The 53,708-nt window shown below is 39.9% G+C and overlaps 2 protein-coding genes across 3 annotated transcripts; both read left to right on the forward strand.

The window, feature by feature from the left end:
• The first annotated feature begins 5,326 nt into the window (after positions 1-5,326).
• Positions 5,327-15,220, forward strand: akap17a (A-kinase anchoring protein 17A). Of its 2 annotated transcripts, XM_088914582.1 has the most exons (6): positions 5,327-5,410; positions 5,496-5,565; positions 7,463-8,236; positions 9,781-9,929; positions 10,431-10,671; positions 11,073-15,220. In XM_088914582.1, the coding sequence occupies exons 3-6, from the start codon at positions 7,478-7,480 to the stop codon at positions 11,823-11,825; spliced, it is 1,902 nt and encodes a 633-aa protein (XP_088770708.1). In that variant the 5' UTR covers positions 5,327-5,410; positions 5,496-5,565; positions 7,463-7,477; the 3' UTR covers positions 11,826-15,220. The 2 variants fall into 2 exon arrangements, with proteins under 2 accessions (XP_088770708.1, XP_088770709.1); XM_088914583.1 differs by lacking the exon at positions 5,496-5,565 and having other exon boundaries at positions 5,368-5,410.
• A 1,451-nt stretch (positions 15,221-16,671) lies between these two features.
• Positions 16,672-38,232, forward strand: asmt (acetylserotonin O-methyltransferase). The gene is made up of 8 exons (XM_088914371.1): positions 16,672-16,743; positions 18,605-18,779; positions 23,246-23,375; positions 26,998-27,066; positions 30,536-30,654; positions 32,729-32,869; positions 35,158-35,280; positions 38,021-38,232. The coding sequence occupies exons 1-8, from the start codon at positions 16,672-16,674 to the stop codon at positions 38,230-38,232; spliced, it is 1,041 nt and encodes a 346-aa protein (XP_088770497.1).
• The last annotated feature ends 15,476 nt before the right edge of the window (positions 38,233-53,708 follow it).

Consider the following 53,708-nt stretch of genomic DNA (forward strand, 5'->3'; position numbering starts at 1 on the left):
TTCATCTCTCAGCTTCCTGCAGATACATCAATTCAATGTTCCTGCTCGCTTTGCATGTGTCCAAATTCAAATGGATCGAACAATGGTGTGCAGGAGAATATGTGTATAACCCTGGTTGTGTAGGAATGACCAGTGGTACGTCGGACATGTCTTGTGTATGCCGAGTTGCACTAACATTGGCTGGAGGATGTTCCCCAAGATATTGTTGCCATAACACTGGGCAGTGAGACAAGTTCTGATTAGAACTGGGCACTGCTTGCACCCCACACCATCACTCCTCCTCCTTTGCGTGAAATCCCAGTTCCCTTGGTATGCAGGACACACAGCTGACCATCAGCAGAGCTCAGATTAAACACAGATTGATCAGAGGACTTTCGTGCCCTCTCATCTTCCTCGGCCAAGACTGCCTTTGTTAGCTCCCATGAAAGTCAAAGTTAATGTAATGTAATAATCTAGCCAGCATCTATATCACCCTGCATCTCACAACTGGCAACCCGCAAACCTAAGGTTGCTGCTAGAAGAGGGGTTAGTGTGGGGCGCTCACCCTGCTATGTGGATCCTAATGTCCCTAAATAGTGACAGGGAAACTATACTGTAAAGAGGCCCCGTCCTTCGGATGAGATGTAAAACCGAGGTCCTGACTCTCTATGGTCAATAAAAATCCCAGGGCGTTTCTTGAAAAGAGTAGGGATGTTTCCCCAGTGTCCTGGGCAAATTTTTCCCTGGTTGTTAAAAATATGGGCCTTGTAATAATACCCATCTATGAATTGGCGTAATGACTCTGTTCTCCTCCCCACTGATAGCTGATGTGTGGTGAGCGTACTAGTGCACCATCATCCAGATGAGGGCTGCACAGTAGTGGTGGTGGAGGGGAGTCCCCATTGCCTGTAAAGCACTTTGAGTGTAGTGTCCAGAAAAGAGCTACATAAGTATAAGGAATTATTAATTAATGAGTAGGACTCTGACCTTGAAAAGGCCTTTAGAACCACGAGCCATAGTCTGGTGGGTGTTTCCGGTCTGCCCTGTCAGTAATCAGCCTGTTTCAAGAACCTGTGATGGCACTTCTTGCTATAGCTCTAGCTGATTGTAACTGGATGTGGAAGTCCTTTTCCTGCTTTTCTGTGGTGCCAAGTGCTAGTGATCACTCACACTGCCAGGCTACTAGATGAGGAATGGGCTCTGAGTGGACCTGGAGATGACATGCAATCAACGGCTATGACAATCACCATTCCAAGTGCCTCTGTCCTCTCCACAATCACTTTCAAATTTGGAATTGCACCAAGCTATAACATTCATCTAGTGGCCTTTGTATTTCTGTCTAGCTCTAAGGATGCCCTCCCCCTTTCTCCGACAGCTACCACCAGCTGCCTAAGCTGGCTTGCTTTTCAACACCTGGGCCATTAATTCGTGCAAAATCTGCAGTTACTGGCAAAGAGAGGCCCAGTTCTGCCATTTGCAATACATCACTGTAAAAGAGAGAAAGCCTGATGCCTCTCTTTGGCTGGCTTTAGCTTTGTCCTTTAAAGGGATTATTAAAAAACCCCATAAAGGGGTATATCATAGAAATAGTTATGCTATTATTACTGTACTGTTTTATAGTTCAAGGGACACATGAACATTTTTTTCAGCAGGAGCTAATTTTCAACTGTTATTAATAATCTATGAACAATGTGGCTATTCATAAACTCATTATGGTTTAGAGTCGAGCATGAATACTGTCAGAAGCTATTAACTAAAAAAAAAACATTTGTTTCTCCATTCAGGAGTGAAGGAGAACGGGTATTGTCTTAACAATACCCAGCAGGTATTATCTATGGCTTATCCTCATAATCACTACCATAGCAACACTACAACTGTTGAATTGAAACATTCCTATGAATTATACATGTCTCACTTCACTTGATGACTTTGTTTCACACTTCGCTGTTTTCGCCAGATGGCGAAAACACAACCGATCAACCGTTAGCGATGAGAAACCGGAACGTTTGTTTTAAAATATTTAGAGATAGCACGATTGGATGTATGCTTACATTACTGTTCTATAATCCCGTAAATGCTGTATTAATGATAAATGCAACATTTCTTTTCAGTATCACAAAGCAGTGAGTCTTTTAATCATATATAACTCCTGTGTTAAGAAGGGTTATATAAATGTGGATACAATTCACAATAACGACGTTTGTTGAGTTGGATCAAAACTCCTCTTAAGTTCCTGTTACAGCCTGAAGAGATGTAGTTCCTTCAATACTAAAAACCCTTACACTGACTGTATACTCCCACTACTAAAAAGCCTAATAAATACAGAGGCTCTACTTTCAGTCGACGGCGATAAATATTTTACTGTACACTTGCTCGTGCAAAATACACCTATAATAGTCTTTATTCACTTGGAAAATTCCTGTTCAGAGTTTGCAAAGTCACCCTCAGCTTTGAGACTCGGCAGACACAGAGACCAGGAATGGAAAATATAAATATTTCCTTCTTCAGGGAGAACCAATTCCTTATTTTAATTATATTTATTGCATGTACTGTAATGAGGTTGCGATTCTGTGTTTATTTACACATAAAATGATTTGTCTTGCAGGTTGTTGCACATGTGCTCAGATCGCCATGTCCAATGAATAATTACAAGAAAGCACGGGGTTTTAAAATCATCTGGTCTTTTGTTTTTTTTCTCTCTACATCACACTGGCACTACAGTAGGTGGAGTAATCTATGCGCGTTGTGATTTAATGATGAGAAACGTGTTTAGAAAAAAAAAACCCACCTCACCTTCACATAATAATAATAATAATAATAATAATAATTGCTTATACTCATATAGTGCTTTTCTGGACACTCCGCTCAAATCGCTTTGCAGGTAATGGGGACACCCCTCCACCACCACCAATGTGCAGCCCCACCTGGATGATGCGACGACAGCCATAGTGCGCCAGAACGCTCCCCACACACCAGCTATTACTTTAGTGGGGAGGAGAGCAGAGTAATGAAGCCAATTCATAGATGGGGATTATTAGGAGGCCATGATTGGTAAGGGCCAATGGGAAATTTGGCCAGGACGCCGGGGTTACACCCCTACTCTTTTCGAGAAACACCCTGGGATTTTTTTTAATGACCACAGAGAGTCAGGACCTCGGTTTTATGTCTCATCCCAAGGATGGCACCTGTTTACATTAGTTTCCCCGTCACTATGCTGGGGCATTAGGACCCACATGGACTGCGGGGTGAGCGCCCCCTGCTGGTCCCACTAACACCTCTTCCAGCAGCAACCTTAGTTTTTCCCAGGAGGTCTCCCATCCAGGTACTGACCAGGCTCACACCTGCTTAGCAATGTAGTTCTCAAAATGATGAAAGTGAAAGATTTCCAGTTATTTTCTAGAAAGAGAATACTGAATGGGTTTTGTATTTGGCAAACAGAAATAAGAAAACTGAAAACATACAGTATACGCCTATATAATGCATCCTTGCCCAAAGATTCAGAGAGTCAACTGGGGAAAAAAAAGTTTTGGAAAGTTTTTTGGAAACCAAATATGAAAAAGAGCGTGAGACAATAGGAATGGTCTGAAACTAAATTCCGTAGCTGAAAATATTTTTCATTTAGCTGGCGAGACCTTGATGACGTCTGCATTACATTTTTTTAAAATAGGTTTTTATTTTAAACACCGGAAATACAAAAAAGGAGACAGAATAGTAAAATAGATACAGAAATAGACACTTCACAGCCAGAGGAATTCACAATTGTAAGACTTAAAAATGATACTTATTACATATTTCCATTGTTTCCATCCTTTTTACATATGTCCATTGTATGTTTTCCCTTTTGATTCTTTAAATTTCTAATAGACTTTAAATAAAAAATGAATTAAACTTTAAAAGCTAAATAGCCAACCTGCAGCTCCTTTAGCAAATCACCTGTAATGGCTACATAGACACACAGTTTTCACTGTACTGCGCATACTGCACTACTTGGACATAATATATAGTATACACCATGGACACAGCCGCTCTATTTATATTGAGTTTTGTCTGTGTTTATTTTATTTAATTTCTATTACTTTATTATCTATTATTATGTAACCTTATTTTTTGTAACCTTAATTTTGTGATTTTTGCCCCGCCCCCGGTGAGCTCGTAGAAAAGACATTTCATTGCCAGCAACTACTGCTGCATGTTGTATTGTTGTGCATTTGATAAACAAACATTGATTGATTGATTGAAAAGCATAAATAGAGGGTATTAAACCATTTACTTTTGTGGATAAAGTATTTAGCCAAAATAATTAACAGATTAATATCTGCATCACTTCACTTTCAATAACTGCTTATCCAATCCAGGAGCAGACCCAGATCCTATCCCTGGAACCACTGGGCGCCTCCAAGGTGAAATACAAGCTAGCCAGGAAGCCACTCCATCTTAGGGCACACGCAGACGTGCACGATCTTACACCAGGGTCAGTTTTCACAGAAGACAATGAACCCAGCAGTGTGTCGATGGACTTTCGGAGGAAACCGGAGCAAACCCACAGGAATACAGACTCCACGCAGGTAGCATACCAGGTCTGGAATCAAACCGGGAGCTAACCACTGCACCGCTAACGCATGCTGGAAGGTTTTAAAAAATGATCTCATGCCGCCCTCTTGCGGCACAAAGCTAGAAGATCAAAATAAACTGAGTCACTTCAATTAAACTCCTACATTTCGGTTCAGCCAAGCAAAAACGGCAACAACGTTTCATTTGCATTTCAGTTCTGTGGTAAAATAATGTCATATTTGTATTGTTTGAAAATGTAGCAAATCGCTTTCTGTCTTCAAAATTAATTCACAGCTTATATGTGCGTCCTTTTAAGTCCTAAAAGATCAATGATGATGATGCAAGGAAATAAATTTTAAAACGTCTAAAGTGTAAATTAAATTTGCTTAAAGGCTTCAATCGGATCGGATAGGTTTGAAATGACTGATAATTCCGTCAGCAGTAGTAAAAATGCCGGAGGAGCGCAGTTTCTGGTGGTTTCTTTTCCAATTCAGCTCTTAGCTTAATGATCCAGTTGAACTAAATATTGGCTTGATCAGAGTTGTTTAAAAACTTTCCTAGCTTTTAAGCTACTCCTAACCTATGAAAACGTTAAATGCATCAGAACTGTAGTCCTCCAAGACTGGTGATGGGCACTTTTGCGTTATTATTACTACTACAAATACCCGTACGAGTGCATGCTCACACAAGACAGCCAGCCCCTTAGTCGGCGCTGTGCAAGAGGCCGGAGTATCTAGAGTTTCAGCCCACCCGAAGTCACCGAACCAATCACATCCCATCCTTACACGACGGAAGCGGAATTACGTCATACAGGAACTTTCTTTGCTCGTGTTGATTGAACAACAAAACTGACTAGATTTTTCTACAGCAGCGATCACAGGTAGGTCACTGGTAGCATTACGGTAAAAGAAAACAGGTCAAGTCGTTGTGTACGAATTTATGTTCTTGTTTTTTTTTTCATTTAGGACAATACAGTTAGCGGCCTTTGTTTAAAGGTGACATAGAGTGGACGGTTGTGTTGCGGAGCAGGGTCAGGTGAGTGACTTCTACCCGTTTCATCTTCGTCTGTGAAGTCGCTGGGGACTCGGGATTTTATCTTCGTGTGTAAAGTGAAAGTCAAAATGGATGCAGCTGAATGAAATCGCCAGTCTGTCAGGACTGTTGCCTTTTCATTTTGCACAGCTCTGCTCGTTCAGAAAAGAGTTCGTGTTACCGAATCGGGTTCCGCACCAGTCACATGAAGACAAGGTTCTTAACCTGGCTTCTGGAGCCCCGCTGTATTTTCTGGCTTTATTTCAGTTTACCTCTTATTTTAATTATTGAGTGATCAACACTTGCCTTGATCTAGAAAGTAGCTCGCTAATGGTGTAGTTTTTACAAGACAATAAGCAAATGGCTCCCAACACCGGCAAGCTCTTATTTCTGTCTGAACAGCTCCTCATAGGTGACCTACTGACAATGGACAACTACATGCGGAATACTGTTTCTAAGTTTAGTTGCAAACCTTTTTCTGACGTTTAAAAGCTGGAACGTCTTTTAGGTTAAAAAAAGTCTCAAAACGCAGGTGTCTCTTTCCGGGAGTCGTTTTGGATCATTGTTGCCAGCCTTTAGACAAGCATAGCATCTAGATTGTGTAGCATTGCAGAGTTCCTATGAAAATACCTTTAAGTCATTGACGTATTAAATTATTATAACGCTTAGCTGAGCTTTTCATATGAACAGACTCCAGACAAATCCTCAGCTAAATGTAAGTTGTCCAGATGTTCAAAGTAGATTTGAGTTGTTACATGGCTACATTGGACTACCTGACCCTGGGATTTAATTTGGGGAACAGGGAGTCTCTTCCAAAGATGCCCTTAATTTTACCTATTAAATATATCTGTTGTACAGTACATATACGTTCCTGTCTAAATGCAGAATGTAGTTTCTTTTCAAACTAAATATCACATTATATTCAAACACAGCTTCTGTTTTAAATTTTAGAGCTTATAGTTGCTCTTGATGTCTGCTATGTGGAAGATATAATCTATGTACTGATGCACAATGAAGATGTGACACATGGTTTCATCATGCACAGTGTTAATTACATTTTAGATATTTGTCAAATACGTTGGTTCTTTGGAATATATTGTTTCTTTGGATAACAACTGAGCTGAAGATATGGAATCTCAGGAATTAACACCAGGTGCACACTGTTTGATATTTTGTTTAAAATGGCTAACGTGAGTGGATTAAGCATCAGTGATCTTTTTGGAGGCCTTTTAAGGGAAATGTTGACAAGTAAGTGCTAAATCACAATCTTCTGTGGGCCAGTGAACATCTGAGTCGTCACATTTCATACTAAAAACACCATTCTTGGATTTGTGTTTTTGGGTGGTTTCTGTAACTTTGTTAGTGATAGTTATCTGTTTAAAATATTTGATTCAATCAGCAAGATTTGAGTGTTGCATTTCACGTGGCCTCGGGGTGTGTATATTTCTTCTGACAAATTTGTGTGAAATGCATAGGTAATTTTAGTTTTGAGCTCATTTTTGATGCTTGTGATTTTTTTCTAACCCATGGGGTCCCTACAAACTTACTAAAATTAACCGCAGTAACTCTCCTCATTAGAGCACAAGGCAAACTTTTCGTTTCAAATGGTTTCTGAGTGTTTTGCCAGGGTGACACTGATCAGTAATCCCAATAATCCCTCATTTAACTCATATTTCACTCCTACAGTTTAGTGGGTTTTCGTTAAGTTGAAATATGACTTAGTGAATTGTCGTTCAAAAGAAGGGAGGAAGTGTGAAATACTGAAGAGCTAAAGGTGTATTGGATTTACATCCATGTATATGTTTATAGGCTCGATTAGGATATGCAAGAGATGCATGTAGCTGCTTGATGATGAGCTCTCTATGTTAATGAACACACCTTTATGTTTTTCACCACACAGTCACATGCGGCGAGCATGGCCACCACAATAGTCCACGACACGTCAGAAGCGGTGAAGCTGTGCTCCTCCCAAGGCCTCTACCTGAAACCCATCGCTAAACTCACCGTCAGCGTGGGGCTGCCCCAGCTGAAGCAGCCGGGCAAGTCCATCTCCAACTGGGAGGTGATGGAGAGGCTGAAGGCCATGGTGCAGCCCGACCAGTTCTCCACCCTGCGCATCGCCAAGAGCACCATGGAGTTCATCCGCTTCGAGGGCGAGGTGGAGAACCGGGGCATCGTGCGGTCGTTCCTGGCCAAACTCGATGGGAAGACGATAAAGCTGAGCGGCTTCACCGACATCCTCAAAGTCCGGGCCGCGGAGTACAAGATCGACTTCCCGACCCGCCACGACTGGGACTCGTTCTTCCGAGACGCCAGGGACATGAACGAGACTCTCCCCGGCGAGCGGCCGGACACCATCCACTTAGAGGGGCTGCCCTGCAAGTGGTTCGCCCCGAAGGGCTCGTCCTCGGAGAAGCCGTGCGAGAACGTGCTGCGGGCCGTGTTCGAGGTCTTCGGCAGGATCCGCAACGTCGACATTCCCATGCTGGACCCTTACAGGGAGGAGATGATGGACAAGAACTTCCACACCTTCAGCTTTGGCGGCCATTTGAACTTCGAGGCCTATGTGCAGTACCAGGAGTACATAGGCTTCGTTAAGGCAATGGATGCCCTGCGGGGAATGAAGCTGATGTATAATGGAGAAGATGGGAAGGCCGTGGCATGTAATATCAAGGTAGGCGCTCTGACGCAGTGTTTCTCCAGATGTCTTCTTTTTTATTGTCTTGCACACACATGCATTTGAAAGCAGTTCTCTTGTATAGCTCTGTTTATATTGTAGATCTGGAGAGATTTTGGTGGCATTTCTCTTAACAGATGCTCTGAGTCACGTCTCCGAGATGCTCACGTCTACTGAATGGCCTGGGCGTGTTCTGGACAAGACAATTAATTTAAGTCTCTCACTTTAATCAGCTTTACTCTCCTTAGTACAAGTGGGGCTTGGCTGCATTGAGGGGGGGATGTGCTTCCAGTTATCATGGAATAAAATTGTGGAGGGTTCCATTTGAATAGGTGGCACTGAAAAACAGTCCACTGGGTGGAATTCATAGACATTTTCCAGCCCTTCGGTGTCCTGAAAATTAAAAAATTCAAATCAAGTGTTTTCAGTTTGGATATATTCAGGATTATACACTTTTGTGGACCTCTCTGTGAACTTTGGCACTCTGCAAATAATTTGTCTACTTTAGACAATGGTATTAAATTTTTTTTTTGATTGCTTACTTTCTTTAACCATCTTATTTTGTTGACAGTATAAAAGCTTCAGAAGAATCCCCTTGTATATTCACTATTTGGTGGATGAGGGGGAGAATGATTAGAAGAAGCACTTAGGCCTTCACAGTGTTTTAGCCAGGGGCGTTTAAAGTTACATGATCATTCATCAGCTGCGCTGCAGGGTTTGCAGAAGTGTGTGAAGATCAATAGATACAACTAACAATAGATGAGTACAATAATAAGGAGAAAAAAATAAGAAAGAAAAAATATAAATCCACTTAAATAATGAGACAATTATGGGCCAATTTTAAAGTTGTGGGTTTATGGGACTTGTCAGCCAGTGAAAATAGAGAAGGAGAACACTACTTATATCAGGGCTTTGTGTCCTGGGTACCTGACACTCTGCTGTCTGCAAATTTTTGTTCCAGCTCATAAGCCATTAATTTTTACACACTTATGAGAATTAATCTAACTGCTGCTAGTTCTACATTGCATCTAAAATTTGAAAGCTAATCTGAAATCTCTGACAGTTTAAGAGCAGAGTTATTTTAATAATAAATGTAATTGTGCAAACGGATAAGTTAAAAAAGGGGCTTTATTTATGTAATGAAGAACTCTGCTAGATGAAGAAAAAAGATTTCCTGGGTTAAATACATATTGAGCAGTTGTACTAACTACGACATTGAATCCTTGTGTCCTAACTATTGAAATGGTCTCTAACAGCAGTGTGAATTATGATTTACGGATCAATTCAGTAGTAATTATTGAAGCAGTGAGAACCTTGAACTGGCAAGGACTGGAAAAGCCAAGATTTTCACCTCCCCTACACCCGGCTACTGAGTTTTCCCTTTTTCCTTTCTAATTCTCTCGGGATCACTCTGAATTGCCTAACATTTTTGTCAGCTGGACAACTTAATGGAATTTGTTCTTAAAATGTCTGGCAGTGGAAACGTGGTCTGCCTCTGCCGTGCGAAATCTTCAGAAACCCGCTTTTGTTGTGATTCCTAGATCACTTTTGACACCACCAAGCACCTGAGCGATACCGCAATAAAGAAGCGACAGCAGGAGAGACAGAAGCTCCAGGACCTGGAGCGCCAGAGAGAAGAACAGAAACGGAAAGAGAAGGAGGAAGAGGAGAAGCGGAAGGAGGAGGAGAGGTAACGGCAGACCTTTACTCATGCCTGTTATAAATGCATGATGGGAAAAGAGGAGCAACACAACCATGGTATATCATGACAGTTCCCTCTTACTAACCTTGTACCGTGTGACCAGCAAAAAAAGATGTTTTAATACCCTTTGGCCTCCTACGCAATTGTCTTTCTCCGTGTACTGCTGCCATTATTGTGTGTTTGCAGAGGATTTGGGACTTCATTGGATGCATGCTTGTAGCCAAGTGATGATTACTCTCAAATGTTAGTGCACAGCGAGGAAGATATTTCTTCCCGGAGATATGCCCTGGTATACTGTGGTTAGCATTCACGATCTATAGTTGTGAATTATACTGCAAATGTTAAATAATCTAATATATAGATCATTTATAGAGTTGTCCAGCTCTTTGTGTAAAAACTGCATCACTCCGTGATTTCAGGACTAGTGTGGAGAAACCTACAGAGTCCACTTGTGTATACGTGGTTTCTTCTTGTTATTTCTTCCTCAAGGAAAAAGAGAGAGCTGGAGGAGGAGGAGAAGGAGAGGAAAAGGGAGGAGAAGCTGAGGAAGAGGGAGCAGAAGCAAAAAGAACGTGAGGAGAAGAAAAACCTCAAAAAGTTTCAAAAGCACCAAGCTGAGGAGCAGAAGAAACTGCAGGTGAAGATTGCACTGGAAGAAAGGAAAGTATTACTGGCCCAGCGGAACCTGGAATCCATTCGACTTATTGCAGAACTGCTTAGCAGAGCCAAGGTAAGCATGTTCTCCCCATGTTCTTGTGGTTTTCCTCCCTCAGTCCAAAGAAATACTGGAAAATTTAATTGGCTTCTGGAAAAACTCTGCCCTATGTGTCCCAGTGTGCCCCACAATGTACTGACTTCCCATCCGGAGTGTATCCTGCTTTGTGACTGCGACTTGTTGGGATAGGCTCCGGCTCCTACGTGACCCTGAATTTGATAAAGTGGTTAGAAAGTGTTGAACAAAATCAAGCAATCTAGCGACCCCTTTCAGTGATGCCTTCACACTTGCATTATTTTATTCCGCAGTGCTTCGCGTTTGCCTGCTTGAGCAGTAATAGCGGTAAGCCGTGCGGCCTAGCTGGCAGGCGCCCTGTGCGCGTTGTGACCCCCGCGGTGCTCTTGTGTGTGCGGCAGGCTCAGAAGCAGCAGGAGCAGGAGCGGCTGGAGGCGGAGAGGGCCAGGCTGCTGCGGCTGGAGGAGAGGCGCCAGCTGCAGGAGGCCGAGCTGCGGCGCGTGGAGGAGGAGAAGGCGCGGGCTCTGGAGCTGCAGCGCCGGGAGCGGGAGCTCAGGGAGAGACTCCTGTGCAACCTCCTGAAGAAGAGCAGCGCGCTGGAGCTGCAGGAGGGGCAGGGAGCGCCCCCCAGAGGCCCGACTGGGCGGCCCACGTCCGCAGATTTCTTCTGTGATTCAGAAAAGCCAGAGCACCTCGCCGGCGCCGTCTGTCCAGACACCATGGCGAACGGGGCTTTCGATGGAGGGGTGTGTAACCAGGTGAATGGTTATGAGCGCACAGAGGAAAATAAGGACCCGAGCCCTCGGTCCCGGACCTCTGAGAAAAAGGCTGACGGGGTCCGCTCGGGCCAACGTCAGCAGGGCGGCCGAGCAAGGAGGCACCGGAACTCCAGCCGCGAGGACAGGGAGCGCGGTCGGCGCAGACGGCGCCATAGCTCGGGGGGAAGGGACAGGAGCAGGGAGAGGAGGAGCCGCTGCAGGGACTCCAGCAGTGCTGACAGCTGGCGCAGCCGCAGCCGGGACCGGAGCCGGAGCAGCTCCAGGAGGCACTCCAGCGGGCACCGATGGCACAGGCACCGCAGCCACAGCTCAACCCGGGAGACAAGCGGGCACAGGAGAGGGAGGAGGCACCACCGCCATCGAGATGGGAGCTAAGAGCAGCCTGCACGGACACTGAACTCTCGGTCCAGTGCAGCACACAAAAGCTATTGGAGAGAGAAGAAGGCCGGTAAGCAGGGCCCAGGAGCTCCGGAGCTCTCTGGGCAGCAGGACTGAGGTTCCTTGTTGGAGCTGTCACAGGGGTGACCACAGTGTGGGTTTCTGGACTACTGACATGAAGAAGAGGACTTCACCCAAGCAAGCCAGCAATTTACAGTTTCATACAGCAGGGCATGAGTTCTTGGCTTTAGGGACCAAAAATACATTGTTTTTCATTAAAAGGAAAAATGTAATTCCTCTCCTGTCTTTGCCCTTTTCTGAAAATATTTTGAATACTTTTTTTTAAATGTTTTCAACAAAGCTGAAAGTTTAACTTTGTATCCAATATTTTGGTATTTCAAAAGAATATGAGTCAGCCTTGGATATTTTAAAGTATTTTTCTAGTTTTACCTATAGACTAATGCTCAGGAAAGTCTGTTTTCTCTATTGAAACATTATGCTCACATCACTGAACAACGGCACTTAATGCTTTAGTGGTATGTAGACTTAAAACCAGCATGTATAAAGGCCTCTAGTAGCCAGGCTGTTTATTAGTTAAGGTTACAATGAATGCAGTAGATGTTGCAAAGAAGAATGCTGCTACTTCATTACTGCATCAGTACATTAATGACTTTTAGACAAATGTCCATTAAGGGCATAAAAACATGCTCTACGGTGTATTTTTCTGTTGTCACGATAGTAGCATTCATGAACTCTGAAGGAAATTTGAAGGAAAAACGCCTCTATATTTCTTTATTGATCTTTCTTGACACCAATTTGATTTATCCATCATCACGCAGGAGGACCTAACGAAGATAAACTAGAATATATTTATAGTATGTGTGAGAACAGGGCCATATACTTTTTCATTTGTTTTTCACAAGCAGCAGGCACTATTTGATCCCCAAATAATTTTAGCCCTGCATTCTGTATTGTTTTCTAAGGAGTTGAAATGAAACCCAAACCTTCAAAGGACCATTAAGTATCCTGTTCATGCAATAGGGTACACAGGTGTTCTCTTGCCTGACGGATAGTTTTGCTATTTGTGATGTCAGTTAAAGCACCATGCACCCTCTGACAGCTGCTCAAATCTGTTTTGGAATTACTCCCAACTCTGTTGTTTTTTTTCCAACAGACAATGTCTCTCTTCCACAGGTTTGCTGAACAGTCTGCTGGCATCGGCTATCTTACGTCTAAGCTATGCTATCAGATTATTTTGACCCCGTGTGGTAATGGGTTCAGTGAGGGGCTTGGCTGACAAACCTCACCCCCTGGTGAATAAGCATACTGTAATTTGCACTAGCAAATAAAAAGTGTTTCTTAACAGTGTTCTTAATTATCTTAGTATTCTAAACGTATGCTGAACTCCTTAAAGTGATGAAGTTCTGTTTAAGGATTTTTAATCATTACAATTAGTAAATCAACCACATATATTTTTGTTTGCATTTTGCATGTTGAAAAGAAAAGATTGGTTGCCATGACTTTATTTCAATTAGGATAGAAGAAAGAATACAAGTGAGAAGCATTTGGTTCAGTGGGCTCATTTGGGTGCCTTCATTTATCGAATTGACTTGCTGGATACAACTGTAATACAGGGTTACTTAGCTGTCAGGTTGTTTGCTCAAACAATTGTGTCAAATTAACTTTTAATGTAGAATTACTAAAATATAGTTACTCCTCTGTGCATTCTGTATTTTAAAAAGCTTCATTCCCTTATTTCATGACTTTTAAAGTAAAACAATGTTAAAATAATTAAGCACCAATAGCACACCTATGATTTAGGTTTATTACTAACAATCTTTTCAAGCTTCCCTTGGAAGCAATGCAAATATAATTCATGTAACATGAACTCAAACCACTCGGTTTGTGTGGAGTCACCCCTGGAACTGGGTCACACTTGATCTGAAATAGCTGTGCAACTCCATCCCAGAAAGCTATCGGAGAGCTCTTGCTGTCTTAAGTAGACCAGTTTAACAGACCAGTTCTTTAGTTGGTGCAGATAGAGACCTATAAGACATGCTGACCTGGAGTTGTGCACCACTACTGTAAAACATATTTGAGCACAAAGGGTAAGGCAAGGAGTGGTTTATAGTTTGACTCTTTCTCCGTGTCATCATATGGGAAGAGCCTGATTCCAGACGTGTCCTCTATGCGTTTTTATCTTTCACAATGCGATGCCCGTCAATACTCGTATTCATGATGTGCTACACATTGCCCCCCATGCCGTTAACACACAATGAAGATCTCTCTCTGGATTTTCATCTCTGGAGACTCAAATCTTTACTGTTGAAACATTTTGATGATTTTAGCAAACTGTTTTGGGGGGAATTTGTCAAAGAACTGTGAAGAAAAGCCTTTCCGCTGAAAATGAGTTGATGTCGATTAAAGATTTTACCAGTAAAGTCAAGGATGGAGGTTAGTTGGCCAGTGGGATCTGCGAAAGGTGCTCCAACAAGGCACCATCAATTTTACAGGTTTTATCTCGGCCACTTAGTGTTTGAGCCTAATAATTAAATGAACTTATGCTTTTGCTACAAGAATTGTTCCATCAGATTATATCACACTGTCCAGCTTTAAACTGACTCCTGACAAAGGATAAGTAAAATATAATTAGAAAATATTCAAAACTGAATGTGACCTTTTCAGTTACCCAACAGGCTGCATTGAATGAACTTTTACATAGTCTGCCTTAAGATTATTATTTTGACATTGACTGCTTTATTGTAATTTTAGCCTATTGGGTGCTACTTTTGTGGAATTTATAAATTCAGTCTCGGAACATCTTTACTATAATTACACTTTTGCCTTCAGGTGACTGCTCAGGGAAATGTTACAAAATCACTCCCAGGACTTACACCTGCTAGAGATGAGACCACAAGTGCATTTTTTGTGTTTTAGTATAAGAGTTTAAGAAGATTTACAAATGAGGGGAGGGTATTTGGCTCCATGTAGTTCCTTCTAGTTAGAAGACAAGATTCAAGAATCTCCTAAGATCCTTGAATCTCCTAAGATCCATCTCATCTGAGGATCGTCAGCCACAGCGCCATGTATCTTGTTCCAGAATCCTACAATACCAAAAGGAGAACGCTCTCTCCTCCATTTAATGATTCAAACCCCGTCTCCTGCCTGACATGGCTGGATGCATGTCATGAAACTAACAAAGTTAATTAGTATATACAGTGTGACCAAGACCCAGCCTTTATAAAATCCCATGTTGGAAATACCCATTGTGTGTGACATTTAGCTATGCATTATGTTTTATATGTTGGATGTAATACATCATATGTTCCCCTGGTCTATAAAAATAAACCAGTGTAACAAGGTGTCAGTGTTGAAATTAAAACTCTTTCAAATATGTGGCTTGACTCGGACTTTCATTGACTTGCATATCCTTATCACCTGTTTGTAGAGTCATTTATAAGTTTCAGCACTAAACTTAAACTCATTTTTAAGTGGTTCAGTGTACTAAAAATGTATGAAGTCATTTCTGATACTGTACTGATACTCTCTACTAAGCGGTTCTAATCTGGGGGGTTTAAGAAAGACAACTTCCGCTAGTGTGACAAAGTTTTGATATGTATGTGCAGAATCCAGTGTGTATTTGTCAAAGCATTAAGTAAAAATGACGTTAAGCCCAGAATACAACTTCTTTGCTTGTTTCTTTTTGAGTGTTAAGTGGTTGGTCTGTGGCAACTAAGCACTAAAAAAAGCTATTAAGAAGCTAAAGAATTACACACACATGCTTTTTCTTATACAATTGGAACCCATCACTGTGAATGATGGAAAGGGGCCTTGAGTTAAAAAAGAGGGCACAGGGGCAGTGCCAACCTTGATCAAGGTAAAACGGTAGCCGCAAAACAACTTTCACATCATTGGCAGAGGGTAAACCATGAGGGCACATTAATAAAAGAGTTCTAAAAAATTGCTTTCAGAGTATTGAGGCACAAGGAAAAGTGTGTATATGCTTCAGGAAATTAGGTCCTTTACATCTAGAGTGGCTTTCAATTTGTCTTGGAGTTACAAACACCAAATTACCTGTCTCAGTACATTTTATTATATGACGCTTGAGTAGGCAGCTGCATCAGCATTGTATAGGCAGCACGGAATAAACCCTTACCTGTTCCATTTTATTATATTAATAGTAGTATTATAATTATATTTCTTTGAAATTAGGCATTTCTGTTACTTTTACCATGACAGGTAGTTCCATTACAAATAAAAAGCTGCATAATGTCCTTTGCTGTTTTTTTATTTCACCATCATTTATTTATTCAAGGCGTAGCATTAATATAAATATGCTACTGAATAACACTGGGTATTAATAGTAAGATGTACGTATCAACCTCACCTACATTGTATGTTTACTTTGTAGTGAAGAGACATTGTCTTATCCTTGAAGGGTGCCATTTGTTTCTCATTAGTTAATTCTTTTAATGTGATCACAGTTTAAGTGCCCTCTCTCTTTCTGTGGAGCTCAGTGTTTTGCTTTATCCTGCATTCAGTCTGATTAAAAAGTCACATAAATGAAAATCCCTTCACAACCTCTGTGGGATGCTGGTACCCCAAGACCTGAGCTGCAAACAAAATGAAATGCCCCTTTGTTCTGCAATCCCTTCTGAACCACTAATCTCTTTATCTGATTATTGCATCTTGCATCACTGTTGTAACCTCTGAGACATAATTAAAGAAACAGTGTCCTGCAAAACTTAACCAGTCATCCAGTGTTACCATTTTGTACTGGTACAGAAAGCTGTCCTTAGCTGTCTGAACCGAGCAGACGTGTTCTCCCTTTGAAAAAGCCAAGATGAATTCTGTCAGTGAAATTGAGTACCCAAGGAAGATACTGGATTATATGGAAGGCTTCCTTGTGTCCAAGGTAAAACAAAGGAAAAGGCTTCTTTAATATTAAATTAAATGTAATGGGTTAGTTTTTAGATTCACGAATGCAATAGCAGGAATTAAGTTTCCTATGGGCTCTGGTATTTCACATGTCTATTCAGATGTATTATTAACTCATACCAGAATAATATAAGATACTGTCGGTAGCATACTAGTGAATTCTACCAGCATCGTTAATTGATATTAAAATTTAAGATTTTTTAAAAATAAGATGATTTTCCTTTATAAAAGTTAATGTCCAACAACATTCCAATTCAATAAAAGCAATACATCTCATGAAATACTGGAATTTTCAATTTTAGTTTTCAAGCAAGCTTTATGTTGTTAACGTATTGGGATTGGGAGAAAAGAAGGCTGTCTTGCAAATGATGTTCTAGTAGCACTTTGTTTTGATGTCCTGGTTGAGTTATTTTTTTTAATCTGAAAAACACACATTTGAGGTACCAGGCCAAAATTCAGTTCAAAACATTAATGAATAATGTGCAGTGAGAACTTTAAATATTCTATTATTCTACCTATGATGTTTGTGTATATTCTTTACCAATTACATTGTGTGTAATGTACTTCATGAGTACTGCAGTTTTGCAAGATTTACAAATATGCAACTGTGTCACTTGGAACATGTTGTAAAATGTTATTAAAGCTTCAGGAAAATTTACTGTTTGATAATTGTTTTAAATGAACATCAGTAATCAATGATGTTATATGATGTAATTATATAATTATATAATTGCATGATGTGAGCTACCCAGGTCACATCATATAAGGACATAGGAAAGGTTAAAAGAGCCATTTTCTTCTCTCTGTCCTGTTTGGTGGTTAGTAGTTAATTAGTCCCAGCTGTTTTTGGAAAGAAGCCAGGGTATCAGCTTCTACAACATAACTTGCATTGCTTGTTCCACCCTCCCACAACCCTTTGTGTAAAGAAATGCCTCCTGTTGTTAGTTTTAAATCCACTTCCACATATATCAATAAACTTTTTTTGTTTTTAAAGAATTGGTTTGTATATTTGTATCCTTTTGAGTGTAGGAGATGGGACTGTGGGAAAAGTAAAAGTTGTTTTGCTTTGGGATTTGGGAACAGAATCATGGAACCATTTTTGCAAGAGAGTCTTCTACCCTCGAGGAATCACAGTAAATGCTAAAAATGATTGCTCTGATTTTTCCATAGTATTTTGAGAAGCAATACGTGTTATTTTGAGAAAACATCTGTTCTTTTTCATTTGCAGTCACTCACTGCATAACCACAACAGCACCTATTCTACTGATCTGTACACCAGCACAGTAGAGCTAATTGTCCCAGGCCATGGAAAAAATAGCATACCTGGAGAACAGCCAGTGCTAAAAAAATCTCTTGGGTTTGATTTGATAGTGGAAGAGCAGCATGGTAGCAGACGTAATGGGGTTTTCTCCAGGTGTTCTAGTTTTCTCTTGCCTTCCAAAGACATGCTAGCTGGGTTTGCTGGTATTTCTAAATGGTGCCTGGCTGTGTGTGCCCTGCAGTGGACACGTATCCTGTCCATATCACGGTATTGTCCCTTCTCGCACCCTCGCTCTTCCCTTGAGGCAGCTTTAAGGAATAAATGTGGCTTCTGTTGCACCGCCTGTGTTAAAAAGACAGCGATTCTCGGTTTCAGACATCACAACGCATCTTTAAGGGCCGCTTAATTGCTCGTCCAAGAGTCACAAGTGATCTTGGTGAAATGAATGCAAAGTTTCTTCCAGAGAGGACCAAACAAACTGGGACTGGGGCTGGGATAGCTACACGTTGCTAATTTATTTCTTCTGTGCAGGAGCAAACAGCGCACCTGCATACTAGTAACTTCTTCTCGTCTGCAGACTCTGTTTGCTGCCTGTGAGCTTGGCGTGTTCGACTTCTTGCAGGCGTCGGGGCCGCCCCGATCGGCAGCCGAAGTCGCCGGGGGTCTGAAGACCAGCGTGGACGGCATGGAGAGGCTGCTCGCTGCCTGCGTCGGGCTACAGCTCCTGCACGCACACACGCAGAACGGAGAAGGTACCGAGCGAAAGCATTTCATGTGCCCTACCAGGGCCCCGCAAGGGGGTTGTGCTGAAGTCATCTAACGATATTCTTTTGACCCACTGAGGCTGCTAAACTTCTGCCTAGAGCTGCCGAGAGGCAGCAAGTCTGAAATTGAATGGTTCTGCCTGGCTAGGTTTTATTAGCAAGGTAAAGACACGACTCAAGTAACGTGTTTAACTTGTCGGGTTGCTCACTTCAGTCTTTTTTGCCAAATTTGTAACATTCGAATTATTTCAACATAATGGATTCATGGCTTGAAACATCTGAGAACTTTTGGAGCACAACAAAATGCACACCAATGCGTTTGCGTGAAACTACGTAGTCTAGACTCTGGCCACTGGTCTGTGCTCTCTGCCGCATTATTTGATATTCATAGTGAAGCAGTACCCAGTTCTGTTCATGAATGTGCCTTTATTAGATGAACAGAAGAAACAGCAGACATGAAAATGAACGTTTACATTTTATGAAAATTAGATTGTAAGAGTCAAGTGTCAGTGTCCCCTTTTGATTTTAAAATGATCTAGGTTACCTGATTTGCTTGATATGCCTAAAATCAGCAGCTTGATACTGCTTTGTATGTACAGTATTTAACAAAAAGGAAAACAAAAATAAAAATGTGGGTGCAAATGCAAATTAATGTTCTCATACTGTTTCACCTTGAAATAGAACAATCTAAAATGGTTTTGATTATAATACGTAATTAGGTCAAACAGGTGTGGCAGGAAAAAAGTCTTTTGGATTTTGGAAAGTATGGTTTCTAGTATTGGATATATTCACAGCAGTTTTATTTGTGCATTAACCATTCTTAAAGAAACTGCAATAGGAAAAGTTCAATTGCTATCTACTGGTGATCGGTATCTTCCAGTCCAGAACATTTTCAAAGCCCGGTAGAGATTTATCGCAGCACCACATCTAAACAGTCAGTTTACATTCAACTGGTAGTTATTAGATTCCCAGTAGTTAACAACTGGTGAGCAGTTTATAACTAGAACTACCATTAGAAACCAGTTGATAAATTCAACTGGTTCCCACTGGAATAAGAATAATGCTTAGCATTGTTTCTAATTTTTTGCTCCCTAATAAAAACACCATTCTGAGTTGGGGTACCTAATACTGAGTACTGTATATTCTTTTAAGACACAGTCTTATCAGACAGTCACAGTTAAATAGTTTTCTTATTTCTCTCTCTGTATATATGTGTATGTGTTTCAGAGGAAAATGGACTGCAATGTGCAGTATAAAAGACTGGGGAAGAATTTAAGTGTTTTATACATTTGTTAGTAAGCATTGATCACTTCACCAATAAAGAGTAGGGAGCCAGTTCCAAAGGCTGCCATGCAGATATAATCACCTCCATCATGCCTTCATGACTCGGATGAAGTCATGTTCTTTGGAGGATCTGCAGCTCCTGTCTTTCTCTAACTTTATCCTTTCCATCAACTCGGTAAAGGTTTGTCTTGGTTTCATCTATGAAATGTTTTTTCCAAAGCTCTCCTGGCTTATCTTTGTACTTCAGAACAAACTCTAAACATGGCAATAATAATAATAATAATAATAATAATAATAATAAAAATACACAAGTAAAACACAATTACAATATACGGAGAAGACCGTGGATGGTGGTACTAGGAAAAGCAGAGGGGTGAAGAATGGAACCAGTTAAGTAAAGGCTCTTCTAAAGGAGAAGGTTTTGAGTCTGGATTTGAAGGAGTTTAGAGAAGGTGACTCTGATATCCTTGGGCAGAGAGTTCCAGAGCTTGGGGGCATAACAGGAGAAGGCCCTGTCACACATACAATGTAGACGGGCTTGGGGGACAGTTAGGAGACCAGAATTAGAAGAGCAAAGGTTGTGAGGAGTAAGGCGATAATAGTTCAGACAGGTACTGAGGTGCCAAGCCATGCAGAACCTTATAGGTGAGCATGAGGATTTTAAAGTCCTAATGGAATTTGACAGGAAGCCAGTGCAAGGACTCCAGGATAGCAGTAATGTGATCACTTGCACTAGACCTGGTCAGGATCCTGGCTGCTGAATTTTGGACATACTGCAGTTTGTTCAAAGTAGATTTAGATACCCCAGCGAGTACAGCATTACAGTAGTCAATTCGAGAGAACACATGTGTTGATCAGCTTTTCAGCCACAGTTAGTGATAGCATAGGGCGTAGTCTAGCGATATTTCTGAGGTGAAAAAAGATGTTTTGACAATATGCTGCACATGTGGATTGAATGTTAAGCCAGAATCCAATATCACCTCAAGGTTTTTCAATTTAGACTGAAGCTCAAGTACAGAACCATCTACAGATAGGGTTACAGGATTGGCATCACAAAGTTGATGGGGGATGCCAATAAGCATGACTTCAGTCTTGTCACAGTTAAGATGAAGGAAATTTTGAGTCATCCAAGTTTTTAAGTCAGAGATGCAATTAGATAGAATAGAGACAGCCACATCAGTGTCAGGTTTGGTATGGATGTATATTTGAGTATCATCAGTGTAGAAATTATAGCTGAGGCTGTGATCTTAAAAGCTGACCGTGGAAACATGTAAATGCTGAAGAGCAAGGGGCCCAGTATTGAGCCCTGAGGAACACCAGACTTAACAAGACCAATTTCAGACCTACAAGTATACCCATTAAGAGAGACAAAGTGACAGCAATCAGTGAGGTAAGACTTGAACCATTTGAGAGCAGTGTCAGAAACTCCACACACAGTCTCAAGACGAGAAAGTAAGATGTCATGGTCAACAGTGTCAAAAGCAGCACTGAGATCAAGAAGGATGAGTATAGAAAGATAACTAGAATCAGAAGCTATTAGAAGATCATTAGTGACTTTGACCAGGGCAGTTTCTGTGCTGTGAAGTTGACGGAAGCCAGATTGGAGGGGTTCGCAAAGGCTATTTGCCATGAGGTGGTTATGTAACTGAAATGTGACAACATGTTCTAGAATTTTTGCAAGAAAGGGTAAGTTGGAGATGGGGCGAAAATTGTTAAGATTGTCGAGAGCCATGTTAGGCTTTTTTGGCACAGGAGTAATGGCAGCAGTTTTGAGGACCGTTGGTACAATGCCAGTGCTCAAGGATTCATTTATAATATTGAGGACAATGGGACAGAGAGAAGAGAAACAGGACTGATATAAAGTGGTGGGAATGGGATCTAAAATAGATGTGGTGGGTTTCATGCGTGTAGTTTATTGAGGGATGCTGAGTCAAGAAGAGAGAAGCTGGAGAGAAGGGAATCAGAAAAGTTGGATAAGGAGGGAAGAGGTATGGAAATGACATGTGTAGTGGAGAGAACGTGATGCCGGATGTTGTCGATCTTGGAGCGAAAATAGCATCATGGCCTGGACTCTTACTTTTGTACAACAGGTATTGGCAAGGCTTTTTAATCATTCAAAACGTGTCTACAGCACAAGCCGTGTGCCTGTACGCTAGATATGCAGTATATATCTCAGTTGATGAAACTGGGCCAGAAGATGTTTTATCACCCTTTCCTTGAAAGAAAAATACAGTGAAAAGGGTAAAAATTGGGACAGTGAAGTGAAATTTGTCATTTGTGCTTTGTCAATTTCAGATTAAAATATATACTGTCTATTTTAGGCAATTGTACAGAATGTAGTTCAGGTGGGTAGCTGCGTCAGCATGCGTAGGCTGCAAAGGAACAAGTAATAGGTTTATTCCATGCTGAAAAGAGAAGAAAGAAAACACAAAGTTTTGACTGTGGAGCCTTCTTCGGGTGAAGCCTTCCATAGCCGAAACGTTGTGTTTTCTTTTGTTCTCTTTTCAGCATGGAATAAACCTATTACTTGTTCCTCAAAAGTACAGAATGTCAATTGTTGCGTTCAATCCTCCATTTCAGGTGAGCATTGCAGTACTGGGACAAATGGCTGACAGGTTGCTCAGGTATTCCATGTTGTAATAAGTAATATTGACAATCGGGAAACACTGTATTGAAATACCATCTCCTGGACATGTTTTTCCCTGTTGAAGATAAACAACTGAACTGGAAAGCCCACTTGCGTGCTGGAAACAGACAGCACTGAGACATCTACATGCTTCCTCCTACACATTAATCCTCCAGGGGTCACATGGGACTTGGCCAGCATATTGTCTTGGAGAGTTTTAAACATAACTAATATTGCACATATAAATGAATGCAAATTATATGCAGTAGAGCTACTGTACATTTTTCCTTTTACTAACGTATGAAATAGGCTTTGTAAGAAACCTAATCTATTACTTTGAAATTGAGTAGAACACTTTCATAAGGATAAGAAAAAATGACATTTTAAGTTACTTATGCAGTGCTTGGTTCTGTGGTTTCTTTGAGGCGGCAAAAGATTGTTTTTTCTTTTTTATAAAAGAAACCACATCAAATGATAATAATCTCATTTCAAAAGCAGTTATATTTGGCTAAATATTGCCATCTTTACTTTTTTCTCTTTTTAGCTCTCTACAGTAACACAGAGCTCTCCAACATTTACCTGACCAGAGCGAGTCCAAAGTCTTTATATCACTCCATCCAGTACAACTCCCAGACTATCTACCTGTGTTGGCACTACCTGACTGATGCTGTGAGGTAATTTCTTCATTCTTGAATATAGAACCTGAACACAACCAATTGTGAGTGTTTTGAAATATAAAAAAAGTTTTGTCCTGAATCTCCTTCAGCACATTTTATTTTTTCCTAATCCACAATATAACCCGAGTCTCATTACAATCCCTGAACTGGACGAAGCAGCTAGATAATGGATAGATGGACACAAATCTAGAAGACTGCTGTCATAGCTGCCAACAAAACAAAATATATATTTGAAAATAGAACACAGAGACATGCTTTTGCATGGATACATTCTTATTTCACACAGTATGGGACTCCAGTTCTTGTTTTCCACTGTATTTCAGTCTTTCAGGTTCAAAGTCAGTACACACTTCTAATGCTGCCCCACTCATCCAGCAGCACTTAATCAATCAAGTCTTTGATTGAACCGTTGCTTGATCCTACACAGGAATATAAGAGCAGATACAAAGGAGAGGAGGCTTTTTGGCCCATCAAGCTTGTTTGGTAGTTACTAGCGAATTAATCCCAAGATCTCATCCAGATGTTTCTGGAAACAAGTCAGGGTTTCAGCTTCAACAACATGGCTGGGTAGCTTCTTCCACACACATACAGCCCTTTAGGTAAAAAGTGCCTCCTGTTCTTGGTTTTAAATGCACTTCGTGTACTGTAATTTCCACTTGTGTCCTCAGGCTCTGTTCCAGTGTTCACTCTGAAAGAATCTGCTGGTTGACCTTGTTGGTACCCTTGAAGGTTTTGAAAAACTCTGTGAAGGATGTGTTGCTGGGTTTGCTTTGCCAGTGCTTCAGTGTTGTTAACAGATACCTGGTTACTTCTGTGTATTCTCTGTAGGAAGCAATTTAAGGCCTCAATATATATGCTGATATTTCTTTTCACGTCAGATACAAAAACTTCAAATTGCATTACTTTGTGCGAAATCAGGCGGGAGCACATCAGTAGGAAACTGAAAGAGACCTCATTTCAATAAGTAAGTGATTTGCACACCATGCAGTATTGAATTTGCAGTTTTGTTAAAAAGATGTGTGTCGGGTATAATTACATCCCTTTTATTTGGTCCACAAAGCTCAGAATATCATAGGAAAAAGCTCTGTAATGTACCGGTGATCTAATACGCAGATACACTAAATGGTTATGAGTAAGGGAAAGAAAGGGAGTCATGTACTTACTGTATGTTCCCTGCTAGCCATGCGAATTGTATAGGGGACACTATCTGTTCATGTATTTGCAAAGAGGGAGGAGGGATCAGATTGATCCTAACAGATGAGGACTCCCTAGAATCCACTATTGTTATACTTAAATTCCAAGTTATTGAGAGATCCAGGTGATAGCATCTCAGATTGCTTTGTATTGAAATCACGCTTTGTCTTTGGCAAGTGATGCAGAAAACAGAATAACAATGAAATGTTTTACTGTATTCAGCTATTTGCATTACAGAGAATGGAGCCAAAGGAAATGCATGAACATTGCCAAGTGCTCGAGCTGTATGCTTATTTTTGTGTTTTCAGCATCCATTATTATTTACCTGCAAAAGGTACACAAAATGGGGAATGCCTTCTGCATTGAATCTGTATGTTTCTCCACTGTATTAAGCTATACAGTAATGTTTATTCCATTACAGTAGGGGCAGTTACATTAGTTAACATCCATCAGCTCGTCCATTTTCTAACAGCTTCATCCACTTTAGAATCGCAGGAGAACCAGAGTCTATCCTGGCAAGCAATGGGTTCAAGACAACAATCACCATGGACAGGACACCAGTCACTGGGCACACACCCGACATATACACACTCACACCAGGGCTAATTAACCAGAGAATAATTAACCTACCAGTGCATCTCTGGATTGGGAAAGGAAACCCCAGGCAAAAACAGAGACAACATACAAACTCCACACAGATAGCTGCCCAGGTCTGGAATTTAACCCAGGGCCCCAGTGCTGTGAGACAGCAACACTAACCCATTGGTGAACAGCTTTTATGTAAATTCAACTAAAACACAAAGTATTGTCCAAAAATACAGTTGCACTATAGATGACTTACAGAGAAAAGCCCTGTAAGGCTATTCTTTATTGAAAAATCTGCAAATGTGCTTGTCAGCATAATGTACAAGCACGGTATATAATTATACAAATCTCTCGGTGGCTGTGATGGGAAGTGAAGCTAGCTCGCCTTGTTTTGGTAATAGCAGAGCAGACTTGTTTTTAACTGGGAAACAGAATCGACTTAAGACAAGTTTGAAGCAATGCTGAGCACCCTAAAATGAACTGCAAGTCCAAAACGAGAACATAAGTCAGATGGCCGCCTGCTGGTGATGAAGGCTTCCCATAGTCTTCCACAGACTCTTCTGCTTTCTTCTAGGAAACGTCTTCACTTCATCACACAGCCTTAACTACAATTACTTCTCCTCAAACGCTTTTTCCTCTCGAGTCCATCAATTATCCATTTTAATCGTGCTCTGCTTCTCTGGGCCGTCTGGAATTTTATTTGTTTTATGGTTTCTTTCATTCCATTTTTTCCATCGTTGCAATAATATCGCACCGCAATCACTGTTAATTACTTTTCTTTAGTTGCATTAAGGGGCACTAAGACAGTTGAGAAATATGTTTAATTACATTCAGGCTGTCTGGAAAAAAAGTAATTTCATATGTGCTGTATATACACCTCCTGGAATACAAATCAACAACTTTCCAATCCAATGAGAAGGCTTTCTCCGTGGTAGACATGTGTGGTAATTTTCCCAGAAGCCACTTAACCTACCAGTATGTTTTTGGACTGTGAGAAGAAAACAGAGCACCCAGAGGAAACCCACAATAACACAGGGAGAAAATACAAAGTTCATGTAGATATTGCCCCAAGTACAGAATTGAGGAACATGAGACAGACTTCCGTTTCCTTCTTATGCTTAACAACACCTAAGAATTAATGTACTAAAAGGATTATGGGGTGTTTAGTGAAGATTTGGTTTAACCCACTTGGCTGAGGGCTGACCTCCAGGACGAGGAGGCTGGGATTCCCATGTAGAGTGAGGAGTGACCAAGGGCCAGCTGCAAAGGTGGAGATGGGGTGGAAGTGGGATGCAAAAATAAGTACGGCATTTATTGTGTTTTAGGAGAGGAAATGACATCAGAAGTGATTGCTAATTACTGACGGGCACGTATGATTGAACTTGGTTGTTGTCATCCCTCCCGAACGTTCATTACAAACTCCACGAAAATCTCGTGGAACTGCTGGAAAGTGTAGTTCAAACCCGAACCCTTTGAAGTAGTTTCAACCTGAAGTAGAGACACTTTGCTTGAAAGAACTAAATAGGAATGGGCAGCAGATCATTCAAAACATCGGTAAATATGTGCCACTTATCCTAAATATGAGCATTATCCTCCAAACTGTGCTTCACAGGGGTGAAGGCTGTTCTAATTTTCAGCATAGTCCCCTTGAACTTTCACACACTTCTGCCACTGCTTCAGGGGCTTATGGATAGTCTTGTCAATAAAATAAATGGTCCTGAGCCTATCCTGGCTGCCCTTTGCAAGCAAGCTGAGTGATAGAGATTTGGGGATTAGTGTAATTTTTCTTCACCACATTTCCAAATGTGGTTTAATTTATTTACTTCTCTTCTTTTCCCAGAGAAGGGACAAACCAGAATGAGAAGGCGTTTGGCGTCAGTTCCTGCGATCTTTTTGACGCTCTGTACAGGTGAAAAAAAATCGTTTTTACTTCGGTTTTTGTTGCCGTGTTTCATGGCCGTTCCTCATCTGCGTCAGCTTATTAATATTCCTTGGGTTGTCCTCTTTCTCTGTGGAGCATAAAGCTCCCATCTAGGCCTGTAACAATTTTTCTGGCACCAAACAGCTTATGGATGAGAGGTTAGCAAAAGCTACATCCCCAAGCTGTATTTTACAGTAACCTGCTGTTATACAGCCTGCTGTGATAAACTGTAAGACATTACTTCAATGTGGAAAATTGCACTATTTATAGAATCCTACTTGTTCTAAAGACTAGGTAAGTGCACGCCATGGATTAGCTGTCCTGAGAGCTCTATGGGATGATAAAATTGTTTTTTTAATTACTGAGACTGCTATCAACTACAAGCTTGTTACCAAGGTCATTTTTACTTGTGCCAAGCGTTCCTTCTGTTTCTCTTAAAGAGTTTCAGCTTGCCATCTTGTGGCCTATTTTCTGTGCTCTGCTCAGGAAATTAAACTTGAGCCATTGCCAGAGTCACTACAGCACAAGGCTTAATTACTCACCTTACCCAGATAAAAATATTCACTCTGCTGTCTGGCACAGTGGCTTTGTGTATTCAGTCCTTTACTACTCTGCTTAACACGGGCAGCTGAGCCAAGTTTGCTACAAGGTATTATTTATCACCGGGCAATATGGCATTCTATTAAATGCGTTTATTGAGGTGTCAGGCACTGGAGTCCATCCATCCATTTTCTAACCACTTCATCCAATTCGGGGTGGTGGGCAGGCTGTAGCCTATCCCAGCATGCAATGGGCACAAGGCAGGGCATAACCCAAATGGGACATCAGTCAATTGCAGAGTACACACAGAGAAACACAGGCATGCATACACTCACACCTAGGGCCAGTTTTCCCAGAAGCCAGTTAACATACGACGATGTTTTCGGACTGTTAAAGGAGAGACATACCAACTCCACGCAGATTGCCCCAGGTACATTGAACCCAGGCACTGCGAGTCAGAAATGATAACCACTGCACCACCGTGCCACCCCTGTCACTGGTATGTCACTGTATGTATTGTTTATTGTCTGGTTGTGACATAATAGCCAGCAGCTACTGTATATCATGTTGCAGCTCACAAATGGCAACCTACTGACCTAATGCAGGTGTGAGCCTTGTCAGTACCTGGATGGGAGACCTCCTGGGAAAGCTAAGGTTGCTGATGGAAGAGATGTTAGTGGGGCCAGTAGGGGGCACTCACCTTGCAGTCCATGTGGGTCCTCATGCCCCAGTATAGTGATGGGGACACTGTACTGTAAAAAAGGTTCCATCCTTTGAATGAGACATAAAACCAAGGTCCCGACTGTCCGTGGTCATTATAAATCCCAGGGTGTTTCTTGAAAAGAGTAGGGGTGTAACCCTGGCATCCTGTCCAAAATTTCCCATTGGCCTTTACCGCTCATGGCCTCCCAATAATCCCCTTCTCTGAATTGGCTTCATTACTCTAGTCTCCTCCCCACTGATAGCTGGTGTGTGGTGAGTGTACTGGTGCACTATGGCTGCCGTTGCATCATCCAGGTGGGGGCTGAATATTGGTTCTGATGGAGGGGAGTCCCCATTACCTGTAAAGCACTTTGAGTTGAGTGATGGAAGCGCTATGTAAGTGTAAGGAATTCTTTTTTATTATAATAAAATACTGTAAATAATTCAGAACATCTTATTCTTTACTCTGAGCAAAACCTGCCAGTTTCTGATATATTGTCAATTAATTACAACCACATGATTTAGTGAAGTCCTCATTTTCACACAGTGCTTGAAATCCTCTGAAAATAGTGGTCATTGGTATTAGCTCTGAATATTGACTCAGACTGTCAATTGACTCAAAGGTAAGAGGTATCTTTATACTGGGACAGGGAAGAAAAGATTAGAGGCCACATTTCACTGTAGGAGAAACAGGAGCCTGACAATGTATTTGAAAGATTCTGATGGACAAGGAATTGGCATTAGATATTTTGTTCCATCATGTCCTGTAAGCTCACAGTGAATTGTGTTCTTTATTGGGGATAAAGGTTTACACATATGAATTTATTCTAATATAAGATTAGTAGCAAATCACACATCATAGGCTTGAATTGGAGAAACCTTCAGTTCTTAAATCGTATAACTTACATGCAGCATTTTACAAAGAGCCTGTAATTGTCCTAACTTCTTTCCTTGCACTGCCAGAAATCATAGTTTCATATGGTTGTTTTAATGTGCACATTTAGCCACTTATGAAGCCGCATGAATATTTCATGCTTTACAGAAGACTTATGAAAACCACTTTATAGCTGGAGGCAAGAGCTTCAGAGAGCTGTCTGCAAGTGTATCCATAAACCGAATGGACACCAAGGTTAGAATGTTGCAGACAGACTCTGAAGGCAGGAATTTCACGGTTCTCACTCTGCCATCCTCAGGGCACCTCAGATAACAAAAGCTTGACATTTAGGTCTTTCAGAGTGGCAGCATACTGGATCAGCCTCAGCGTTGCTCCTGGACACTCAGAGGCTCATTTCCTGTTTCATGTGCTCTAGCGTCCATCAGTTCATTTACTGAAAGAGCCTGGATTTCTTTTTTATGGGCTTTGGAGGAGTTCTGTACTAGCGCTGAAGAAAACTTATTTCAGGACAAGATGAATAAAATACTGCCTGCTATACAATTAATGTGTTTTCCCACTATCTAATTATCCAGTTATCCATCCATTAGCGAATAAGTGGCTTTCCTTGTTAGGAGTTACAACAACTGGAGTCTGTCCCAGAAGCACAGGACATAGGGTGGGACTACACCTTGAAATACACCTCATTTCAAAACACCAGTTAACCTACCCAGCTTTGGAAAATAGGAGGAAACTGGAGGTCCTGCAGAAAATCCACATATGTGGAGGGAGAACATGCAAACTCCACACATAAGGTATCCCAGTCAACAATCAAATCCAGGTCCCAGGAGCCCTCAGGCAACAGTGCTAAATACCATGCCACTACACCAACCTGTTCAGTCACTACTTTCTCTGTATAGCTTTGTGTTAGTTCTTTTGGACATTCACATCAAGGTACTCATGCTCTATTCACATGCATGAAGTGGTGTTATAATATTCTGTATACTGGTGAGTAAAGGATGAATGAAGGAGCTACATTGTATCAGGGGTATGGTTTACTGCAGCTGCACAAATGTCAATAAAATCAAACTTATTCATGTTCACTTAAAGAAGCAGAAAACTTCAATAATTTAATTGCATTCAACAGATACCTTAAGAGAATCTCATACAGTCACTGCAGTAACATGAGGAATATTTTCTTGTAACAACAACGTTCCCACAAAAACGTGCTATGTTAAAATGACTGACTTATATTATTACAAAATTATAACAAATATGTTGTATTCAATTTTACAGTTTTTGTTTCAAATTGCTCATTGATATTTTTCTCATTCTCTTTTTCAGGTCAGATGAAGAGATGAGAAAGTTCATGCAGCTCATGAACTCAGTTTGGAACATATGTGGCAGAGATGTTGTGACAGCCTTTGACCTTTCACCTTTTAAAACAATATATGATCTTGGAGGTAGGTAGCACTCACCGCTAACATTTATATCTCCCTGCAGTTTATGGATTGATTACAAGCTGTCCATCCCAAAGTCCTTTTCAATTTTTAAGAAATAATGTAATTACATTGTTCTTGCATTTTAATCAAAAAATAATTTGTTGCAGTTAACACTCCCTCCATATTTTGTAAAAGAATAGCAGACATTTATTCTTGCCTAAGCATTAAAAAATATCTGTGCATGCTAGTTTAGAATATTGTGAATAATAGTTCATCTTCTGACTTCTTTGTTTTGCAAAATTGTTCATAGTTTTTAATAATAGGAATCAACTTTTTTTACAGCAGTGCCTTTAAAAGCAATCATTTCAAAGCACTACATATCACTGATTAAAGGAGGCAAATCACCTGTATATTGCATAGCAGCAAATTGATTCCAGAAATTCATTGTTTTTTTACAGGTTTCTATGCTTTATGCTTCACTGCAATTTTAGAGCAGAGTATTGTATTTAAGAAAATGTAGTCCCTGATAAAAACGCTGTGGAGCACTATTTCTAATCAGTCTTTGAAGCTACTCTCTTCAGTTCAAATCGCTTTGAGTTATCAGCTCATGCACTTGTTCATATGAATGAAAAGGTTGTAGCTGAAAGCACAATTATCAGAACTACTGTATGACTGAATACCTTGTCACAGGACACATCAATTCCGATGCATGGCCCTCATGTACAACTGCACAACACAGAAACACATATTCCTGACGTGTGACAAAACAAAAATGTGCTGGGAAGAACTTCAGCGACCGCCCACAGAAATGTTTTCATCGAATTGTGACATCTGGCTTTAAAATACCTGCAGTAAGTGCGAATCAATAATCCGTTGCAGGTTGTCTGTGAAGCCTGTGAACACTACTGTGAAGTGTTATTACAGGTGTTGTCCACAAGGTGTAGCTGTGAAGCCATTAGTATAGACACGGAATACTCATCCAGACAGCAGCTTGCAGCCATGTGCTTTTGGCTGTGCAGTGCTGTCAGGACTTGAGCAACAGGGTTAAAAGTCAAGAATCACATTCCAAGTAAAATGCAGTTTAAGAAACAGACAAGTCCTTATAGGATTTTACTACTGGTAATTTCACACTGCCATGATTGTCTTCTGTGTTTGTGTTGCCTTCAAATGTGTAAATCATTATTTCACTGTGGTTTACTAAATTATGAACAAACCATGATGTATCATAGTATATGACTGTAATAGCAGGTGGCACAGTGGTATAGTGGTTAGCACTGTAGCCTTGCAGTGCTGGGGCCCTGGGTTCAATTTCTTGGGTGCTATCTGTGTAGAGTTTGTATGTTCTCCCAGTGTTCATGTGAGTTTCTTCCAGGTGCTGTAGTTTCCTCCCACAGTCCAAAAACATACTGGAAGATGAATTGGCTTCCGGAAAAATCGAATCCTCTATCTTGCCTTGAGCCTGTTGCTTGGTGGAATAGGCTCCCGTTTTTCCTGTGCCCCTGAATTGGATAAAGCAGTTAGAAAATGGTTAGATGGATGATTGTAATAGCTTTATGATGAATTTGATTGTGTATGTTTACTATGGCAAACCATCCTCATAAGTGTAATGAACCACATTGAAACCATTATAGGCATAAAGCAGAGTGCAGAGCAAGGTGGTCTTGTATCAAGCAGAGGAAAGCCATGATAAAAGCTAAAATACTCTTTTTACCCCAGTTACACTTCATAAATGGCTTTACTAAACCATTGCTCTTTTTCAAGGTAAATCCTTGAGGTACTTACATCAGATACAGGCCTGTGACACACTGTAAACGCAATCTGAAAGAAACACAGAAAGAGCAAAGAATTCTCTTTATTTCTCAGAGGTGACCGATGGCGGCACGTTAACATGTAATTCTGGAATTTCACCAATTGTTGTCCTTAGCCTGTCCTTTCCTCCCTCAGGTTTAATGTCTGTTTCCTTTGAGAATTACTCAACCTCTCTCTGTCTTTGCTTTCCCTTGTACTTAGTTTTATTCCGTGTTGACACGGCTCCTGCACATTCCGCAGTCAACATGACCTGATCCGACTCTCTCTCTCTCTCCTTCCTTGGAAGGTTGCAGTGGCGCTTTAGCCAAACTGTGTGTGCGCGAATACCCCGAGTCCACAGTGACGATTTTTGACCTCCCGAAGGTGGTGCACACAGCAAGGGAACACTTTGTGTCATCAGAAGAGAGAAGAATTTCATTCCACGAAGGTATCCTTGCAGTAATTCATGCTGTTTCTTGTGTCTGCAAGGCAAGCTGCCAGAAAATCAATATCATATTGGAGACAAAATAACTTTCTTTCTCCGAAATAGACATTCATCTTAGCCTATTGAAGCGGAAACCTCAGTTTCTCAACAGTGTGACACAGAAAAACATTTTAATGTGATGTTTCAGTCTGCACTTAGCATTGTATTGTGACTGAAAGTACTTATCAGAGTAGTATTTATTACTCCACTCTGGTTTTCTTGAAATACTATAAACGGCATCAAATTAAAATGTGGTGACGTTACGCCTAATTCAGACTTCAAAAACAGATGAAAAAATTCCCCTAGTGATTGGTTATTTGTTACACAGATGTGCATACCCTAACAATACCATACTAAATGTCATCTTAAAATATTTGTACTGCACTGTGTAGAACAGGGACTCTTCACTTTCTGTCTGGAGAACCTTAAAGAAATTACTCTTTGTAATGACTCCCATTTAGAAATGATATATGTAGTAAGTAGGAACCATTCTTCTATTATAACATACTGACAACAGAACTAGTGTCCAATAGATTACTTTTAAGTATTGGCCAATCAGAATGATTGTGGGAATGATTTACAGTGGGTAAAAAGTCTCATCTTTGCAGGAATCCCCCTAGGCAGTCTGTGAGGATCCCCAGCTGAAAACTCCAAAATGTGGAAGAAAGCAAGGAGTCAAAATCAAAATAATGTGAAACAAAACCATACACTGTCGGATTTTATGCATAATGGCAGTGAATGCCAAATGCTATATCATAGTAAACATTCTTTACAGTATGTTCTTTAAGGAGGTTGGATGTGTGTGGCCTTCTCCTTTGTTCCAGGAGATTCATTCCAGGAGATAGGGCATTTTATTCTAAGTACAAACGTATTATGAGGTTGATCTCCTTGAAGATCAAAAAGATTTAATCCTTCACATTTCTGGCTCAGACAGAATTTAATTTTATTTTTACAGATAATCTGTATTGTTATACAGTAGCTGTACACGACTGTCAACTGCTGTATAATTCTGTAAAGCACTCTGTGGCCAAGTGCGCTACAGCAAATTAAGTGATTGATGAAGATATCTACATATTTCTAATAAAAAGTCTGGATTAATTTTGAAATCTAGTTCATCTGAACATTTGGCAGCCAATGTAAAACAATGTACGCTTTAAAATCAGGTCCATTTGTTTTTTTTTCTTTTGTTTTCAGTTGGCTACAGTCGATTGATCATTCGACCAAACAATCAGTCATTTAGTCAGTCACATCTTGTGTGTGTATTACAAGGTGAAGCAATAAACAGACCTGATGAATGGATTTTGTTTTACAAGGTATCCCCATAGTTAGAAATCAGAGCCCTTTGATGTCACAATTCAGAACCAAGCCTTCACTGCCCCGGCTAAGACAAGACCCCGACAAGAAAATGGGAAAGTGATTGACGGGTGAGCTCTGAAGGGCACTGTTGTCAAACTGTAGCAGCAGAGCCCTGTCAGGCAGCTTGCCCAACAGCTGCTGCACTGTCCCTCCCTGCAGTCACCTTTACTCTGCTCCCGTCTCTGGAATTGAAATGGGATTTGTTTAAATCAATGTCCTTTAGTGGCAAAGCCATTGATTAAGTTTGCTGGAATAAAACATAATCAAAGTTATTGATTATGTAAACATTGAAGCTTAACAGTATGTGTTCCACCACTCATGCCGTTGTAATGGATGGTTACACGGGTCAGAAACTAAATGGGAGGATGAACACATCCCTAAAGACTGAACAGCCTTATTTAAACAATAAAATACAATACTGCTGTGAAAAGTCTTTTTTTCCTGATGTTTTTTTCCAAAATGGTAGCCTAATGTATTAAGAGAACAATTAATCTTGCCATATCTGTATTTTGTAGCCTTTTAGCTTGATGGGTGGGTAGAGAGGAGCAAATCAGGTTAATGATGAGGATCACTTGACAGAGAGCCATTTAGTTTTGATCTGTAAACATGCTGGATTTGCTACCTCGATTGTTGAGATCAGGTTTTTGAAGAATTCATCAGTGTGAATTCAAGATTCCTAAATGATAAGATTGGTTTCTTCTCATCTTAAAGAAGCTGTGTCAGTGACAAGGTTGTTATAATAGTAGAATACACTAGTGGAGGCTTTGAACAAATTGTTGATGGGTCCCAACGTACAAATCCTATATACACATACAGTATATTGTAACTCTAGGTGTCTTAGACTTTTGCATGGTCCCAGTGGTAAAGTGTCTGTACTATCCTCTGTGTCTGTGTAGGAGACTTTTTCAAAGACCCCCTCCCTGAGGCAGATCTTTACATCCTGGCACGTGTCCTCCATGACTGGACCAACACCAGGAGCCTGGAGCTGCTCACCAAGGTCTACAGAGCCTGCAAACCAGGTACAGCAGAGTTTGCCGCTTCTCTAAAGCATCACCAGAGGTTTACAGACACGCTCCCCGTCGCTCTCCATTACTCCGATGGGCTTGGTATCTGTCATTGGGAGTGCTTCCGGACTCAGCAAACACAAGAACACAGTGAATGAAACAGCCGAGAGGAGGCTGTCCTGGCTTGATCTCCTTCTCTGTCTGATTTGGTTACTAGTAGCTATTTGGGCTATCTGGGCATCTCACCCAGCTGAAGAATTTGGGGAGACAATCTGAAATGCGCTGGAGACCAGAATAAATGAAAACTAACCTACTGTAAGGATCCTACTGTTGAAATATCAATCATAGGATCGAGATTTGTCTGACAAAAGGAGAATTTCATGCAAAAAAGAGCAAGTAGACTCTTCTGAAGAATCTGTAGTTTTTGTGTGTGTGCGCGTGCACTTGGTTTCAATATACACAGCAAGACTCAGACCAGCACCTTTGTTATAATACATGAGACTCAAAGCAAAACAAGTTTTCCTCTTGTACTCACCCAAATGCACAAAATGCCAAAATATTAGCTGTCTTAATTTCCATGCTGTTGTCTGGATCATTTTACTTGAACCACAGCTAGAAGGTCTAGCCCCAGATAGAGAGACGATGCCTTTTAGGGGTTTTCTGGTTGTGCCAGAGTAGCACTGACTGTTTTTGGTTCTGATCTATCAAATGATGACAAACAGAAGCCTTGCAACTTATTCCTCTTCTAAGGCAGAAAAAAAAAATCCTGAGACCCCACCAAACTCAAACCACTCCTGGAAGCCAATTATGTAACATCCAAAGAGAGTTCTAGCGAAAACTATGACATTCCGTTCACCTTCCCTTCTGCTTTTGAAATATAAATAATCTAATGAATAAATAAATGCCGTCTTGCGCAATACGTTTGTCATAACCAACTAAATAAATGAAAAAGTCTACATTAATAAAAAAGAGTGAGACCTAGTGGAGTGATTAAATGGCCTTGCATGACATTTTGCTCCTTTTGAGCCAGCTTCCTGCTGGTTACTGTAGTAACACTTCTGACCACAGGGACTTTAAGTCGCTTCTGGGAACAGGAAAATAAATCCCTTCTGTCTTGCTTGTTTTTCCATGACTTTCATAGCATTTCACCTTTGTTTATGATTTATTAATGCTAACAGTACATCATACCTCCTTTATAAATGTGACAAAAGCATGCCCCATTACTCAGGGATTCTCTGAGGACATTCAAGACAACCGTGCAATTTCTATTTATTATTGTGGGTTTTTTTTCTTTTCTCTTCTTGTGTACTGAGTGAAACTCCAGTCTCACATGAGCAGCAGCGAAAGAGGTTAGGGTGAGGGGCCGTGTCACAGTGTGGGCTGTGAACAGAACAAGCGCTGAACCCCATGCTGAAAAAAAACACAATGAAAGGGAAATACACAATATTTTGGCTGCTTAGGTGGACAGAGGACAGAGGCAGGGTGCAGGAATATGAGGTGAAAAGGTGAGGAGGTGGAAAAAAAAAGATTGGTGGTGAAAAGGAGATCAATTCTGGAGTGGGGGGATGGGCAATTTTTAAATGAAACAATGAACAAGACATGAGTGTTGCTGTTGTTGAACACTGGAGGAATGCGCGAACATAGTCCTTTCTCTGGAAATTGAGCGAGTGATTGAAAGAGAAATGTGAAGGATTATTATTGGGGGGGGGGGGGGTGTTTGTCCCCGTCGTGACACCCTGGGATGTACTTGCCCCCACTAGCAACATAACCCTGCTTCACCTCTGCGTCTTCATCACCACAAGTCTGACCCAGCTAAGGTGCCGACCTGATGTTTCAGAAACACAGAAAGTTCCAGCTGCTGGTCTGGGACAGGCTGTGCAGGCTTGGTGCTGGATGTAGACACTCATAGCTGGATCTACATGCAGACTCTCCCACTCTGCACTCATGGGGTTTCTGTTGCATTACACAGAAAGGAAACTGTAATAATGCCTTATTTTTAAATAATGTACTCTCTTATTGCTCTTGACCTAAGAAGTATTGTTATAACACTTTCCTTCCTCAGCTGAGCAATCACTTTCCACGTTCCTGGTACATTGCTCAAAAATTAATGTAGCTCCACATAAAGATCCACTTAAAAATAATCATAAAAATGATTTAAAATAAAATTTCTAATGGTAATGAAATTGTATCTGTCCAGTCGACATAATGAACAACGCCATTATCTGTCTCCCTGCTGTTTTGTTTGGATTTATGGTGCTAACTGCTTTGAAATTCCCGAATGTAGATACATTTCACAGAAACGCTGATTTTGTATTGATTGCAAAGGGAACTGACTCATTTTCCATTGATTAGGGATGGAATTCATCATGCGTTTATCATGTACGTATTTTACATTTGTCTTTCAGTCTGTCCTTTGCCTTAGCAATGCTCTTGCCAGCTCTCCCGGTATACTTAAGTGCAACATCCTATGTACAGTGTTTAGTGAGCTGCTTTAGGCACAGTGACAAACAACAGGAGGGGAGGTGTGTACTGCAGGCCCACCAGCAGTCTGACCTGGACTGGGCTTAGAAATCATGGAGGTTAGGCTGTGACATTAACACTCTTGTGGTGACAGAACATAGAATCCTGTTCAAGGCCTGTACTATGGGGAAAAGGTACGGGAGTAATTTACACCAGTAAGTGCCGTGTCAGTTTTAGGGCATTTTGTGTTTTGATTTTGTTATTGAATTCTACTTCTTTCATGCCCACTACTTAGGTGGGGGAGTATTGCTGGTTGAGGCACTCTTGAATGAAGACCGAAGTGGCCCCCTCACCACACAGCTCTACTCCCTCAACATGCTGGTGCAGACAGAGGGGAGGGAGAGAACTCCATCTGAGTACATCAGTCTCATGGCCACGGCAGGGTTCACAGACATCCGAGTACAGAGGACAGGAAAGATCTACGACGTCATTTTGGGAAGGAAATAGTTCAGCTTGTACAGCAATTTTTTTCCTGTAGACTAGATGTTGTCTTCCTTCATCTGGTAAAACGTTCTTTTAAATCATTTAGGAATTCTCCATTCAGGCTAAGAGTTATCCTTAATATTTTTTCCGGAGACATTTTACTAAATAAGGAAAAAAACAAAATAAGGATATAATAAGGAAAATAAGGATTTTCTATGTTTTGATTAGTATATATTCAGTTCTGCAGATGCCATCATAGCATTCCTTTGATTTTTTAAATTCTGTCCACAAGTCCTTTAGATGCTAGTCACTTTGTCTTTTAAATGAAGAAATAAAGGAACATTTGTTTTCAAATTGTTGCAGTTTTTATGAAATTTATGTTTTGACAGGTTTTTGTGTTGACATGCAGATTGGAGTAGTATATTATACTGTATACTGTAACAATGAATGTTACATTAAAATGTTTGTATCCTTCAGTTACAAATGCAAATTAATAGACTGTCTAGAGGTCTGTTTTCAGGCCAGGGTTGAAATTGCACATGAAGGTTTGAAGAGTCCTTTTTATCTCTTGGCCTTTGTGGGTATATTACTGTATGCTTTAGGGAAAAACTACTTTGTGAGATTATGTTTGAGTTTTAGTCAAAACCCTACTAAAAGGTAATACAGAACTGTGCATAAGTACAGATTACAAGTATGATTTTCCACTGGTCTTTGCAAGGCTATCACAAGAGTTCCTCTGTGCTTCTGAGGACATAGCACAGACAGTACATGTCTGCTGTCACATGGTCAGCCATTAGTTTTTCTCTCTTAGAAGAGTCACACAGACCATTGATTTCAGCAGGCCTGCAGAATAAGTTCAGGACATCAGGGAACATTGTGTCACACCTCATCGAAGAGTCTACTACCTGATAAATCTCATGCTAAAAAATAGGCACCTTTTCCCAACACGTACTGCATCATCTCAGACCTCTGTCATTTTTAAACGGATTTTTACATTTTCAAATTTTCAAATGTATGTATTGCTTCTTTTTAATTTTCAGAGATCTGTTTCTGTTTTTTTCCTGCCACATTTCAGCTGATATAAGATGCTGCATTTCTAGACTTCTGTCGTGATAAATTGATTCTCATTCATTATCATTGTATTTCTTAACAACTTGCAAACATTTTCTTCCTAAGTAACCTTGCTATGGAATTACATATACAGTGTAAAAGGTTGGTCATGGGATTACAGTCTTAAATAAGGCCATGTAGAAATGAGTGACTGCCAGATGCAGGTATCTTTGGGAAGGAGACTGTAAGGAAGCTCAGAGCACAGAGATAAATTCATTTAATGGAACATCACTGAAGTAGACAGAATCAGACTCAGTGCATTAAACTATACCTCCAATTTGTATAGCACCAAACAATATGCAATATTGCACATATTTCCAAACCGTTGACTCTCTTTATAATATAATCTCCTTAGCTATTACAATGCTAGATCTGCAAGTGGCAGGGTTTAGCATTATCTAATTCTTTTCAGTCAAAATTTAAGATTAAGCTTCTGATAAAGTTCCCAAGGTGACTGCTAATTTGGCAGCTAATGTGAATGGCTTCAAGCTTTGAGGGCCAGCAACAAAGATGAACAGAACAACACTTCATGCTCGTAAAGACATAATTGTCATTTTTTAATGCTGTTTTCTAAACCAAGTATAAATGTGTGTCCATATCTTAAGAAACCGCTGCACAGCATGAAGGCACAAAAGGTTTCTTTCTTACCTCACCTTTTCACAGCAGATCGGCAAGTAAGAATGCCAAGGGATTGTGCGTCATTTTGGCATTTTGTCTCAGACCATGCTGTGATTTGTATACAGTTAGGAGAATACACTGCAGCTGTGTTGCATGAAAAGCACTCTACCTGGAAAAACCTTTGTTAGAAAACACTGCACAATGACGTGAAACAAGGGACAAAGCAAGGTTAGCAAAGACAAAGGTTTGGGAAGATGCCGGTGCCATTGAATACCAAATTAAAATTAAAGTCACCACTATCACCTCGTTTAATTGCCAAGCAAAACATGATGCAATCGACAGTTTTTCATTGCTGCTCGGCGAGAAATCAACTGCTTTCTGGGTGAGCACCTGCCCAGAAGAACAAAAAATAACCTTCTTTGTGAGGATTTCAATTCTTGCCATTGTTTCGTCCATCAGGGTACCAGGGATAGGAGCAGCAAGGGAGGAATGACTCACAAGTACAGGACTTTTACAAACAGAATTTGAGTTGTTACTCACACAAACGAGAACGACAAGCATCAGCATTTGAATGACTGAGAAAAAGGCTGCATTCCTTTTGGCTGCAGCAAACTTCAGCATCGTTTCATCTCTTGCAATGTGTGTAGCTATTGAGCAAGATCAGTAGAAAGAGAGAGATTACTATAAGAATTCAAAACACATACAGTACACAAATAGCTCCTACTATGTGTTATTTTAATAGGTCCTTAGGTCAAGCTGGGAATGCTGGTCTGCTATAACCTGCCCCATACTTCTCAAAATAAAGCACTCTTACTGAGATGCAGGATTCTTTCTGGGACTTGCCTTGGCACAATCCAAGGCAATGATAATTTCTGAAGTCATGTAAATGCAAATATAAACCAAAAACAAGGAGGAAGTGAAAGAGGATATTTATAATGTCACAGTTCAGTGCAATATGTCTTACTAAGCAGAGTACACATGTTTATCAATGTCAAAAAGACATCTTTAAGTCTTTTGTGTTCTATTTTATTACTCCCAAAAATCAGCACCCCAAATGATGCATGATCACCCAGTCACGTCTCCCTGAACTTCTGTACTGACAGCAGGCTTCAGCTCCTAACAGTAAGTCTTTGCAGCATGAAGATTGTATGATGAGTAATAGTGGGAAAAATGCCAAAAACACTTATACAGGCACATTAAATCTGTAGATACAGTGGAAATACACTGTAACGGGAGTGTAATTAAAAAAGAATGAATACCTTTATCCACAGGAACATCCTACTACACAACGAACTTACAGTTAACCTATGAATCATCTGCATATTTTTTTAAAGTGATAGAAAAAAGCTCTCTGTTCAATTTCACCAATGAACTAAAAACAGATGGTGCTTAATGTAAAGTTCATATAAAAATCTTTAAACAGTTTTTCTGGATAAATGGTCAGTGTACAGTATCTGTATTTGTTCCCCTCAGGATACCAGGAATGGATAGTCATCCAAAGACTTCTTGGATACCAGGATCACGGAATGTACACTAATTTTGCAAAGTGGTATTTTGTAATCAATTCTAGTCTGCACAGATAATCTGATTGCTCTCCTTTGTGGAACCACAATCCAGGATAGGTTCCAAGTGTATGTGCTGTTTGTGCTGAAATTTGTTCTGGGCTCCATGGCTGCACGGGATTGTTTCGTTGGGACATCTGTTTTGACACAGATGTATTCAGTTTTTGTAATGCTGAGTATGAGAGCTGGCGTATGAATGGTGATATTTGAAAACCTTTTGCAGGCCTCTGTGTTAACCACTGCCCAACACACTTTTTTGTCTAGATTTCTACTTTATTTCAACATGGACAGCATGGTGACACATTGGTTAGTATTGCTGCATCACAGTGCTGGGGCCCTGGGTTCAGTTTGATACCTGGGGTGTTGTCTGTGTGGAGTTTGCATGTCCTCCCCTGTTTGCATAAGTTTCCTCGTGTGCTCTGGTTTCCTCCTACGGTCCAAAGACATGCTGGTAGGCTAACTGGCTTCTGGGAAAACATCCCTTGGTGTGAGTGTGTATGTGTGGGCTTTGTGATGAACCGGGATCCTGCCCAGGGTGCACCCTGCCTTGCACCCTTTGCTTGCTGGGATAGACTTCCCCATGAAACTAAATTGGATGAATCTTTTAGATAATGGATGGATGGATATTTTAACATTTCTACTGTACTGTTTTGTGGTCTCAATGAACCTCAATTAAGCTCCTGCACCACTGGTTTTATGTGAACCACATATCATGATTTGAAATACCCATCATTTTCTTTTATTTACTGGTAAATGGACATGGAGTTATCTGCATTGGTAGGACAAATCTTCAGAGCAACATTCTAACACAATATCAACCCTCCTCCGGCTCTCTATAGCTTTAATTAGAAAATTAAAACTACAAATTATGCATAGCAATCTATGCCCAATGAATAAATTTAGTCTATGCCGATTAAACACCAGAAACATCGACTGTAGATGCTATTTACCAAATTCTCCTAAAATTATTATTATGAAACCTGATTGTTTTCAATGAAATACACCTTTCAAGCATTAGTGATTTATAGTGTGTTATTTGGTGATCAGCATTTTATCAAAGAGAATCACTGCACTCTTTTTATTTGCACTTTTTAAAAAGTCTCAAACTCTGGTTCCATTATTTTGGAAATCACTAAACATTTACTAATTACTCATTTACTGATGAACTTGTTATCTTCAGATTAACCTTTCTGGAAGCAATTCTATCAAAGCAAGCAATCTGACACATGAAAAAGGAGAATATAACCTCATGTGTTATGAAGTGGACCTTCCAAGCGTTTCAGTGGAATGTAGGAAATCTTCAAAGGCTGATCTATCCATTACCCAGAAGGCTGCCACAAGATTGCTCTCTAAAATGACAGCTCAAGGCTAGCCTGGGGCATCATTATGCTTGAATAATTGTTCATGGTAGTTCCTTCTCATGTCAACCTGCAACTAGGAAGCTGACAACTACTTCCCTGTGGCCTTTCTCAGCAGTTCCTATTACTGCTAGTTAAGAGGTTCCCTTATGAACACCTAGAAACAGATTTTCACATGACTTCTGATATCATTGGTCCATTTTGTTTCATTTTCTAAAGGGTATTGTTCTAACCACAGTATTTCTAAATAATGCAATCAAGGTTACACAGTGAGCAATGTTTCAACTTCTGCTCTTTAGCTGTGGTCATGCAGGCTGTACAGCCTCATGAAATCAAGGAAAGCATCTTGCCTAAAGAAACCTGCTACAGAATTTTAGTGTTCAGGATTTTACTTGATGCTTTCTTTAAAATGATGTGGCCTTCCTAACAGGGGAGGAGAACTTCAAGTTTAGGAAGATGCCTTGCTTTCATACACTCAGATGTAAAAGGTGTGCATTTGAAACTGATTACAGGACTGCACACCCACTGCATATAATGGTCTATAGCATACTCCTTATTCTATAGCTAGAATGTTCTATAGATTCTGAGATTCTCGATTCCTCTAGGTTAAGTATCTGAAACTTGTGATGCTACAGTTTCTTCTCGTTTATGTTTCCTATATCTCGAGAACAGTGTGGGTCCACTAGTGTTGCTTTTATCATCTTTCAGTGATTCCAATAATGTCACATTTGCATAATACTAATCCTTTAATACATTAAGGCCTATATCTTTTAAATTCTTCTACACATTTAATACACATCTTTTCTGGTCCATTACCCAGAACCTTATAGCTCTCTAAACCGATCCATTAAATTTAATAATTACCTCCTCTTCCATAACCCTTGTACGCACACACACAGATATCGATTGTAATCCCTTATATGACAGTGCATGCTGTCAGGTTTAATTATAGGATATTTCCAATTATTTAAAAAATGCTTTGTAGTACAATGCACACAGACATCGAGACAGGCAAGTTGACGATACATTTATTTGCTTTTTAAAAATAACGGTGCTGTCAAGATGCACAAAAGACTTCTCCCGATTACGTACAGATGTTGCTAAGGAGAATTCTGTGTTACAAATGCAACAATACGTATGGTTTGTGATGAATGGCATCAGATTTATCACAGTAAGTGGTAATATGCTGGTGTGTCTGTAGAAAAGTACCCCTGTCATTTATAGCTGGAGATGACATGTAAATTCTCAGATGCCCAGACTGTTTACCGGATAATGACAAATCCAATTTTCAGTGGCTGAGGCGCAGCAGCCTAATATCTGCCAAACCATATTCCATTTTTCTCAATAAATACAGCAGTCATAAAAGAAGGAAAAATCAGAGCAAACGTGGTTAGCTATTGCAGATGTCATTTCCTCACAGAGAAATGAGAATCTTCTAAATGAATTTCATGAAGTAAGGCCCTGCCAGAGATCTCCAAATCGTACATAAGATTAATCCACCATGGAAACCAGATTGCTGCTGTAAGGGGTGTTATTGGGTACCTATCAGGAAGGTACTGTAGCACTCTTCCCTTTCCCTTAGAATTTCCCCATAATTCCCTTCAGATGAAGCAATCAACCACTTGGTTATCAAAGATGCACATTGCAATAACTCCCTGTTAACCCCTGTGCTCTGGCTGAACCCAACTTCAGGCCTACCTAAATTGCATTCATTTGGTGAAGGCATTTCTCACTCCTCCACCTGATCTGCTGCTTCACTTTACGTGGATGGGCACTGCACTTCAGTGGTAGATAAGGTGGATCCCATCCTAAATTGCTAAGTGTTTTGGAATCCTTGATTTATGCATAGCTTGCTATTCTTTTTGCCTCTTATGTAGAAACCTATAGCAGGCTGGTGTCACAAGAACCTGCCTCCTAGTTTTTATTGTAATGGCATGAGGCCAATCTGTTTTCCTTTCAGTCAGGGTAATCTTATTTCTGCATCATGCTACCCCGCCTGCATTGAACCAGTAAACCAGAGAGCCAATGGCAGCCCCCTGCTTCACTCTCAGTCCTTCTAGCACAATGGTTGTCATAGCAATGATCTTGTGCCACACCTGTGAACTCGCTTCCTGAAGCACAGGCCTCTGATATAATCTTCAGCTGAAACCAGGCAGTCATTACTGATTAAAGCTCACCAGCATTCTGTTCGATTTGCATTCATCTTTTTATGTTTTTCACAAACCATTTGCACTGCAGTAGGAGGCAAACTGAATGAATAAGGCCTTCATAAAATTACACATTGCAGGCTAAAACGTGACTGACTGTGATTACATTGGTTCTGAAATTAAACGTAACTGGACTAGTTTCCTTGTGCAAATGTATTTAAACAGTTTTATCTCTTGCCAAGCAATAATATCAGTTTCTAAATTAATTATTTTACTTTGAGGCTGTGTAGCAAGAACGATCCACAAGATACATCAAATAATTAAACCTGTAATGCAATAACTCCACCCAGAAGAGTCTGCTGAAATTACATTTAATGAACACTTTAATTTGTCTATTATTTCAATTTAATAACCGGTGAATTTAATTTTGCATTTTGAAGTACACATCAGATGCTCTCAAGTGGCCCTGCAAATAAAGTTGTCCACTCAGCAGGCCAGTTAAGCCCTGCTGCTCCAATTTTATTAGGATAAGCCAAGGATATCATGCTGGTTTCCTGCAACTGGGATTACAATAAGGCCATTTTCTCCTTTCCTCACATCTGTGCTGTTCTTTGGACTTCAGATGACCAGTTTTCCCAGTTTGCTGTGCAACAGTGTGTTCTTGTGGGCACCTGTGACCTTGCAGCGGTCAGTGAGAGACACACCTCCCTTTCCATTGAGTGCAGAAAGTCAAGATTTCTGAAGAAACTGAAGAGCTCCGCAGCATGTTCACTCACAAATAGCTTTAAGAGCTGGGTGTGTCGAAGGAGCCCAGTCTTCCCAGGAAGGGATTCTAGGATTAAGCTATGTTGACAGTTAGCTACCAATTCCAAATAGACCAGGTATAAAATATTAGAGAAATTAGGAGTCCAAATAGCAAAGATGGGATTGATTTGTACTTTAGGGTAACAGATATTCCAATACCAGCATAATGAAGACAAATTAAAACACTGACTAATGTAAATGTACAGCAATAGAAAAAAATGCTAAATATTTCAATAGAAACTGTGAGATGTTTAAATATTTGTTTTGAAATGACATCAGCATTGGTTTCTCATAAAGGCATCATATCTCCTTCACTATTCCTAGGATTAGATGAATTATGAACCCTTCTTCTACATTCTTTGAGCTATTCACGTGTTGGTGAAAATCTGTACAAAAGGACGTATTTTTTTAAAATACTGTACTGTAAATGCACAGTGCCTTTCAAAACTTTCACCCTCTTTGCAACAATATCCTTCTGATGAATTACAAATTATTTATCCATCCATCTGTTTTCGAACCACTTTGCAGGGGTCGCAAGGAAACTGGAGTCTATTCCAGCAAGCAAGAGGCACAAAGTAGGATAACCCTGGTACAGTACCTATATTTCATAGAGATAGAGTGTCGGTTTGAACTTTAGAGATTACCAAATAAACATATTCTGCTAAACCTTGCTAAAACTTGCTAAACAAGCCTTCTTGATATCCTTAAGGTCTCCACTGTACCGTTGTGATGCATTTTTTAAACTTAATCAGACAATCTAATTTTTTACATCCAACAGAACTGCAATAGAGCATTGCCAGGGATCCAAAGTTGTGACTTCTTTATACTGCACACGTAGCATATTTTTTATGTAATTCATGTTTATTAAACTGGAATCACCGATAATGGCTTTTATTACATTTCTAAACACTTATTTCTAAATTATGAGACTCTAATATACTCCTCAGCCACATAACATTAATTTCTCTGCCAATTACTCCCCATTATAATTCTTCTGAGTGTGTTAAAAACAAAAAAAGGACCTGCCAAAGAATTCTTCTTTCCCATTAAGATTTCCCATTTTTTCTGGTTATTATTTCTTAACTTCCTTAGCTGGATTCCTCAATCATAGTGTTTATAAATGTATACATAAAGTGTAAGTACAAAGGAAACAATATGTATATGATTTCAAGCAAGTGCCAAAAATTCAATTAACATAGCAGTGGCCCAGTCTAGAAGCATTATGTCTTAGTCATGTTGATTTGCTACTGTAACCTTGTATTGACCTACGATGATGAAAAATCAGACACATCCACAAATCCAAACACTGGCACTGTGGCACTCGCCAGCCTGTGAGATAAATTTTGTTTTCAATGGTTTCACAGGTTTTTCTGTCCTACAGAAATTCCTAGATTGCTGTTCTTGTAGCTTCTTGTGAAGAATGAAGCTATTGCCTCATTGTAATCCAATGGTGCTTCTTCTGCAAAACAATACACATCTACTCATATTCCAGTAGGATCGGAAGAGGAGTAAAAACTCAGTCCCTGATCAATGAAAATCCTGTATATGAAGGAGTCGATACTACACAAGTCTTAAGTTATGTTCATTTTACTATATATCCAGTATGGTCGAAATACAAAATCTAAACTCACATTTAAATGCCTTTTAACTAACTCTCAAATTGATATCCTGAAAGTTTTGATTCAATATGAAACATCTGTTGCTTTAAGGAATGAAAAAGCAGGTGTGAATTTAAAACAACCATAATGGTTTCATGAATACATCCCAAATACAATCCAAATTAATAGGAATGCACACCTTTGCTTTCTGGTGTTATCGTTTCTCTGAAACCAAATGGTTATATTGGTTCTAAAGCTGCTTTGAAATGCTTTTGATGATTTTCACAAGAAAATGGAGTAACGCCAGCTCTGTGACATAGTCAGTGTAGTGTGAGCTGTGTGTCTCAGACCTTGCTGAAGCTATTGAAAAATTGTCCAAATCTAGAACATGCTTATTTTTTTCTAGAAAAATATCTGCTCCACTCTGTCTCGCTCATACACATGTTGACACCAGGCATTAAAAGAAACGTATTACTTATCACTGCAACAAATTCACAAAGTCTTTATCAGAAAAATGACAAAAACTGATTAGATGTACTGCCATTTTATTGAAGCGATTTGACAGGTAATTTGCTTGTGCTGTATTAGTCATCAACAGGGTTGATCAAAAGGTGTACTGTGAAAGTCACAGCCTAGTAATAGTAGTAGTTGTATATCTTCCATCAACTACATCTCATAAAGGCGTTCTCAGGTGAAACCTGCTACAGGATATAATAAGTGACCCAGTTCATTCCGGTAAAATAAATCCAGAGCGCTTGTATAATGATGATGTCATGGCTCTGACTCACTGAGAGTTGGCAGCTCAGTGTAGGAGGCAGTTTTCTGACATGCTCTTTTTATAGGAACACGGGCTCCTTATCTCCCGTGAAGCCACAGCTGTTCTCTATGATGACTCCCATTGCCTCACTCCCTCACACCAAATCCCCGCATTGAGCCGTGTACAGCCAGACGATCGTGAGCCTCAGTGTGGGAAGAGCCCACAGTAAACAACAGGGATTTATGAACCTCCAAAGCAGGAGCTGGAGAAAGAGAAGGTCTGATGGAAAACATAAATCTGCTGCAGGGAGTCATCTGCAGACTGCAGATGTGAGCCTTCGCTAAAAAAAAAGACTAAAACAGCAGTACACAATGTAGACAGATACAGCTGATCACATCTTTGTTCACAATGAGTAGGAAGAATAATACACAAAACTGAAACAGTTTTTGGTTTTTTTCAATGGGAAAAGGAAAGTGTGTGTTCAGGGATTTTTGGCATGTAAGCACAATGTCCGACACAATATCTTCCTCTGTGCATGGTCAGATACAGTAGATTTTGCATTGGTTCAAACCCAAGGTTACATGCATTTCTGCATTTCACAATGTTGAGCAAACTCATCAAAGCTGTCTTGCTTTCCTTCACTCTACTTAGATTAGGTTTCTCATTGAAGAAGAGCACTGGTGCCGGCACTGGTCATTGGCATGTTTCTCCCATGCGCCTAAATGATTTACTCACAACCAGATGAATAGAAGTCAAAGTTTTCATATTCAGAGCATCTAGGTTACTATGAATTTTCTAGTGACAGACCACTATAAGAAGGAAAAACAAATTAGTGCCTGTGCTAATGTACTACAGGTACAACAACCACACCAACAACAACGAAAGAGGAAAACAGCTTTTGTAAAAAAAAGTAAGATGTATTTACTCTAGAAACACACAACTGCAGGGACAAGTATTCAAAACCTGTGTGGCAGGTCTTGAAAGGGATTGTAATACCAGCAGACCTGCCAGTGAAAGCCAAAACAGGTCCCTTTCATTTGTAAATAGACACACTGGGTGGAAATTAGTTAATGCACTGTGGATAGTTAAACATGGGGTTATTTAAGAGATTCGTTTGGAGATGTAAAGAGTCTCATGGTGTTTATTGGTGATGGGGTAGGCACAGATGCTATTTTAACATCTGCTTGTTGGAAGAATACTGAGTACTCCACAATAGTGTATAGCACTGTTCTGTATTGTCATCATGGATTTTTAATATGCTCTGTTCCCTAGAGCCATTTTAATAATGGGTGGGGTCCATCACACCCTGGTGACATTACAGTGTCTATTGCTTATTAGAAATATCACCAACAAAAGAAATGTATAAGTATTTTTCATTTTTCATCCTTTGAATGAATCTTGAATGGGTAGTCAAGACTTTTTACATTTGAAAAAAAAACTATGTAAAGGTAGTGTAAGTGAATGGGTTCAGTTTGCAGTGTCAATTAAAATGACATTTCATTCAATAAAATGTAAAAACTGCTTACTGTAATTTATGTATGTATGCTACAGGTAAGTGAGTGCATAACACTTTGTTACTTTTGATTAATGTGTTCGCTTATTTGAATACCATATGAACAGGATGGAATCCGTGAGAAAAAGTAAAAATATAGAAAGAAAATCACAAAGCCAAATGCTGATTTAAATGCACGAGAGATACAGTAACTAAAAGGATATTAGCTTTTCATTCATTTCAACTGCAACAAGCTGACATATTATAAGTGACATTTATTTTGGGGACTAAATAGGACACCAGTTTAGAAAAATGACTTTTTTTTTTACTGTGTCAAGATTTATACCATTAACATCAAGCATTTCCTTATAATTCCTAGATATCTAAATATAAATGTTGTTTAAAGAGATCCTAGCGATTTGTTTACGAGTTTGAAAAATAGAACTTATGCTACCCACTTGTCTGTGTCTGGTTGGCATTTGCCTAATGATGTTTTCATATTGTGTAAAAATCTCAGAAATACTTTGTGTCTGAAACCTTTTAGATTTTACACAGACTAGCAGGTTGTATGTACCATACATGCTTGATTCTTTGCTTGTTTAAAATCTACCTTAATCTGGAGTAAATTACAGTGGTTGAAAAACAATTAAATAAAGGTAACAACATAATGCAATTTCATTATGCATCAAAATAAAATTAGAATTCCATTTATCACTAATATTGTATCAGATTAATAGGAGGAATTATTGTGGCTCAGTTAGGAATGAAACCCTCCATTATGCATAAATCCTTTGCTGAATTTACTATGTACTTAAACTAAGAGAGAGCAAAGGATGGATTTTTGAATAAGTTTACTAATAGCTGTAGTCACTGAGTTCAGAGACTGAAGACTTATTTCAATATATGATGCCCTTATGCTATTGGTAATTTAAATACCCAGAGACATTTAAAAATTATATTTATCCCTCTTTCAAATAACACAGAATAAGATGATAATGAAAACATGATGAATGCTTTGTTGATTACAATTTAATTGTTCCCGGCAATCTACATAATTAACCCACTTAAGCCCTTTCCTTATTCAATACATGCTTTGATGAAACAGTGTGGCCTTCAATAGAAAAAGATATGTATAAACCCAAACTCCCTTTTATCATCATTTCTAACTTGTTATAAAAGGGAAAGTCTTATTCCAAAATTATATAATTTAATATTACTACTGAACGTTGTTATGGAAATAACCTTGAAAACTTTGGCTTTGGATAACAGTAAGTAGATGAAAGGAGCAGTGTAGGAAATGAATACAAATTGAAGTTCCTCTGCATATTTTCCTGGTTTTCTCTGCTAATGGAAATGGAGAATACCAACTTATTTATTGCATGCATTTGGACAGTGCTTTTTATCCAAAAAGATCTCAAAGCATTTCCATTATAGGATCTTGAGTAGAGGAACACCTATTTTTAAAACACCACCAGTAATTTCTTAGAAAGGGCAAAGGCCAAATAAATACCCAGTCCACAGTCAGATTCGTCTTTCTAGAAAGCTTTTTAATCGTACGTTTCCCTACAAAAGAACACGATGTGCCACCTGCAAATACATCAGCCCTTGCACAGAGAGCAGACATCCTCAATTATTGGTTTCCATTGACCAGACCCTTACTTATACATCTAAAGAACAATGCAATGCTTTAACTGCTAAAAACGCAACCAAATGATTGTGTGATTATACAGAAACCTAAAGACTGCTTTCTGGAACATACACGAAGCAAGTAAAATAAAGCTGCATCTTTTTTCAGGTTTCCAGCACTGGAATTGCAATAATCACATTGTTGAAGACATTTGCCATCTGTGCAGTGATTCACAAGCACGTGCTTCCAATAAAACACAAGGAAGCAGAACCGAGGACAACTTAAGGACATTTGAACCTTTTGTAATGAATATCGTATTCTGACATCATGACAGCACCATGTGCAGGAGTTTACCGCTTGTTGGGTGATATGCATTTAATATTAACACTCTTAAAAGTTAAAGCAAGAGCTGAATCAGATGACTCTGGTTCCTTTGTTGTGGATCATGGCTGTCACAGTATTATGCATGCACTAACTGTATGCACTAACATGGTGCACTAACAATGTCTTTAATAGCTTGCAGCAGCTTGCTGAGGCATTTCAGTATGCAGCACACTCAGTGCTTGGTTATATTCATTATTGGATAATTTTTGTGTATGGGACAGAGTTTCTTGTTATGAGTTTATAATTGCATGATGTATCTTCTTAAATGTTGATGTTTAGATGAATAAACTGGCCTTACACTTCAAACTGGTCCTGCTAGTACAATTCAATGAACACCTTTCCTCTGTTTTGAGCTTTCATGGACAAATCGTGTTTTCCTGGTGCACATCAAATGTCTGAAACTCAAAAACGAACTGACTGAAACATCTATAACTTCACTATCTTTATTTTGACATTTGCCTCATTTCTGTGTTCAAAATGCTGGCAACATATCCCTGATACCACCAATAAACCAACTTTCCTGATTAAGGGCTAAGAAAACTTTCAGCTCTTAGAATGAAAGCACATTATTCATCTGCAGCAGATAACTATGCTGAATTCCAAGTGCCAAAAATATAATTACCTCTAATTAAATTGGAGAACAGTGATGTTTTTTTCTAAATTTTAATGCTATCATAGCCCTTTAATGTAGGATTCAACTATATTTTCAACATAATTAACTATACACAAATTTAATGCTCTTTAGATGACTCTGTCTTTTCTCCTATTTGTGATTGTAATACAATTCATTATCCTTTTTATGGCATGAAATCAAGATGTGACTTACATTTCCTGAATATTTATTTTCATTATGTCTTTACCATAGTCGTTCAGTCTTAATCCATTCTAATGATTTTGTGGGTAGACCTCCAAAATATCATGAAGAACCACCATATCTTAACAGAAAGCCTGAGTGAATTGCTCAAGAAACGAATGAGCTCAATGTTTGCTTTCGCAGACCTTGAGTTCCAATCAGCACCATGCACATAACCATCAGATGTTTTCCTACAGTTAAAGAAAATATTAAGGAGTGCAGCAAAATGTGGGTAAATTTGAACCACCCTTGTAAGAACATAAGACTACAAAATGATAGAAGGCCATGTTGCCGGGTTAGGGCTCTGTCAGTGTCATCATGGCTGGGTTAATTGTTCCAGACACCCACATCTCTTCTATTATCTCTTATGCTGTGGGAGTGTGATGTTGTAAAAGTCTCATTGTCACTTTGCAGTAGTTGTCAATTACACTCACATAATTATACATGAACTAATGCATTGTGTGCGCTTGTGAAATCAAATCTGAACTCAACCTGATGCATGCCGTCACTGTAAGTGGTCAACTTGGTTGACTCTCCCATTACAAAGGCTAAGGTCATCATTGATTAGGTCAGCCGGCAGAGTCCAAGGCCAATGGAAAAGCTGTGCAGCCAGGTCAGTGATTAAGCACCACAATGTCTGTTGTTCCCCTTCATTGCTGCTATCATTAGTTACCTTCTGTGCCAACGGACGGCAATTATTTCATCAGACTGGAACAGAACAAGCAGCTTGGCCTTTTCATGAAATGCTGTTGTTTCCCTACTAAATCTCCGCTAGGGACAGCTTGACACAGCCTTGCTTGAGATGATTAAATGTTGTGCAAAGGGATTACCTACGGAGATTGGTGCTATGAGCTCATACCCTCTATTTAATGTCAGCACTTGTAGTTCAGGTGACAGTGTTCAACCTGACAAATTTTGCCTGATTCATCTGCATTTTTTCAATTACACGATAGCTCATGGCACAGAGCTGGAGGAAATCATTATTAACAGTGCAGTGGGCATGCTGGTACAAGGGTCTGTAACAATCCGATGGTGGCAGCCTGAGAGCCGTGCAATTAATCTAAATTATGTTTTTACATAATTAAAATAACACAGAGTATATTAAGTAGGGGCACAGTGTGTGACATTGTGAGGCTTGCCTTTGGAATGATAATAACTTCATTGCAAAACGATATTATGCTGAATCTTGC

The sequence above is a fragment of the Atractosteus spatula genome, chromosome 4 (assembly GCF_055471065.1).
Source record: "Atractosteus spatula isolate fAtrSpa1 chromosome 4, fAtrSpa1.hap1, whole genome shotgun sequence".
Taxonomy (NCBI): domain Eukaryota; kingdom Metazoa; phylum Chordata; class Actinopteri; order Semionotiformes; family Lepisosteidae; genus Atractosteus; species Atractosteus spatula.

Coding starts and splice junctions, on each gene's coding strand:
- akap17a (XM_088914582.1), top strand. CDS start 7,478: ATGGCCACCACAATAGTCCACGACACGTCAGAAGCGGTGAAGCTGTGC. Junction 9,930..10,430: donor AAGCGGAAGGAGGAGGAGAG/GTAACGGCAGAC, acceptor TTCTTCCTCAAG/GAAAAAGAGAGAGCTGGAGG. Junction 10,672..11,072: donor AACTGCTTAGCAGAGCCAAG/GTAAGCATGTTC, acceptor TGTGTGCGGCAG/GCTCAGAAGCAGCAGGAGCA.
- asmt (XM_088914371.1), top strand. CDS start 16,672: ATGAATTCTGTCAGTGAAATTGAGTACCCAAGGAAGATACTGGATTAT. Junction 18,780..23,245: donor ACACACGCAGAACGGAGAAG/GTACCGAGCGAA, acceptor TTCTCTTTTTAG/CTCTCTACAGTAACACAGAG. Junction 23,376..26,997: donor TACCTGACTGATGCTGTGAG/GTAATTTCTTCA, acceptor TTCTTTTCCCAG/AGAAGGGACAAACCAGAATG.